General features: G+C 41.8%; 1 protein-coding gene across 1 annotated transcript; it reads left to right on the forward strand.

Annotated features, from left to right (window-relative positions):
* Window positions 1-27178: 27178 nt before the first annotated feature.
* On the forward strand, window positions 27179-45750 carry LOC124789854. Its single transcript, XM_047257367.1, has 7 exons — window positions 27179-27307; window positions 28790-28929; window positions 33326-33655; window positions 37469-37610; window positions 41018-41297; window positions 44158-44348; window positions 45570-45750. Exons 1-6 carry the CDS (start codon window positions 27301-27303, stop codon window positions 44339-44341), a joined length of 1083 nt encoding a protein of 360 aa, XP_047113323.1. The 5' UTR covers window positions 27179-27300; the 3' UTR covers window positions 44342-44348; window positions 45570-45750.
* Window positions 45751-72089: the final 26339 nt, after the last annotated feature.

Genomic DNA, 72089 nt, shown 5'->3' on the forward strand with positions numbered 1-72089 from the left:
GAGCAGACATATATTAAGTGGTTGAAACGGTAGCGACTCTATATGACCGAAAGTGCTTCCATCTTTACCCAGATGTTGTTTTCTGTCATCATTATGAATAAACGTCATCCTGTGTTTACCATATGCATACAAAAATGAGACATCTGTGATAGAAGTGGTAAATACTAAGACAGGTCGATGTGAGGTCTAAAACACAACTTTCTGGAGAGTTAACGTAGGTATGGGTCACATGTAAAGAGTCACACGTATTCCTGACTATTAGGTCGGATAATAGGTTATAGTACTGTAACCTTAGAGTTTATCATTATTTTTCGAGTAGACCTACACGATTACTTATTAAAGTTTTTCTTATATGTATTCCTAAAATCGTTCTGGAACTTGTCTTTTGGGAACAGAGTAATGCTAGATCATACTCTATTGATCATGATGCATTTTCTGGTTATGGCTCGTTAAATTAGAATGCATAAGTGTTGCATTTTTCGCTGGATGTGTACATAGTTTGGAAGGCTGTAGTTTTAACGGATTATTCGGTGATGGTGGGATGTAATGTCTCGATATTCTACTTAAGAAAAGACAATGAAGATGTATAATGGTTTATGAAACAATGTGCTGTATATGTGGTATCACATGCTGTACATCCATATGACTGTCTATTCGTTGTAAGCAAATCGATATTGAAAATTCTGGTGGGAGAAAATCTGAAAATGCAAAGGACAACTACACATCTGTTGTGGAGAGTCTGGTTGGTTGCGATATAGAATAAGTTTTGCCTTTCTGACACGTTTTGTAGACATTGTTTGCCGAGCAGACCTATTAAAATTACCGAACGTGGATATCTAAAGTCATTCTGCACTTTGTCTATTGGAGGAGAATAATACTAGCTCCGATGGAATAGATCGTGACGTCTTTTCTGATTATCACTCCTAAAAGTTGAAAGTATATTATACTTTTTGCTGGATGTGCATATGTCGTGGAAGGCTATCATTTTAACGGATTATTTGGGAATTGTAAGATGCTATACCTTGTACTCTACTTAAAAAAAGATAATCAGGACCTACAATGGTCTATAAAAATATGTGTTGTATACCTATAGTTTACACAAAACATGTATACTGGTAGCCAAACTAATGGCGGAATTCGGAGTTACTCAGCCAAATGATTGAAATAATCTCATCTGCCCACGTTACTTCCAAAAGAATCGAGACTGGGAGTCCAGTTTTCTTACGCTCTCGCATCTACTGTTGATAGAAACATCGTCCGTCCTGATGTGTCTCGGTTCTATTACACAGTGCTAACGTCAGTATGGTGGTAGCTATGATTGGTCTTCAAATCAATAATTTTTTATCAGAGATATAACATATTTAGGATTAGTGTGGTGTGTTACGACAAAATATGAAATACCATGAACAGTCTGAGACTCTTATCAGGTTGGTTTCTTGGCTGTAGGCTAGAATTACTGCAAGAGCTACTTTCATACAAGTCTATTTTTTATTGAAAGTCTGGTACATACATACGTACAATGCTGAAGAAATAGTAGACATAAGATAAGTCTTCCGCTTAGTAAGAAATGTGTTGCAGTGACAAACGAGTCACTGCTGCAAATTTCGTCAGCAAGTTTATAAAACACATTGATTGATCATACCTGTTTTTTCTTCTTTGTAGGAAACAGTGTACTAGTCTGTTTGTGATACATCGATCGTAATGTACAGAATATAATTTTAATGACTCCAGTCACGATGGCAAACATGAGCCAAGTTACTGTAAATTTGGCTCACAGTGTTTTTCTCCCAGTGCAATCGATTTTATAAAATATCACTGTGCAGATAGACTCTGCCACCGTTGCTCTCAGAAGTATTAGGCTCCGACATTACCTAATTCGTTATTTCTCATCGACAACATTGTGTTGTCGGAGCTCTAACGATATGTGAGAGGCGGATTCGTGGCAGAATCTTAACCTCCAACGTTTGTTGATATCACTGCATCAAGTACAAGTACAGAGTGCTTTCGCTACTACATAATGCTTTTTTTGTTAATAAGACAATGCAGCAGCTCACAGACCTGTAATTTAATGCTCCGGTCACTGTTGGTTCACCAGCTGTAGAGAGAGAGAAAAGACAACGAAAATAAGTACAATGTTGCAGGCATTGATTAGACTGTTGCAAAGAAGAAATACTGGTTATACGTACTACTACAAAAATAAAGAAAAGGCAGGATGTGTATAGAAATTAATGATATCACCCTCCGCCTACGATGAATTCATATCTTCGAAATCATCAGGGATCGCCCCACCCACTGCGGAATCCCTGACTCGAATTCACGAAGTCGCAGCTCCTGCTCCACATTCTCCACCCACTGCGCCATCTCTGATTCGATCTCAGCATGGATCCACAACTCCAGTTTCTCGCAATCACCTACGACAATATTTTGATTTGAAAACGTATACGGAACTACGAGAATATAATTCAACTTTCACGGCAGTAGTAATGGATTCACTGTGGATGGTGTAACACCATCCTCAGTCATCAACTTCCTGGTCCTCGAAATCGTCTACAACAAGAGCATGTTGATTTTAAAAAATATACACAGCAGATACATACATACACAAATTACAACATTAAGAAGAAAAAATTTAACGAGAATATGTACTTGCATGACAGCTGCTGCACGATCTCAGACTCGTTGGCTCGCCTGTCTACAGTCTCCAGCAAGCTATCGAGAACGACAAGTATATTTGCTTCAACAGCACAAGGAAGAATTTTTATATACTACAAGCACTTGTAAGTGCATTCAATACTACGAAATTAGCACAAGAAATTATTTTTTTAACTAGAATATGGCTGCTTTGTTGACCGAATTGCCGCTGGAGGCTGTTCCACGATCATTGGCCTGCCTCCTTTGAGCCTCCGGCTGTCCATCGAGGTCGGCGAGTATTTCTGGAATAAATGAAGTACCAACACCAAGGAGAAATTGTAACACACGATGTTTTTCTAACGGAAGCGTACTAATAACACACTAATTTGATAAACACATGCTACAAAATTAGTTTTCTAGCCACGAAAATCGAGCACATACCACGAAATATTTACAGACATTACGTGTGTACTTACAATTCTCCCTCGGGTGGAGGCGTCACGAGGACGTAGAAGAGAGTGAAACATCCTACTGCCCCCACAGGTCTCAGCAGGATTAGTTCGGCAGCCATATACCATAGTTTAAGCGACTTACTTCCACTAGCATGACATCATTAGGGTTGGATATCTTCAGCTAGCTGACTTAAGTATTGAGAACTTTCTTGAAATAGTAAGTAATTATAACTTAGCTATGTTTTATTTGGAAATACTATATCTAACCCTGTGATTCTCTAAACGATTAACTTATTTTCTTTATGTTTCAGGCTGTTAAATTAATTAGAAGTGGTCGATTTGGTGACGCAACGACTCGTGCGCGGTAAGTGCTCTGTCATTTTCAAATTACCATGTATCTAAATCATTCGAGCCCGCAGTTTATAATTTTAATGCTCCACTCATTACTGCTATTATCTTGGAAATAATTTCTTTGCATGAAAACCTAACACATAATATGGCTTTGTCTCATCAAGCTCCCCACTTTCCAGCAATGACTTTTGAGACTGAGGCTTTAATTTTACATGGAGAGTATGTATTTATTAACCTATGATGATGCACGATACAGGAGAATTTTTATTATTTTCCACTCATTATTTCTAAATCGTGTATTTTCATTATTCTTTTGTTGTCATTAATGTCATGTTACGTTCCTTCTTGAACATTTTACTTTCTTATTTTAGAACATTTATAAATCCACACTGTTCAGGAGGAGGTAACAATATAGTATTCGTCTCAGTCCATTATCCGACCTGTGCCAACGTGCTAATAATTTAAGCCCACTGTAACCGGTTTTAATGAACATAATGATTTAATGTCTTTGTGCACTTGAGTGGATTTTGAAATCTACAGAGAGCTGAAATAGAGGGTGGTCATTGTTTCGTTCAGTAGTTTGATGACACCCCATTTTTATCATCTTGTAAGTTACAGCAATCATGTTTCACGTAAGCTGGAGCCATCCCTGATTAGTAAATTCAGTTCATTAAGATGCGCGACACCTGTAATTTAGTTAACATGACTCTATGGGGAGCGATGTTTTTATTGATAAGATCACCGATACAGATCTCCACAGAGATACGTCGTAACCAGATAACATTCATTTTACGTTCTCGGTATTCATCGACACTATCAAAAGGGTTGGAGTACACCAGTGCCTTTAATTACTCCCACCAAAAAATCCAACGGATTCAAGTCGGGAGACTTGGGAGAACATGATATTGTCGAGTCACGACCGATACGCTAGTGGTTGAGACGATTTTAGTCAGTACTTAGCCATCCGGAATGATGATAAAATCAAGCGAGGGGAGTTTACCATTTTGTAATTTACGCCATGCTTGCTGTGATTGGGAAGAAACGTAGCTTTAGTAATTAACAGTGTCGTGACATGGACGTAACTGCACCGGTGCGTATGTTTTATCGGGGAAATCATTGCTTTCCGGACCTGTGTTTAATAGGATTATTAGTTTATTACATTGTCCTCTGCTCACCTCCTTTCGTTTGCAACTGTGACATCCCATATATTCTGAATCTCTCCTTCCGAAGACCCTAATCGTTTCCAATTTCTTAACATTTTTCTTATGGACATTTGATTTAGATTATTTGCACTTGCAGCTCATTTCATGTCTCATAACTTATCTTGCAGTACTTATTTACTGAAAATTGTTGTTTTTGAACCGTTCACAGTAACTCACTCTTTATCTTACTTTCCAACTCGAAATTAATCCAACCCCGATATACCACTTTCTGATGTTATTAATTCTACATTTGCCTGACCAGAAATCCTTATATTCCTTCCATATCACTCTAGTGATCCCTATTGCAACTGGATTCCGCCTTTACATTTTACTTTCAGAATTTTTCCTACCACATTCAGACCTCTGAAATTTCACGTCTCGACTCTTAGAATGTGACTCTTTCATTGATATTTCAGTCTTTTTCCTCTTGGAATTCTCTCGGTGGACCTTCAAATGGAAGAGTACTCCGAAATATGTTAGCCACTGATGAGGTTATCAGCACATTTCAAAATATCATACATTATACATGAATGAGACTATTGTTTCGTTGTTCCTGCATCGTCATGCTGTTAATAATTGATGATTTACCTGCATCTGAAGCAGCTTCCCATAGCTGCTTAACATAGTGCCCTATACCTCCATCGGTCTCTTCATCCTCTTTAACAAGGCTGTTGGCAGAATAAGAGTGATTCCTTATACCGGAAGTCTTCGGCTGCCATTGCTGAAACATTTTTTTTAAAAAATATCACATTTCCTTGAATCGAACGCTGGTCCCAATATCATCAGTAGTCAAAGGTGCTTACCTGTAGATCACGGGAGCCCTGAAATTCTAGGTGCGTGGTATGGGGACTGACACTTGAAAAGATCGAGATTGACTTTGGAAGAGACTCGGCTGGATGTTAACACCATGCTAACGATAGGCAGTTGGTTTGATGTCTTAGATATTCCACATACGTGCTCTTGAGGGATCGCCAGCTACCATGGCCAGTAACATCCTCAGATCTCCTCCTGCAGTGATCACACGTGGACCGCGATGGGGCAGACACTGGCTTGGACTAAATGGAGCCGGCCGCGGAGGTCTCGTGGTTCTAGGCGCGCAGTCCGGAACCGCGCGACTGCTACGGTCGCAGGTTCGAATCCTGCCTCGGGCATGGATGTGTGTGATGTCCTTAGGTGAGATAGGTTTAAGTAGTTCTAAGTTCTAGGGGACGGATGACCACAGCTGTTAAGTCCCATAGTGCTCAGAGCCATTTGAACCATTTTTTTTTGACTAACTGGAGAAACATACCCACTGTCGGACTGTAGGAAGAGTTGTAAGGTGCACGGTGTGGTGTCACCGCCAGACACCACACTTGCTAGGTGGTAGCTTTAAATCGGCCGCGGTCCATTAGTACATGTCGGACCCGCGTGTCGCCACTTTCAGTGATAGCAGACCGAGCGCCACCACACGGCAGGTCTAGAGAGACGTACTAGCACTCGCCCCAGTTGTACGGACGACGTAGCTAGCGATGCACACTGACGAAGCCTCGCTCATTTGCAGAGCAGATAGTTAGAATAGCCTTCAGCTAAGTCAATGGCTACGACCTAGCAAGGCGCCATTAGCCTTACATATCTTGTATCTAAAGAGTCTCACTTGTATCGTCAAGAGCGATGTACCACACGGATGGATTAAAGTTAAGTATTCCAGGAGCTACGTACTTTTCTTTATAGCATTCATTACGTATCCTGTTGCAGACCTATCTCTATTCTGCGTGAGCTTACAGCGTGTATTTCGGTCACCTCAAACCACACTGTGTCGGCACTTCTGTCGACACATCACACGGTACAGTTTATCAGAGTACGCTGCTTATCATCTGATGATCCTCTTGTGAAAATACCAGCCTACTTTGCTGTGGGCAGCGAGGGTAACTGTGGACACTGACGTGCACCCGTACTTTTTAGATATTTCCGACATGTTATACAATCTCTTACTTTGGTCTCCAATAAATGGAGAATATGCTTGCGGGCGTTGTCAGTAGTCCTGCAGTAGCGTAGTACCAATATTTTTTAACTTACTGACAGGTAACATCTGTGTATCCAACCTGGAACCCGTGTAATCTTTGAAATGAATTTTGAGTCAAGCCTGAATTACTCAATGGTAAAAGCATTGCAGTTTGTGGATGATGAAAACCATAACATTATTTATGTAATAATGGTGCATGTACCACTGAGAAGTGTCTGGATGTGAGTCTGTATATTTAGAAATATTGAAGGCACACTTTTACGTGGAAAGGAAGAGAAATGAAAGGTGAGCTATGCAGTCATGTGAGTACAAGTTTAGTTTAAAAAATTGATAGCACATGTTACATGCATGATTGCACATGATACATGCTAACACAATTTAAAATGAAGTAGCTGATAACACAAGCACTGAAATTATTTTTACAGAAAATTTTTTTTTCATATCTATGTGAAAGAACGAACTCGTGTTTTTTACCTTTCTTAATGTCGAAAAAAATTTTGTTGACTCCACTATGTCATCATTTGCCTTCAAAATGCTTTAAAAATTGTAAGATGACAAGAACTATGCCCCTTACCTCATTAAAGATCACCGAACTCACGTTGAGTGAACAGTAGGGCTGAACAAAAATGACTGGCACGGCCCAATGCATCTTGTAGAGGGTATAGTATGGACGTATTGGAATAATTAATGTTGGGTGATGGTTTTAAAGTAATTCACGTGACATGAAAACTTTGTGGAAACGCATTGATTTACTGGAGGCTAGTTTATCCCTAGGAAGTATTCAGAGTTGACCGCAGCCGGGCTGGGGAGCGGCGAAGGGAAGCGACAATAGGCAGCTTAGGGCGTCCCAAACTCTGAGAAAGCGGTAACGGGGCGCGGCCTCCAGCTGCCTTAAGATGAGTGACAGTGAGGGGGGGTGGTTGACTCCATGCTGGTGTACCGGGAAGCAGACGGAGAACTTGTACGCCTGTTGATAAGTGTCTGTCATCCCGTTATCAGTGAAACATGCGAGAAAGCTGCGCAAAGCTTCGGTGGAGCAGTCAACAGAGGCCAAAAATAGGCGTGTTCATGACTATAGCAACTTCACGCTGAGTCTGAAGTAAATCAGGTGAAGAGCGACAGAATGAAATACGCCGGCTTCCGATGGGAACATGGGACCAAGGAAGTTGAAGTACTCTTCTGGGATTCAATTCCGAAAAAACTGGTGTTTTGCACAAATGCTAACCTTGATGGGTTACCTGGGAGCAGCTAAATAGCAGAAGTTGAGAGGAAGGGAAATTTTGTGGGAATTTGTTCACTTCCCAGAGCAGGCACTGGTCGGCGCTGCGAAGCGACGCATAATTAACGCGACTTGCGCTGCAATTGGCGTAAGTGATGTTGCTGGAGGGGAAACCGAGGCGAAGAGCGGACTGGCAGAAGTCTCCGTAGAAGTCTTCCGTTCCCAGCTTGCGTAGAGTGCGGACGTGGCGTTGTTTACTCAGCTTGCCTCAGAGAGAGTGAGCATCTCTGAAGTTTAGGACTTAGCAAACGGAACGATTGAGGTTGGAGATAGGAAGTTTTCGTTCAGCTATGCACTGAAAAAGATAGCTAGGAGTGAATAGACGAGCACAGCCTTGCAGCACCACGAGGTCGGCCAACGTCCGCGCAACTACGCCGCCCCACCACGCTGAATTTGGTGATATTGCGCCCGCTCCGGCTTGAGTTAGACCACTGATTAATTTGTTGGATCACGTCGGCAAAGTTTCCAGGAGGGTTTCGTGGGCCGTGTATTGTAGAATTCTTCTCGCACTTCGCATTACGCCTGGGTCAGTCGATAGGAATTACTTTTGATTTATAGCGTTTTACTCCACGCAAACGCAATTTATTACCACTGCCTGTTAGGAGAGTCATGTAATGTGATGATTGAAGGTTGCGAATTAAAATAAATGTGCACCCCTTTTTAATTAAAAGGGATCAATTCTGAATCAATTAATGTCGACACTGCCACTGCAGTTCAATCAGGAGTCACAGGGTCTTATTATTTTCTTTGCGTTATCTGACAGTGCGGCAGTTTTGCACCCTCTGTTGATCTGTTAGACAATTACCTGGGGTGAACACACGCCAAAACCAGATAAGAGACAGGTGGGGTGTTACAAAATCTTTGATATAACTATGGAGTATTTTTTCAAATGGTTGACAATTATTGATTATTAATTCGTTTATTCTTAATTCAATAAGTATAGAGGCATTTTTCGATGTGGTGAATGTGTTCCAGACACTTCCAAGCCCGAACGTACCTGAATTTCAAGGTAAATGTACCTAAATTTGAGGTTCGTTGTTGGCAGCCGTGTGCTGCAGTGTAAAAGACTTTTATTTCACCAATATTCTGTTGCAACTGTGTCCAGCAAAGATCATGAATGTTGTGCTTAGTACTTGAGCGGTTTTCTCAGTAGTAGTGCGTCTGCTCGATATTTTCGTTCAAATGTGCTTAGTATAATTTGCCTTCTTATTTTTCGTAGATCAAACATAACTGTTGCGGCCACATGTAGTAAGCATTGCTTCATGCAGTGGAGAATGGCAAAACAGAGGCAGCCGGCGATCACGGTATTGCGAAGTAAGCTTGGCACAGATAGCATTGCTGACAGAAGCAGTCTGTCAACCGGCTGATGCAAGGTCGCACGCAGACCGAGCGCCAAGTGAAGCCTGGAGAGTGCTGTGTAAGGAGAAGTGAGGCCAGCACGCTAAGTTACGCTGCAATATACTGTGGGAGTAATAACAAGAAGCTGCCAACCAGGGTAGAAAACGCCCTCCTGCCGGATATAAATAGTGGAGAGCAGGCAGCAACGGACAGAAGCCATTAGGAAGCAGTTCGGATCTGAGAACGGACGTGGTCCGTGTCCGAATGTTCAATCTTCGTAGGTGACGATTCCGAAAGGCTGTCCCAGCCCGCAGGAATCGTCCGTTCGCCGCCAGATTACAACTTCAGCTCTGAAGGTCGGCCCAAGTTCAGTTGGCACCATGGCTGGCTAACTAAAGCGAGAACTTCCAGCAGGACCGGCCGCAGCGCGGTCTTGGTCACAGGCGCCGCCGGGGACTGACGCCCGGATCTCACAGCAACCCGGCCCCACGGTGTGTGGTCCGTCCATGACGGGACCTCGCGGACATCGCGACTGACGGCTTCCCAGCCGCTGGTGAAGCAGGTGTCGGCAGCTGACCTCACGGCGACGAGTTCATCTCAACCACAGGGCATCCTGATTTCAGCGGAGCACTGGTGGCCTGAGGCTCCGAGTGCGATCGGCGGCGCGCATTGCGCGCATTGTCGGAGAATCTACACAGCAGCAGCCAGGCGGTGGAATCCGCAGGGCTGGGCAGCGACGACGAGGGAGAAATTGTAAAGAAAGTTCAATAAATAATTATAAAACTCAACACCGTCTCAGTCTTTGGCGCTGCCACTGAGTCTGCTGCTAACAAGTAGCGAGAAGTCGTAACAAGTGGCGATCTGTCATAACATAGCGAAAGAATATGGAGTCATTGTTAAATAAACTTGGACGATAATAAGAGATATTTTCATAAAGCGATCATTGATGAATATGTTGGACGTGTTCGCTTCGGAATTACATTTAATTAGAAGCAGTGATACATGTATATGAAACTATTATTTAGTAGTTAAGTACTTTATGATCAAGAACAGTTGTTAATAGCACAGACATTTATAAGACTTCTGTTGAAAGCTGAATTGTGTACGGTAGAATACAGGATATGGGACGTCGCGTAAAGGCAGATCTATCTGCGAGAAGGAGGATTAACCCTATAATGAATTCAGATAGGACAAAGTAACTGAACAACGGCAGTGAGTTAAGAACCAAAGCTCTTCGAGTTTTACTTACCAATGCGGCACATAATAATAGTGGTAGTTAAAGACCTTTGGATAACTACTTTTTGATTTGTTTCGAAGTGTGCAGATGCATGGTTCCAAACTGGGGTAGTTACCTCTTGGGTCTAAAATGAAATTTCCAGAGGGAATCAGAAAGAACTGCACGCGGGATTAGCCGAGCGGTCTAAGGCGCTGCAGTCATGGACTGTGCGGCTGGTCCTGGCGGAGGTTCGAGTCCTCCCTCTGGCATGGGTGTGTGTGTCTGTACTTAGGATAATTTAGCTTAAGTAGTGTGTAAGCTTAGGGGCCTGCTGACCTTAGCAGTTAAGTCCCATAAGATTTCACACACATTCACGATAAGAACGAACAGAGTTTGAGTATGCTTTCGCCTAAATTTTACATTGTTTTAATAATTGTATTTGTTACCACTCTTTCGTTAGACTAATGTTTATTAGGTAATCCTGGCCGAATGAACCATCATAAACAATTTGGCATCCAGTGCTGGATAAAGGTTATCTCTAGACTTTTCCAAGCCTTGTGATTTCCATCTTATCCATACTGATTCTGACGCCTTTTGCTCACTGTCCTTCTGGACGTAGTTTACCTCTTTTGGAATCTAGGAAAGATTTCATTGGCCCATGCATCATTCGTGGACCTAGTTAGCAGTTACCTGGTTTTAATTTTTATAACACTTCTCATTACCCCTACCACTTCAGACCTTTCCCTGTTACATATTCGTGTTCACCACTCATGCCTAGAAAGAGCCAACATGCATTTTTCACTGAGCAAACCTCATTTTAAATGGTTTCACACTACAAGTTTATGTCTCATTGCAGTAAGTGAAAACTGATATACACAACGTAGCTTTTCAGTTTCAAACGAATAAGAAATTCAGCTTTGAAAATTCTATTTAGCTTATCGTAAGGACTCCAGACAATTTTCAATCGTAATTTCTCTTGCTATGAGTCCTCTCCCCACATGTCATGATTAAACATTTCTTGAAAAGATGACAAAGTCGTGAGTGAGGCTTGCATTTATATTGCATTGTGGTCATCTGATGGTGGACTAGGTCCGAAACTCTTTATGAAAATAAAGGAGTTCAGTTTACATCTGGTGACTACTTTTTGCGACCTACCAGCTTTTTAGAATCATAATTTAAGAAATTAAAAGTTTCTCTGAACAACCGTTTTCCCCATTCGAAAAATCTGACATATTAACATATCTTAACCGTACTGTAGCACGCATCTATAGGAGCTACTACAAAATGGTACAACCCACTCATAAAGCGCAATCGTGTAGGAATTCTTTTCCTGTATTTGAAGCGGAACAACGCTGCAACAATTCACCATGAGAAACAATCCTGCCGAAAGAACATCCGCAACTGAGCAGTATAGTAGAGGATGAAAATACCGCCCAGTTGTAAGGTATTTTTATTTTTCAGTACTTAAAGCAGCACCGTCATCAGATGTGATAATTTAGTGCTGTGACCCCGAGAGCCGCGATGGAGAGTATAGGACGTGGTGTGCCACTAGCGAGCGCAGAGTACGGAATATGTGCTCATTGGTGGTACACTGCGTCTCCTTCGTAGCGCCCGGGGTCAGTCATGTCACAGAATGATCACGCCTGATGATGGGTATGTAACAGCCCGAAACCGATAGTGCTTTAAGTACTGAAAAATAAAAATACCTTACAACTGAAGATGTATTTTCAACCTCTACAATTCATTATGAGTTGGTGAAACTGTACGGCAACAACGCATTGTCATACGTACGAGAGAGTGCTTAGGTGGCGCAGATGCATTTTATTATGGATAAACAAGTCTGAAGGAAGAACTTTGCCTTTGTTCAAAGGAAACAGATGGTCAATCAGTGAACCAATACGACGTGCCGTTCCTCATATTTATTTTAATTTCTACTGGTAGTGACTTCCGACTTATTACATAGGTATTATAGCAGATCGTGTAAATTCATTACAGTTGTTAACTGGCTGTACATGTATTATGGGTAGATAAACAGTTTCGATTATCTCCTGAAAAATTAAAATAACGTAATTAATGTTTTGTTTGTTTTCAGACACATGTGTTCAGTGTTTGTACACAACGAAATCTCTGAGTCTCAGTAACCTCGCACACCACTAGAGGAAGCAAAACAAAGTGGCGTATCCCATCTCAGCTCTATCAATAGTTGACTCCTGTTGAGGCATGATATGGTACTATGACTTGGGGAGTTCAATGTGTAGGAGTATTGACGCGCATCTGTGAACGAGGAAAAATTGCTTAAATTTATTCTTCCGCGATGATGACTAAAACTGTATGACAACTCCTAGTATCCTCAACAAAATGAGGATACTGTCCAGCTATGGTATATTAACACACATTAAGTATGTACACTATAACTACGCGTTTTACGATAAATTGTTAGCATATGATAACAATGTTAGACTTACGACGTAACATGTAACCTATTTTCGTATAACGAAGTGGTCTATGTTCTTTGGCATATGATTATCACTTTGTGATAACTATGTAACATTAACTGTCTACTATTATTCTCTTAAACTGTTATTTTTCCGGAATCATACCTCACGCACCAAGGTCATGAAAAGTATACAGATGTAGTGTAGCTCAATAGTGTGAGCAGACCTCATAGGTTCGGCCTACAGGGGCACGGCAGGCAGCAGTGTAACGGACTAATTCTGAGGAAGCGGAACATTAGAATATACAAAGCGGATTACTGACGATATTGGGTTCACTACGCTTGTAGAGTGGGAGGAATAGCACAACTCAAAAAGACATGAAGGACATGTAATTATAATTCACGAACTAATCTTGTGTTGCAAAAGACTGCTGCCATCCGGTGGCGCACCAAAACACGTTCCGTTGATTACCTCACAACAGTCCCAGATGTCAATCTGCACACAGCATGAAAATATTTTACACACGACTTATGCATTTAATTTGTAACTATTGTGCACTATTCACACAGCTGTTCTCTTATTATATAGCGAGAGACGGTACTATGGTTCGATGTCTCTATAGGGAATGTTTACTTTGAATGCGTATGAATTTCGAGTTGGTTTGACGAAAGAATTTTCCATATTTGTACATTTATATACATTTATATAAATTAAAATTGTGTTCAATTAATGTGAGCTGGATTGGCCCTGCAAATATATATATATATATATATATATATATATATATATATATATATATATATATATATATCCCAAAAGACATCACCTTATCGTAGACACCTGCAGTGACGAGAAGGAGGTTTTGCGTGCTTTGATGCGGTCGAGAACTGTGCCGGCGGTATTGTAGCTGGAGTGGTCTCGACTGAGAAGCCAGACGTGTGTCCCACACCCAGGGTATGGCGCACTTTATAGGCTAGGTCGTCAATCTCTAGAGGGAAGCTAACCCCGAAATGGTCCTCCAGGTTGGGGGTTGAGCGCAGGTTTGATACCCTTCCCTTGTAGAAAATCTATTATTGCGAATAAGTCTACAAGGAATGCCGTGCTGGCCATAGGAAGACAACCTGTGCTAGGAAACAGGAATATGGATTTATCGGTGCTTAAATTTTGAATTTGGAACGTGTGTACGCTGCTGCAAACAGGAGCGATGAATAGTGTTGCAGAAGAGGTGCTAAGGGATGGAATGGGAGTTGATGCATTACAGGAAATCAGGTGGAAGGTGAGAGGAGAGATTTATAAGGAGATATTCTCCCTTACTACGCAGGAAAAGACGAAAGATAAGGGGGGGGGGGGGGGGGTATGGAGATGGGTTTATAGTCTCCAAGGATATGCGTAGATCGTTATTGCTTTCACCCCACACAATGAAAGAATATGTACGCTGCGCATGAAAGGCATATTTCACAATGTGACCTTTGTGAATGTATGTGCACCAACGCAATACGTTCTCTGCGTATGAAAGGCAATTTTCACAATGTGATCTTCGTGAATGTATGTGCACCAACGGAAGAATCAGATGAAAATACAGTGGACATCATCTGCCATCAACTACAGGAGGTTTTTGACAGCATACCAAGATAACCCTCCCCCCTAAGAACCATGGACCTTGCCGTTGGTGGGGAGGCTTGGGTGCCTCAACTATACAGATAGCCGTACCGTAGGTGCAACCACAATGGAGGGGTATCTGTTGAGGGACCAGACAAACGTGTGGTTCCTGAAGAGGGGCAGCAGCCTTTTCAGTAGTTGCAGGGGCAACTGTCTGGATGATTGACTGATCTGGCCTTGTAACACTAACCAAAATGGCCCTGCTGTTCTGGTACTGCGAACGACTGCAAGCAAGGGGAAACTACAGCCGTAATTTTTCCCGAGGACATGAAGCTTTACTGTATGATTAAATGATGATGGCGTCCTCTTGGGTAAAATATTCCGGAGGTAAAATAATCCCCCATTCGGATCTCCGGGCGGGGACTACTCAATACGACATCGTTATCAGGAGAAAGAAAACTGGCGTTCTACGGATCGGAGGGTGGAATGTCAGATCCCTTAATCGGGCAGGTAGGTTAGAAAATTTAAAAAGGGAAATGGATAGGTTAAGGTTAGATATAGTGGGAATTAGTGAAGTTCAGTGGAAGGAGGAACAAGACTTTTGGTCAGGTGAATACAGGGTTGTAAATACAAAATCAAATAGGGGTAATGCAGGAGTGGGTTTAATAATGAATAAAAAAAATAGGAGTACGGGTAAGCTACTACAAACAGCATAGTGAATGCATTTTTGTGGCCAAGATAGACACGAAGCCCACGCCTACTACAGTATTACGAGTTAATATGCCAACTAGCTCTGCAGATGATGAAGAAATTGATGAAATGTATGATGAGTTAAAAGAAATTATTTGGGTAGTGAAGTGAGACGAAAATTTAATAGTCATGGGTGACTGGAATTCAAGAGTAGGAAAAGGGAGAGAAGGAAACATAGTAGGTGAATATGGATTGGGGCTAAGAAATGAAAGAGGAAGCCGCCTGGTAGAATTTTGCACAGAGCATAACTTAATCATAGCTAACACTTGGTTTAAAAATAATGAAAGAAGGCTGTATACATGGAAGAACCCTGGAGATACTAAAAGGTATCAGATAGAATATATAATGGTGAGACAGAGATTTAGGAACGAGGTTTTAAATTGTAAGATGTGGACGCTGACCACAATCTATTAGTTATGAACTGTAGATTAAAACTGAAGAAACTGGAAAAAGGTGGGAATTTAAGGAGATGGGACCTGGATAAACTGAAAGAACCAGAGGTTGTACAGAGTTTCAGGGAGAGCATAAGGGAACAATTGACAGGAATGGGGGAAGAAATACAGTAGAAGAAGAATGGTCAGCTTTGACGAAATAGTGAAGGCAGTAGAGAATCAAATAGGTAAAAAGACGAGGGCTGGTAGAAACCCTTGGGTAACAGAAGAAGTAATGAATTTAATTGATGAATGGAGAAAATATAAAAATGCAATAAATGAAGCAGGCAAAAAGGAATACAAACGTCTAAAAAATGATATCGACAGGCATTGCAAAATGGCTAAGCAGGGATGGCTAGAGGACAAATATGAGGATGTAGAGGCTTATCTCGGTAGGGGTAAGATAGGTACGGCCTACAGGAACATTAAAGAGACGTTTGGAGAAAGGAAACTCACTTGCATGAATATCAAGAGCTTTGATGGAAACCCAGTTCTAAGCAAAGAAGGGAAAGCAGAAAGGTGGAAGGCGTACATAGGGGGTCTATACAAGGGCGATGTACTTGAGGACAATATTGTAGAAATGAAAGAGGATGTAGATGAAGATGAAATGGAAGATATGGTCCTGCGTGAAGAGTCTGACAGAGCACTGAAAGACCTGAGACGAAACAAGGCCCCCAGAGTAGACAACATTCCATTAAAACTACTGACAGCCTTGGGAGAGCCAGTCCTGACAAAACTCTACCATCTGGTGAGCAAGATGTATGAGACAGGCGAAGACAGACTTCAAGAAGAATATAATAATTCCAATCCCAAAGTAAGCAGGTGTTGACAGATTTGATAATTACCAAACTGTAGTTTAATAAGTCATATCTGCAAAATACTGACGCGAATTCTTTACAGACGAATGGAAAAACTGGTAGAAGCCGTCCTCGGGGAAGATCAGTTTGGATTCCGTAGAAATGTTGGAACACGTGAGGAAATACTGACCCTACGACTTATCTTAGAAGAAAGATTAAGGAAAGGCAAACCTATGTTTCTAGCATTTGTAGACTTAGAGAAAGCTTTTGACAATGTCGATTGGAATAGTCTCTTTCAAATTCTGAAGGTAGCAGGGGTAAAATACAGGGAGCGAAAGGCTATTTACAATTTGTACAGAAACCAGATGGCAATTATAAGAGTCGAGGAGCATGAAAGGGAAGCAGTGGTTGGGAAGGGAGTGAGACAGGGTTGTAGCCTATCTCCGATATTATTCATTGTGTATATTGAGCAAGCAATAAAGGAATCAAAGGAAAAGTTCGGAGTAGGTATTAAAATCTATGGAGAAGGAATAAAAACTTTGAGGATCGCCGATGACATTGTAATTCTATCAGAGACAGCCAAGGACTTGGAAGAGCAGTTGAACGGAATGGACAGTGCTTGAATGGAGGGTATAAGATGCATATCAACAAAAGCAAAACGAGGTTAATGGAATGTAGTCGAATTAAGTCGCATGATACTGAGGGAATTAGATCAGGAAATGAGACACTTAAGGTAGTAAAGGAGTTTTGCAATTTGGGGAGCAAAATAACTGTTGATGGTCGAAGTATAGAGGATATAAAATGTGGATTGGCAATGACTAGGAAGGCGTTTCTGAAAAAGAAAAATTGGTTAACATCGAATATAGATTTAAGTGTCATGAAGTCGTTTCTGAAAGTATTTGTATGGAGCGTAGCCATGTATGGAAGTGAAACACGGACGATAAATAGTTTGGACAAGAAGAGAATAGAAGCTTTCGAAATATGGTGCTACAGAAGAATGCTGAAGATTAGATGGGTAGATCACAGAACTGATGAGGAGGTATTGAATAGAATTGGGGAGAAGAGGAGTTTGTGGCACAACTTGACTAGAAGAAGGGATCGGTTGGTAGGACATGTTCTGAGGCATCAAGGGATCACAAATTTAGTATCGGAGGGCTGCGTGAAGGGTAAAAATCATAGTTAGAGACCAAGAGATGAATACACTAAGCAGATTCAGAAGGATGTAGGCTGCAGTAGGTACTGGGAGATGAGGAAGCTTGGACAGGATAGAGTACCATGGAGAGTTGTATCAAACCAGTCTCAGGACTGAAGACCACAACAACAACCCCGATATGATTTCAAAATAGTTCTTGGCTGCTATAATGTAAAACTGGGAAAGGACGAAGCATTCAGAACTGTGTTTAGTAAGGAAAGTTTGCATGATGAAACTAATAATAAAGGTATGAGCGTTGCTCACTTTGCTCTGCAAACAAGTTGAAGACAGAACTACCTGTTTTCAAGGAAAAATGTCGATAAAGGGACATGGAAAATACCAGGAGCAAACGAAGCAAACCAAATAGACCATATATTGGCATCAAAGAGGTGAGCATCCGATATGGAAAATGTGCGCACTTTCCGAGGAGCTCTTTCTGATTCTGATCATTACCCAGTCGGAGCCAAAATGAGACAGAAACTTGCCATGGCTGCCACAGGAAGTAGAACCAGAGTAATGAAATGGAATATAGAACAAATGAAAGATAGGTCTATTGCTCGGGAGTGCCAGCACAGATTGAGACAGGAGCTTCAAACAAAATATGGTGGAGGTCATATAGACATAGAATGAAACTCTATTCAAGATACCATTAGGACAACAACACATTAAATACTGGGGGAAACAAGGAGGCTTCGGAATGAAGACTGGTATGATGATGAAAGTAGAGAGGCAGTGGCACAGAAAAAGGAAGCAAGGCTGAAAAGCTTGCAGCGGAATACTAGATCAAATCAGGAATTATATAATGAAAAGAGAACAGAGGCACCAAGGGTACGTAGAAGGAAAAAAGGGAAGTCATGGAGAGAAAGATGGAGGAGATGGAAGAGCACTATCAACGGAACGAAAGCAGAAAATTCTAAAAGAAAATTAAATAAGGAACTCAAGAATATAGGAATATAGGCCTAATATAACAGCTTATCAGAACGAAGAGGAAAATTTGCCGACAGATAAATAAGATGTTCTGGGTAGATGGAGAAAAGACTTCAAGTAAATTTAGGAGGACAATCCTACCAGGAATGAGCAGCCACTCCATTATACTGCAGACCCAGAAATAGAGGAATCAACATTATAGGAAGTACGGAAGGTAGTGTATTGTCTAAAAAATTACAAAGCAACATGAACTGATGTTATAACTGCAGAACTGCTAAAAGATGGGGGAACTTATCTTCACAAAAGGATCCAAGACTTGTTAAGTTGATATGGAGTCAGGAAAGGATCCCAGGTGAAAGGACCTTAGGTGTAATTCAAATAATACACAAGAAAGGAGACAATACGTGCTGTTAAAACTACCGAGGAATTACCCTGCTGAATGTAACCTATAAGATCTTCTCTAGTATTATCTACAACAAGTTAGCACCATATGCAGAAGAGATTCTTGGGGAGTATCAGTGTGGATTTCTGCCTAATAGGTGAACAACAGACCAGATATTTATGTTGAGGCAAATACATGAAAAGGCATATGAGTAGAACATTGAGCTGCATAATCTCTATGTAGACTTCAAGCATGCCTTTAATAGACTCGATAGATTTGCTGCTGCTTGGCATACCACTGACATCGTAAGAATTATAAAAAGTAGAAGAAGAGCCTGGCTTGGACATGTCTTTAGGATGGATACTGGAAGAAAAACTAAAAATATTTATGAATGGAAGCCAGCCGGAAGACGACAGAGAAGAAGGCCACGAAAACGGTGGATAGATGATGTGGAAGAAGATATAAAATCTCTCAGTGTCCAAGGATGACTGAGAACCGCGATGGAGAGGGCAGATTGGAGGAAACTTGTTGATGAGGCTAAAAGCCACACAGGGTTGTAATGCCGCGAGTAGAAGAAATTATCACATAACACTGACATTTTCACAACATATAGAGGGTTGCGCACTAAATGTGTTACCAATTGTTTCTTTCACAATTTACGACGCACATTAGACATCCCGCTAGGATCTCTACAGCAGTACCAGCAGAGCTTGGAAAAACAAATGAGTTACGAAATGACGTGTAATTCACGATCCTGCCGCTAGGAGACTAGTAAGCAGCAATGGCTGACAATGGAAGACTGACGACACAGCAACGATCGGCAATTGTGTTACTTTTTCATGAAACGAAAAGCCTTGTTGTGACTCAGAGACGTTTTCGACAAGTTTAACACACGATGGGTCCCTTGCAAGAAGACCATCCACAGTTTGTACGATAAATTTGTACAGGAAGGAACAGTATTGGAAGCGAAGCGACCTCGGCCTAAGCCAGTTTGTTCACCGGAGAATTTTGAAGCGTTAAAAGTTGCTGTACAGAGAAGTCCCGGGAAATCGTGTAGAAAGGCAGCAGTGCAACGTGGAATATCCAGACGCTCCGTTCAACGCATTCTTAAAAGTGATCTCCATATGTACCCATACAAGATAACCTGTGCACAGAAGCTCACTGAAGTACACAAGCAGCAGAGACTACTGTTTGCTCAGTGGGCGGAGGATAGGGAAGAAACTCTCAACAACGTTTGGTTTTCAGACGAGGCGCATTTTCATTTAGACGGTGTGGTTAACAGACACTGAAAACCCACAAGTGCTTCATGAACGACAACATTATTCTCCGCCGATTACAACGTGGGCAGCAATTTCCTGTCACGGACTTATTGGACCCTTTTTCTTTGAAGAAACTGTGAACAGCGAGCGTTATTTGAGCATGCTTCGCAATAGCTTCATTCCACAGCTTCTTGCTACTGCCTTGCCCTTCAACACGCAGTGGTTCATGAAAGATGGAGCAAGGCCACATACTGCAAACACTGTGTTGGAGTATTTACACGAGCATTTCGACATGCGGACCACTTCATTCAGGTTTCCAGGTCGCTTCAATGACGGACAAAATTGGCCCCCCCAATAGTCCAGACCTCAATCAATGTGACTTTTTTCTTTGGGGATACCTAAAGGAAAAAATTTTTCACTAAACGTTCACGTGATTTAATGGAGCTCAGAAGACTTATTCTTCATGCTTGCAGTGAAATTACGGAAGACATGTGCCGTAGAGTAAGGAAGCTAGGAAACGAAATTGTGGACATATTGAGCATGTGCTGAGTTAGAACAAATCTCCATGGACGGCTCTTCATTGTAGTATATGTTCCTTTCCGATTGTATTGACAATAAAGTTTATATTTAAAAACAAAATGGTAACACATTTCGGGCGCTATGAAATTACTGTTAATAAATTATTTTTTTTTTTAAAGACGGCACAATCACGGCCACTGTTGGAGTATCCTGGGCTGGCGTGGGACGGAAGCACAAAGCGCCCCGGTGCTCGGTACTTGGCTTCACTTTCTACTTCCTTCGAAGAAGGAGCTGCGCGCGTCCGTGTGCACGCCCCACCCGACGCCCGACACCCGGTCGGAGTGGGAGTGGAAGGCGCCTCTTGCTCTGCGGACTCTTGCTTTCTCGGCCGTTGAACATCCGAATAGGGAAAGTCCTTTCACCTTCAATGGTTGGTAACCCCCCAAGCCTCGGTGACCTCACCCGCCGAGCCCACACGGCGTATAAATACACTCGGGGGCGTTGCTGGGCACCACAGACAGCTTGAGGGAGCACAGCCGCTGCGACCCGTACACCACGAGAAGCCGCCGATCGAGAGGCGGTGAGTACTGCGGTGGCATCTGCCTACCCGATGTATCTACTATGGGCTGCTTCAACCTATACCGTGCCATTGTGTCAACAAATACCAGTTTGTGTTTTATTACTACAGTTCTCCAGGCTATTTTTATCACCAAACGCAGCAGATTTATCCGGAAGTAGAAGTAGCTGACAGGACGGGTATTATGATTTCCAGTGCCGTAATACTGCAGGAGGTACCTGAACGTACTTTCTACTGCGTACCTCAATCATTCACAATTTCCAAGACAGTCATGTGTTAGATTACGTGTTTTATTAACTGTGTTACAAGCAACAGAAGCACCAACGTGATAGTTAAAGTATTCGCATACAAACTATTCTGCAGTTACACATAACCGACTATGGTCAGTCGTGTGTTAGATTGTGTGTCTTTCGAACTGTGATACAACCAGAAAATACATCAAGGTGACAGTTAAATAATTTTATGAAATGCACTCGCAAACTGGATTACGGTTCTAGAATGAAATTTTCACTCTACAACGGAGTGCGCCCTGATATGAAACTTCCTGGCAGATTAAAACTCTGTGCCAGACCGAGACTGGGACTCGGGACCTTTGCCTTTCGCGGGAAAGTGTTCTACCAACTGAAGTTTCATATCAGCGCACACTCCGCTGTAGAGTGAAAATTTCATTCTAGAAACATCCCCCAGGCTGTGGCTAAGCCATGTTTCCGCAATATTCTTTCTTCCAGGAGTGCTAGTTCTGCAAGGTTCGCAGGAGAGCTTCTGTGAAGTTTGGAACGTAGGAGACGGGATACTGGCGGAATTAAAGCTGTGAGGGCGGGGCGTGAGTCGTGCTTGGGTAGCTCAGTTAGCAGAGCACTTGCCCGCGAAAGGCAAAGGTCCCGAGTTCGAGTCTCGGTCCGGCACACAGTTTTAATCTGCCAGGAAGTTTGGATTACGGTTATGCGACAGCTATCCGATTTACTAGAAACATACGAATATTCGTGCCGGATCGGGCCTTGAACCCAGACGAAGGAGACGAGTAACACAGGTAGCGTCACATTCTTTGGATACAAACTTTTGTGATACTAGTACAGTTCGAAAGCGTCCCGTCGTACAGCCTCTTCGCCGTTGTGAGTTACTCATCCCAAATAGCCAAGTTTTTATCTGCAGACAGATGCCCTTCGGTGTTTTATCAGCTCTCTCATCTATGATGTGCCTTGCGTCATTTTATTAGGTCACTCTTCCACGATTATTACTGGTGATTGTTCACTATTTACGATTTCATAAATGTTATTTGCTTTGGGTTAAACATTTGGAAGGCCATGGATAATGGTAACCAGATAGTATTACTTGGTTTCTGAAAATTATTTGACTCAGTACCGTACCAAAGCTCATTAACGAAAGTACGATCAGACGAAACTTGCGACTGGATTGAGGACTTCTTGGTAAGGAGAACACAGAATGTTATCTTGGGTGAAGAGTCATCTACAGCTGGAAAGGTAACTTCGGGCATGCCACTTGAATGCGTATTGCGAAACTCCCTGTTCAAGTTGTATGCTAATGACCTTGCAGGCAACCCCATACCTGTTGCAGGTGGTGCATTAATTAAGAATTGTCTGAAAAAAAGCCGTACAATAATTCAGGCAGACGCTAATAATATTTAAAAGTAGTGCAAAGATTCACAATCCACCTTAAATCAGAAACGTATAATTGCGCAATTCACCAAATAGAATTGTTGTAACTTGTGCCTGAATCATCAGTGAGTCACAGTTGGAATCCGTAGACTCATGAAAATACCTGTAAGTAACAATTTGTGGGGATATGAAATGGGATAATGACATAGGCTCAGTCATAGGTAAAGCATTTGGTAAACGTCGGTTCATTGATAGGATACTGGGAAGATGCAGTCAGTCTACGAAGCAGACTGCTTACATAGCACTAGAATATTGTTCAAGTGCGTGGGACCCATATCAGATTGGTCTGACAGGAGTTACTGGACATGTACAAACAAGGCCAGCACAAATGGTCACAGGTGCGAATGACCCACGGAAAGGCGTCGTGGAAATCCCGAAAAATCTGAACTGGCAGTCGCTTGAAGATAGACACCAGCTATCTCTTGAAAGCCTACGTATAGACTGAGAAATCTAGGGATATGCTACTGGCTGCCGGCCGCGGTGGCCGTGCGGTTCTAGGCGCTTCAGTCCGGAACTGCGAGACTGCTACGGTCGCAGGTTCGAATCCTGCCTCGGGCATGGATGTGTGTGATGTCCTTAGGTTAGCTGGGTTTAAGTAGTTCTAAGTTCTAGGGGACTGATGATCACAGATGTTAAGTCCCATAGTGCTCAGAGCCTTTTGCCATATTTCGTAAATTTTACGAAAAAAGACGTCCAAAAAAAGGGAAGGAAGAAGCGAACTTAACAAGAAATTTAGTAAGTCTGAGATGGACTGCAAACAATAAATGTCTCAAGTGCATAGCATTACGCGTGACAGCAGAAGGCGTAGATAGCACAACACTTTGGAAACGTTAGAATTATGAAGTACAAAAGAGAGTGAAAAGGGGACTAAAAAAACAGCTCGGGAAGACTCAAAACACTTTTCTATAAACTACAACCGATTTGAATGCTTCCGAAAATAACCAGAAGATATCGCAGCGCACTAGTACCGCATGTCTGGTTACAGCCCTGCCAAAGCTGAAGCGTTTGTCATTCCGCGCTTTCTTCCCACATGCTACTAGCGGCAGCCAAGTAGGGCAGGGCGCCTCTTGCGTGTGGAACCATTTAAACGCTCTCATTATTCGCTTCCTGCGTCCTAAAACACCTGATCTGTTTTTGAGTGATTTGGTGACATCCAGCGTGCTCTGTTTCACCGCACTGCTGTTGTCTGGTAACTATATTATCGTATGTGGTGTACAGCATGATTATATGAACAAAATGTTCGTGTCACCAAAATGTTCAGCACTGCGCATGTCACTGTTTCCTCAACAAGCCAGAACACAAATTTGTGAGCGTTGTTCAACCATTAGACATGCCATATGAATACTCAAAAATGGTTCAAATGGCTCTGGGCGCTATGGGACTTAACTTCTGAGGTCATCAGTCCCCTAGAACTTAGAACTACTTAAACCTAACTAACCTAAGGACACCACCCACATCCATGCCCGAGGCAGGATTCGAACCTGCGACCGTAGCGGTCGCGCGGTTCCAGTCTGTAGCGCCTAGAACCGCTCGGCCACCCCGGTCGGCTATAAATACTCCTTTGGGAATTAGACCAACTGGAAAGGTAGTGACAACTAATGGCCGCAGACAGAGATATACAGGCTGTCCGGGCTAGAGGTATACACAATCAAATGCTTATAACCAATGAACTAGACTTTTATGTTGTTGGGTAAATACGCAGTTCATAGAGACACTCTCCAAGAGGTGATCCTCACAATTTCATAGAGAGCGCTAAGTCATATGGTGCTTGCGCACAAATGTTTACCATGCAGCAGGCAGACGTACTCCTGACAGTCAACATGTGGGTGCCTCAACGAAAGATGTAGTGAGCAGAGTTAAAACGTGTGTGTGTGTGTGTGTGAATTCCAAACTGCTGAGGTCATTGGTCCCTAGACTCACACACTACTTAAACTAACTTATGCTAAGAACAACACACACACCTATGCCCGAGGGAGGACTCGAACCTCCGGCGGGAGGTGACGCGCAGTCCGTGACATGGCGCCTCTAACTTAAAATCTGTAAACATTTTTTGTATAATTATAGCCCTGTATTTAGCGTGGTCTTCAGCCTGTCAGTGTGCTTCTCCAGCAATGATACCAACCCGACAAAATGTAAATTGAATGCGTTGCGCGGGGTTGGAGATTTGTAGTGTTTCAAAAAAATGGCTTCGTTCATAATAGTCGCTGTTCATATTTCCTAATGTGAATCATCGATTAACGACGTACTCGTGAAAACGTCTGACTTCCCCCTCCCCCACCACACAAAGTGAAACGGGAAAACATTAGGGTTATAGCTCCATGCCGACGCCTGAGAACGGCACCATTCAATTGTGTCTGTTATCACAGAGGGCTCTAAAAGACGCTACCTTATTCCAACGCCGCTTAGATTGGCCAACTTCTTTATCTCTGAATTGCCACTTGTTTTTATTAAAAACAGAAACTGATAATTTAAGAAATGGTGTCATGTTACTGTGTGGACATTGGATTTTCTGGAAATTAATCTGACTTTCAGCTTTGAAAAAGTTTTCTGAGACAAGGACAATATAAAGTTACATTGTGGCTCGGATTCCGAGTTGAATTATCGCACGCCTGGGTGACACAGGGACATACGGGTTGACAATTATTGAACTATATGAAATAAAATCGTCGTAACTTCTGAACGGTTTGCTTTAGGACGTTCAAACCAAGCGGGTGGCCGCGGGGGGTGATGGGAGTAGTATGCGCATGGGACGCCAAGCCCTCTTTCATTTGGATGACTTCGTCCTTAAGCAAAACTGGCGCATTTGGGGGACTGATAATCCGCATTTCGCGATCGAGAAGTCTCTTCACCCTCAACGGGTGACTGTTTGTTGTGCAATGTCCAGTCACGGAATAATCGGTGCAATATTCCTTGATGGCACGGTACGTGAAGGTTTTTGGAAGATTATTTCATTCCCATATCCAAAGTGACCCTGATTTCTACAAGATATGGTTCATTCAAGACAGAGTCCGACTCCATAGAAACAGGAGAGCGTTTGATGTCCTAGAGGAGCAATTTGGGGACCGCATTCAGGCACTGGGATACCCAGAGGCCACTGTCAAGGGCCTCTATTGGCCGCCATTTTTTCCGGGTCGGAATACATGCGACTCCTTTTTGTGGAGCTATATATTGAAGATAAGGTGTACAGCAATAACCCCAAAACCATTGCTGAGCTGAAAACAACCGTTCAGGAGATCATCGACAGCATCGATGTTCCCATACATCAGCAGGTCATGCAGTATTTCGCTATTCGTCTGCGCTACGTCATCGCCAATGACGACAGGCATATCGAACATGTCATTGCCTATATCCGATTATCCGTAGTGACGTCTACATGTTGGATAAAGTGTATGCACGCCGTAGTTTGTAAATAATTAACGTTTTTTTCCGTATAAATGCCACCCTGTACCATCTGCAACAGGATTATGCCCAGTAAAGCTCTATCAATTTCTAACCAACCTCAGGCGTTAATAGCGTTAATTTTTCAAGGCCACTATCAATATGTATAAAATTTCATTTTGTAACACTAAAACTACTATGGTATACAGGGAAGACCATTACCATAGCCCAGCAATTTCGTCAGTGTGAAAAGGATCGTTGCAAAGATGGACAAAACTTCGGTTTTTCCGTACGGGGATCTTGTCTTTTTAAGAGGAAACTCCTCAACAAATATATCTATGGGGTGTCGAACTTTGAGAACGCTGGCGTCGAAGTTTCTCCCAACTGTGTCTGGTAGCCTAATGAGTTATGCAACCCATTCGGCATTAGTGTTAAGTGGATGCACGGACTACGCTTGAGGACGCTAATATAAGTTGAGCAGGACGGTAGATACGCGGGTAGGCATTACGATGCAGCTACCGTTACAGCTATGTGTTGCGATAACGAGGTTGTAACACTAAATACGACGAATACACTAATGGATCTACGAAGGTAGAAAATGAACGGAAATGGCCCCCTTACTCGGTATTTAAAACAAACTCTGGCGTGTAGCGCAGCCCACACAAGTAAAGGCACGTTTTACGCACCGAAGCAGCATGGCGATACCGTTGCACTGCAGAGCTAACGGTACTGGGCGAAGCCAGCGCCGTGCTGCGGCGGCGCCCGCAGTCATTCTGACAGGCTTACTGACGCCTGGTGCGTGCGTACACCACGTGGACCGAGTCTGACACGGCGTCATGGTCTCAGTCCTTCCTACCGGCATACTTACGGTATCAGCGTCGAAGTTACTTCTTGCATCTCATCCAAAATGGAACGTAAGTTGTTGACACGTATATCTTTTACTACTACCGAGCTGTGGTCACTTCTTTTGCTGAAAAAGTGCTCGTCGCCCTCAGTTCAGAGATGCGTTATCAAATGTCATTCAGGACTCGATGTCGTATAAGAGTGTGTGATAGTGAAAATATGAATCAATTGAGTTAGAAATATTGTTGTGAGGATATTAAAACAACAGCTGATGTTTGATGGCAGTACTCTAATAATAAGATGACTATCTACTATGTGATGAAGCTCCGAAAAACGACGCTGACAATATTTATTACTTTGGTCACAAACATTTGGCGAAGTCTCTCCGTGGACTTCTTGCGGTACAATTTCAGTCATACAATTTCAGTAGAAATTGCTAAGGACTAAGGTTAATATCTATTTTCTTTTTTTTTTTTACTAGCTATTGGTGTCAAAACTGTCTATATTAATGAATAGAGATTAATATATCTAAGATAAAAGGTAGTGCTAAGATTAAAGTGAACATACCAAGATAAATTCATTCTTATTAATTTTACCGTATCATCGACGAAGGAAAACACCGTAATTACTTGACTCTCGCAAGCAAAAATTTAATGTAAAAGAATCTATTGAATTGAAAATGACGAAATCAGTAGAAGTGAAACACTTTGTCGTATGTATCTGGTTATGCAGCCAAAATAAATTTTGTGATTAGCGTAGATTTATCAGGCGGAGGAGAGACTTTTGTCGAACAAGTTGAACATCGTGAATGCCCCATTGTATAAAGCTACAAAAGATGTGTAATAGCACACTGGCTAGTGTCTATAACGCTAAGGGACGAAAGAAAAGGTTTCTGTTATAACGCCGGTTGTGTGCCTCAAATTCTCCATACTAACCGTTAACACAATACGTGCCTTATTCCTCCAGTTTCAGCCTTATGCCGGGTAATGAAAGGCGTATCGTGGTGACATATATATCGTCATTGATGCAACATACTACATACATAGGAGTATCCGTACGTGTGGATGTTGGTTTCGCATGCATATGTCACATCGCAACTCCGAAGATTCGATGTACATATCCACTTTCTTGTAATGATTTTTCTGCCCCTTAACGTCACTTATGCGTGTAGTGGTTCCGAAAATTTCTTAATTCGAGAAGTTGTAGTGGTGAAAGCCATCGTTCTCCTGTAGTAAGCTTGTACGCATATTTTCCAACAAAACAGCGTACCAATGTGTGTTATTTGGAATGCACGAGATTCTTTGCACGTTATCAATAAAGTGTCGAATGGAACCAATCAGCAATGGGTGGGTGTTAGCGAGCTGTAAATCTTGATGAAAATGTCTGATTTTATGTTTCGGCTCGTACAGCACCTCGCTGCAATTTGGACTCGCACCACAATATCTCGTAGCTATAATAGTCGAGTAAAACATTTGTAGGTATTTGTATGAGCTTTAGTCAACGCGCCGTTCCACTGATGTTGGCTGGCTCTAACGCGCACTTCGCTTTTTCAGCTATAGCGATGCCGGCCCTAAGGATCGCGGCACTACTGGTGCTGCTGTGCGCAGCTGCGCCGCCGTCGGAAGTGCTCGGAGGAGCCTCCAACTCCAGCGTGGTTTTCCCCGGCGCTGCGCCCGAGGAGGCCGCCGTCCAGGTAAATCACTCGCCACTGCACTCTGGCTCGCACGTCGTTCACACAGTAAACGCAGCCTCCGTCAAATCTGTGTGATAATACCAGTTATACCACAACAAGTGTGTCTGCGGTCATTTCTTATAATTTTTATTCATCATCACATCCATAATAGATTACAGCTTAATTTCTGGAATAATTGATGCGACAACCGTTTCAGTCTTCTTTCGGAAGTCGGGTACGTTAGCTGATGGCAGAAGTAAGTACTCACACAAACACACACACACACACACACACATACACACACACACACACACACACACACACCATTGCGTACATGGACTGTCACCTAAAACTTCCACCATTTTTATTTTCGAGAATGGTCCAAGATATCGAAACGAAGTTTTGGGCAAATGATAGCAGACAGAAGGGCACGTAATTCTTAACTCTAGTATTTATCTAGATATTGAAACAAGTAAGCTATTTTAATGGAATGACATATTTTTAACTGCATGCACGAGCTCTTGAAAAGACTCATACAGTGATATAAAGCTCGTTAATGTTGGTGTTGAAACTTTTCACTCAAGTATGCGCGAAATGTGTTACTGTTGGAAGATAAGGCGACCAGAATCGGATATTGCGGGGTAAACACCGCCGAGTAGGCCTCTCATGTACCGTCGTTACATGCAAAAAGAAGGCAGGACACTAGCGAACTCGGCAATGATTCGCAGTTGCTATGTATATACTGGAACTGGATACACGTCCTAATAACGCATTATCCCTGAGAACTGTCTCATTACGGAAATTTCGACTCATCTCTGTGCGACTTTGCTCACTTTTTTCGAGGAATGGAACTCGATAGTATAAGAAATCTTCTACATCTGTACTAGCACTAAAACTGTAAAACAGTCTTGTCTGCCTGAACACATTAATCTCTTAAAATACTGGATTAATTTGCGAAAGGTTTCAGAGGCAACTTGAAGGAAGTTTGAGGTCAGTGTATATGCTTTCTTTCATCAAAATCAGATCACGGAAAAAAAAATGGAAATGAGCGTTTGGCGTCATTGGCAGGGAGGCCCCTTACGGGGCAGGTCCGGCCGCCTTGGTGCAGGTCTTACTACATTCGACGCCACGTTGGGCGACCTGCGCGCCGGATGGGGATGAAATGATGATGAAGACAGCACAACACACAATCCCTGAGCGGAGAAAATTCCCAACCCAGCCAGGAATCGAACTCGGACCCCTTAGGACGGCGGTCCGTCACGCAGACTTTTTTTTTTCAATCTCATTTTGTTCTATATTGTTCGAGGTGGACGTGTGATGACACCCGTTCAGGTTGTTCGTTGTTCCGTTCACTCAGTTTTTTATTACAGAGGATAGCTAAATCCTCTGCCCGAACACGCAGAGCTACCGTGCCGGCGTCGTTCAGCTATCGGGGCGGACACGGAAAAAAAGACATCGCGATTTAAATTTTTGTCTAAAAACATCTGTCTTTCTGTCTGTTTGAACACGCTAGTCTCCACAAATATTGACGAATTTTCGTGGAGTTTTCACAGACGGCTTGAGCGTAGTTTGAGGCAAGGTACAGGCTTCATTTCTTCAATATCAAATAACGAGAAAAAAAAAAGATATCATGATTTAAACTTTCATCTAAAATCGTGTGCTGAGTTTATCAGTTCGGATGGCGCTCTTAGTTTTGCAGTACACCAAAGAACCAAGAGATGGCGCTGTTAGTATTTTTAACTCAATGAGAGATGTACTTCTAGAAGTTTACGTCAGTGACAGAATTGAACACTGAAATCTTATCTTTACCGATTCATATTCAGTTTAGTTGGCTAGGATATACGGATTCCTTTTATCCCTAGGTAGGAAAAACGAATCTATGAAGTTTGCTTTGTGATTTGGGTACTTAGGAATTAAATTTTCATCCTGTATTGTTTGGCTCAAGACTATTAATCTCTAAAAGCCGTTGAAGACCGTGAGGCGGTACTAGCTGCAACTCGAGAACATCAGCATTTAAATCGCTCTTTGGGAACTCCTCTTGAAGGCAAAGTGCCATGTAACCCTGACCGAGAACGTCATGTATATTTTCATTCCTCAGAACCCTAAATTCTCGCAGACTGAAAGTTACTTCTCTCCGGTGTATCATCATAGAAACGGAATTTTTGGCGGGCAGTTGTACAGAGCTGCGTAGGTGGAATCCCGCTTATACCTTATAAGTTCGCTTCAAACATGCACCGTTCCCAGTGAGCTTATATTGTGCAAAGTTCATAATCAAAGCACACAGCCAGACGCTGCTTGTTATAAACGTGAACGTTAACGATGAATCACTCCCTACTGTCATCACATTAAAATCTAAAACCGGTCGGGATTTTACGCAATAATGAACTATTATCTGTTAAGACAAACTGCGGGAAAGAAAACGTGTGCTGCGCTTTGCTTTGCTCTGGAAACGTTCTGTTTCGATTCCTAGAATAATATTTTAGGAATAATACAGTTATGCTATTGCTCACACATGACGCTGTTAATTTTCAGCTGGTATTTGAAAAGTGACACGATTCCATCAGGCAGTGTTTTAAATTACTTCATTTGCACTACTGGCTTCAGACACTGTCTCCTTTTAAGTGTAATCGATGCGGGCACATCGTTGTCAGTTCGTTAGAAAATTGTGTGCCATGCACATTTGTGCCCAGTGCGTTTCTCAGCGTTCATCTTGAACTGTCAACGATCGTGCTACGCACAGATAAGCCTGGCACACGATTTTGTTGCCAATTCACAATCGTTGTCCTTATCGGTCCTACAGTTGCACCTGAAACAAGACTGTCTGAAACTAGTAGTACAAATAAAGTAATTCAAAACACAGCCTGGTGAAATCGTGACATTTTTCAAATTTACTGAGGCTGTGGGTCGCTTCTAGAAGAAAATTTGTGGTGGTCGTTTTATACACTGAAGAGCCGAACAAACTGGTACACCTGCTTAATATCGTGTAGGGCCCTCGCGAACACGCAGAAGTGCCGCAGTATGACGTGGCATGGGGTCGACTAAGTTGAGAAGTAGTGCTGGAGGGAACTGATACCACGAATACTGCAGGGTTGTCCATAAATCCGTATGAGCACGAGGGGGTGGATATCTCTTCTGAACGGCAAGTTGCAAGGTATCTCAGATATGCTCAATAATGTTCATGTCTGGTGAGTTTGGTGGCCAGCGGAAGTGTTTAAACTCTGAGGAGTTTTCCTGGAGCTACTCAGTAGCAATTCTGGACGTAGGGGTGTTGCATTGTCCTGCTGAAATTGCCCAAGTCCGTCGGAACGCACAGTGAACATGAATGGATGCCGGTGTGTGTGTGTGTGAAATCTTATGGGACTTAACTGCTAAGGTCGTCAGTCCCTAAGCTTACACACTACTTAACCTAAATTATCCTAAGGACAAACACACACACCCATGCCCGAGGGAGGACTCGAACCTCCGCCTGGACCAGCCGCACAGTCCATGACTGCAGCGCCTTAGTCCGCACGGCTAATCCCGCGCGTGGATGCAGGTGATCAGACAGGATGCTTACGTACATGTCACATGACAGAGTTGTATCTAGACGTATCAGGGGTCCCATATCAGTCGAACTGCACACACTCCACACCATTACAGAGCCTTCACCTGGTTGAACTGTCTCTCCGGCTGACAGGCACGGTCCATGGATTCGTGAGGTTGTCTCCATACCTGTACACGTCCATCCACTCGAGTCTCGTTCCACCAGGCAACATGATTCCAGTCATAAACAGTCTAATATCGGTGTCGACGGGCCCAGGCGAGGCTTAAGGCTTTGTGTCGTGTAGTCATCAAGAGTACACGAGTGGGGCTTCGGCTCCGATAGCCCATACTGATGATCTTTCGTTGAATGGTTCGCACGCTGACGCCCGTTGATGGCCAGCAATGAAATCTGCAGCAATTTGCGGAAGGGTTGCAGTTCTGTCATGTTGAACGATTCTCTTCAGTCATCGTTGGTCCCATTCTTGCAGGATCTTTTTCCGGCCGCAGCGATGTCGTAGTCTTCATGTTTTACCGGATTCCTGATATTCATGGTACACTCGTGAAATGGTCGTACGGGAAATTTCCCATTTCATCGTTATCTGGGAGATGCTGTGTCCAATCGCTCGTGCGCCGGCTATAACACCACATTGAAACTCACTCACACCTCGATAACCTGCCATTGTAGCTGCAGGAATCGATATAACCGATCAAACACTTGTACCAGACACTTGTCTTATATAGGCGTTGCCGGCCGCAGCGCCGTATTCTGCTTGTTTGCATACCTCTGTATTAGAATATGCATGTCTATACCAATCTCTGTGTTGCTTCAGTGTATCTAACGTACGCTCTACAGATCGTCACCCGCGAACAACAGAACGTGTCACCCGTGTTGCAGGCCGAGGGGCGCAGCCTGGGCGTGGCGGAGGGCAAGAACGTGCTGCTGGACTGGATCGGACTGGGCACGGGCCCCGACACGGACCCCTACCTGGCGCGCGCCAACGCCGCCTGCCTCAACGGCGACCTGGCCGAGTGCTTCAAGTCGCGCGCCCTCAACTCGCTCGACTTCCTCGAACTGCCCGCCTACCCGCTCACCGAGAACGCGCGCATCGTGCGCATGGCTGAAACGCACCTGCGCAGCCTGCAGCACGAGCCCTACGAGTTCTCTTCCGCCCCCAGGGCAGACGAGTCCGAGTGGGACCAGCTCGTCAAGTTCGCCCTGCGCAAGGTAGGCCAGCAACTCGACAACACCTGTCGACCTCTCACAAGACCTCTCCCTTCTTTCCGTACAAATTATCGTTCTTTCCACTGGTTTCATCTCTTCCTAGGTAGTGTTACAATATTCCCCATCATCTATTTCGCATATTGTAGTATTTGCCTGGCTCGTCAACTTCTCCTCTAGTCTACGGTATATGAAAAACATCAGTTGAGGTCATGTTAAGAAATGCTGTAATGTCCACTGCACTGCTAAGAGTGTTCAATGAACTTAATGTTCATTGAACACTCTTAGCTCGCAAGTACCTAGCACATTACGAAGTGCTATTGTAATGGAGCACTGATTACGCGAAAGAGTCAGTATATAAATGAATGTTGTAGTTAAGTCTTTGCAGAATGCAAATACCTTAGGATTAAAGGAGACCATTTGCAGAAAGCAGAAGCGCTGAGTCGTCGACAGGCGCACACAAAACAAGGATAACTTGCTAGCTTTTGGAGTTATCCTTTGACAAGCTAGTGGCACCAAGTAGGGGCATAGACTTGTATATACGAGGTGTGGCTAGAAAAAAACCGAACTAGTACTGGTGAAACAATAAAACGAATGCAATAAGGCTGAAAGTCGCGTGGCCTGTCACGTGACTCTCGCTCCGCCTACTGCTCGAGTTTCATCTGCCTCCTGCACTCAGTCTGCCCGTGGCGTCTGTTTTAAGTGGTTGACGTTTTGTCTGTGCGTCGGAAAATGTTGAGTGTACAGAAAGAACAGCGTGTTAACATCAAATTTTGTTTCAAACTAGGAAAATCTGCAAGTGAAACGTTTGTAATGTTACAACAAGTGTACGGCGATGATTGTTCATCGCGAACACAAGTGTTTGAGTGGTTTAAACGATTTAAAGATGGCCGCGAAGACACCAGTGATGACACTCGCACTGGCAGACCATTGTCAGCAAAAACTGATGCAAACATTGAAAAAATCGGTAAACTTGTTCGACAAGATCGCCGTTTAACAATCAGAGCAGTGTCTGAGTTAACAGGAGTTGACAAGGAAAGTGTTAGGCAGATTCTTCATGAAAGTTTCAACATGAACAAAGTGTGTTCAGAAATGGTTCCAAAGTGTCTCACAATTGAACAGAAGGAACGCCGAAGAATGATTTGTTCTGACATCCTGGAAAACATTGAAAGTGATCCCACCTTCTTGCAAAATGTTATTACTTGCTATGAATCGTGGTTTTTTACTTACGATCCCGAAACTAAACGCCAATCGATGCATTGGAAAACTCCTGGTTCTCCACGACAAAGAAAAGCACGAATGTCAAAATCGAAATTCAAGGCAATGATGATTGTTTTTTTTTTTTGACATCAAAGGGATTGTGCACATTGATTGGGTACCAGAGGGACAAACAGTGAATCAGCATTACTACATTAGCGTCCTGGCTACCCTACGTGAGCGAGTACGGAGAAAACGGAACGATTTGTGGAGAAAAAAGTCATGGATCCTTCACCAAGATGCCCCAGCTCACAGTGCGTTGTCAGTGAAGACGTTTTTGGCAAAACACAACATTCCCATCTTAGATCATCCTCCCTACTCACCTGATTTGGCCCCCCTGTGACTTTTTTCTTTTCCCTAAAGTCAAGTCAGCTTTGAAAGGAACTAGATTTGAGACTGTTGAAGCAGTAAAAGAAAAAGCGACGGAAGTAATGTATGGACTTACCGAAAATGATCTGCAGCATTGCTATGAACAGTGGAAAATTCGTATGGAGCGGTGTAGAGACCGAGGAGGAGAGTACATTGAAGGAGATAACATGAAATTGTAAATAATTGTAAATAAATGTTTTTTCCAGCATCAGTCCGGTTTTTTCTAGCCGCACCTCGTATATATATCGTCAAAGAATAACTCTGAAAGCTAGCAAGTTTTCCTTCTTTTGTGTTTGTCTAATGACGACTCAACGGTTCTGCATTTCGATGAGTTATCCCCTTTAACCCTAAAGTATTTACAAGAGTATAAGAACAATACTATTTGAGATAATAACCCACAGCCATCAGGTACCTGTTCAACAAAATAGGCATTTTAACCTCAACTTCCCAAATCTTTCCTAAGATCGTCAGGCCCATTTTCTTTGGTTTTTCATGAAGTATGTGGCAATTCGTTTTTGCAATGTGTAGACGGAGTCATTCCAAACAAGTACTGCTCATTCGTCTGTCATACGACGCCCGTTGTCAACGGAAAGCGTCGTGTTGTTTTCCGTTACAAACAAAATGATCTTTAAAGCGAACTTTTATGTGCCCATTAGATAGAGGGACCCCAAATTAGTCTAGTGTATTATTCATTTTACTGATACGTATTAACAGCAACATTAGGACATGATGAATAGCCAGTACCCCAGCAGCAACTGACGTTCCGCCCTGTCCCGTACTGGCTGCTATCACGATGCAGCAACGGTGTTCAGTCACTGTTCGCCAAATGGTTAATCGTCGTGTTTCAAAGTTCCTGTAAATACTGGGCGGCACAGCTACTCGCGTAGGTCCAGTGAAGGCTGTAATTATCGTGCGGGAGCGAAACTTGATAGACATGCTAATGCATTAATGTGAGACTGATTTCAGCTGGAGAAAGTTAGTTCCAATTTTGACCACCAGGTGCAAATCTGGCGCTGTACAGCATCTCATCGACATCTCCGGTGCTCATATTGAACAAATTGTGTACGCGGTAGAGAAAATAAAATCAACATTATGCCTCTCTCACTTGTTTGACCTTTTCTATCCACATTCCGTTGCTAATCCATTACATATGGAAACATTTTTATACGTCTTTCTTGCATTCAAAGCGCCAGATGTGCACTTGGTTGCCAAAATGGAACTAATTTTGTTTCAGCGTACATTAGTTCCACATTAACGCATTAGAATAGCTACCAAGTTTCGCTGCCATACAGTGATAACAGACCACACTGGCACCCCTTGAGTAGCTGCACTTCAATTATGACAGCCCCTCCGAACACTGCAGTAGACTAATTTGGACTGCTCTATCGTATGGGCACGTAAAATCTCGCTTGAAAAAAATCACTTTTTCGTAGTAGGAAACTAATCGATGCATCGCGTCGACACTGGGCGGCCCACACAAGACCAGATGACCATAATTTGTTGTAGAAACGAAGGCGACTCTTCGGACACCATGTATGAAGTGTTTCAATCTAGCTGTGATAGATCACGCCATGGGGCACAACTCGTGTTGGAGACAAAATGTTCGCCACGCTTCCCGGCGACGTTAGGCAACCTTAGTATGCGTCGCCCACGGGAAGTCGAGATTTCACCAAACTAGCAGGGTCTACTAACCAGATGCGCTGCGTCTACTTACTGACTACCTCAGTAAATTGATGTAGTGAGTTTATTCTGAGAGCAAACAGCCAACAACTAATGTAGACAACAGCAAATTAATATTAACGGGGACAACCGTCTGCTGATTAATCTGTCGGTTCGAAAGCGGTAACAATATCTGCTCGCTGTCTTCTTCTTTGTAATAATGAAATGAGTTGTTTCCCTGGTTAGGAACAGCTATTCTGATGATTCTAGATTTATTGTAAGTATTAGATTTAAGGACAGTTTTAGTAAACAATATTTATATATCTTTATATATGACATTAGGACCTTCCTAACATTATGCCAATCACTACAGTAGATATGCTGGTAATTATGAATACATTAAATCGTTTTTAAGTAGAACAACGGTAGATTTTTGTTATAATTTTCGTTTATTATTATTATTTTGTTTTTTCAACTCTGACAGAAAGTAACTGTGTGCTGACGGCCCATATGATGTAAATTCTTTTTTCACAGGTGGAAAAATTTCTGAAATCGACTGCCATCGAAGTGCAGTTTCCGAACGAAGTGACTGAAAATGGTCGCTATTCGCCTCGCTTTATCGACGAGATTGCTTCAGAGCTCGACATAATCGAGGACAAGAAGCGCACGCCTTTCTGTGAGTATTTATAAAAATATATAGTACATACTTATCCGCAAGGGAAAGCACGAATAATACATTCAAGATTTAGGACAAACACCAAAATATGGTATTTGCTTCATAATGATATTTCATAAAAAGTTTCAGAGATAACTATTAACGGTTCTTTCGTTTTCCTTAAAATATATAGTTAAATCTTGAAACATATTTCGAGAATTCTTAAATTACATCAGCAGTGTCCCTTCCTTCAATTCATAATCTGGTTATGTGGGTTTGGAGCATTTTAATTCTAATATCAGCCTTAAGATCTGAGAAACAAGAAAACACCGCATATTGAACTACTGCATTCTGTTGTCTTTTACATTGATTGATCTATGCTACCCATGGAGAAAACTTAAAGTGAGTGACTTTTTTCCATCTTTGTCAACGACAGTTTGTGTATCTTTCATAAAAACATCTTTTATGTGACGCAGGTACAAGCATATCTTCAAATATTGATATTTACATGAACTGTTTATATAATTACATACCAAAATATTTAAAAACTCAAAATTTTAACAGGAGTTAACACATTACCGATCCGATCTTATTAGCCATAAGTAATTTGAACAAGTAAACTTTTGACAATTCTGGCTGATCCTCCAGTTATGCATGGTATAGCATTACAGCTAGCAATATTTGATATTTAGCTTTCTACTGACAGAACCAAGTATTACGAACCTCTCCAAAAATAAATAACTAATTTTTCGATTATCAAATTCATTGATGCCTCGATATTTGTCCTACAAACCGACCCCCTCATTTTGCTCAAATTTTGCCACAAATTTCATTTATCCTCAGTTCGCTTCTATGCCCCCCCCCCCCCCCCCCCGATTAGTTATTCAGAGTTCTTCTGTACGGCCACATTTCAGAAGCTTCTCGTACTGTCTGAACTGCTTGTCCTCCACTTTTCACTTCCGTAAGAGGCTACACTCCAGATAAATACCTCCATAAAAGACTTTCTAACATTATATTCGCTTTTAACAAATTCATCTTTTTAAAAATGATTTTCTTGCTGTAGCCGGTATACATTTTATATCCTAAAATTTTATATCGGCTTCGACCATCGTTAGTTATTTTGCTGCACAAATAGCAAAACACGTCTATTACTTTTCATGTCTCATTTCCTTATCGAACTCTCTCATCATTGCCTGATTTATTTTGACTACATTCAATTAACTTTGATTTACTTTTGTTGATGTTCGTCTTTTCAACTTATGTGAAGACTTCATTCATTCCGTTCAACCGCTCAGCCTAGTCTTTTGCAGTCTCGCAGAAAATTACGTCGTTGGAAAACCTAAAACCTTTTATTTCTTCTCCTTGAACCTTAACGCCCTGCTTAATTCATCCGTCAATGCTTGCTCAATGTACAGATCGAATTTAGCAAAATCTAATTATGTACTATGAGATCACCGACTCAAGCCAGGACCTTGCAAATGAAAATTCAGTGTTCTAGCCACTTGGCCACCTCGCTCGATTTATTGCAATTTAAAAAAAATTTAACAAAGTTCCTTGCCAAAACACTGAAATTTATTGCTCTACTTCTGAATTTATAATGACACAGATTATCAGGTCACTTTCAATTGTCAGTCATTTTCATTTCATAAAGAAAATTTGGATCAATTTCATAGTGTTCACCAGAATTACCTGATCACAGTTAGGATGTAAACGAAGTATATGAGGAAAGTAATGAGGGTGATTCTTTAAATATCATTTTTAAACAACAATTTTGTCCCCTTCAAAGCAGTTCTCTTTGGTAGCTATACACCGGTAGAGTAGTTCCCGTCTTGGGAGCAGCGCTGAAAGTCTTCAACTGCTAGGGCCTTTAAAATGTCGGTCACATTCTTCTGAATGTTCTCCATAGTCCCAAAATGACGTCCTTTAAGACATTTTTCAATTTCTGAAAAAGAAAAAAGTCACAAGGGCTGAGATCAGGTGAATAGGGGAGCCGTGTAACGACATTAATGCCTTTTTGAGGTGAAAAATTCCATGCTGGAAGTGGCAGTGTGACATGGGACGTCATGAAGTAGAATCCATTTGTCTGCAATGTACGGTCTCACTGGATTGATCCTTTTCCTGAGTCTTTCAAGGACATCTATGTTGAACACTTGGTTGACAGTTTGTCCTGGAGGAAATTCCTTATGCACAAAACCTCTACTGTCAAAAAAATTCTTTGGTTTTTTGATTCGAGCATTTCTCGGCCGAGGAGGTGACAGTGTGCCACTCCTCACTTTGCCACTTTGTCTCGGGATTGTACTCAAAAATCCAGGACTCATCGCCTGTGATCACGCACCTGAATCATTCGTAGTCATTGGCCGCCCTCTCGAGAAGATCAAATCAGAAGAGTTTACGATTGTCCTTTTGCTCATTTGTGAGATTCTTCGGCAGCATTTTAGCACAAACCTTTTGCATGCGCGAAACGTCGGTTAAAATTTGATGTGCGGTGAAAGTGTTCAAGTTTAACAGGTCAGTCATCATCCTTATTGTTAAACGTCGGTCCTATCTCACAAGAGCACGCACACAATCCTGGGCGAGGTTCATCTCCAACATGTTATCGGCCTTCCAAAAATGGTTTGTGCCAGCGGCACACTTGTGGTCTTGATGAAGGATGTTCACCATAGCCCTGCTTTCAACTCCTCAAAGGTTACACTCGCGCATTCACCAACATAAAACTTGATGGCAAAACGTTGCTCTAAATTCCGCAGTTTCATTTTCGTAATACACAACAAAAACGTAACTTGACTGATGGCGCTCTATAAAATAGCGTGATGGATGCACAGAGCTGAAACTCGGCCTGAGCGTCTGTAAGGGGTGAACACACCGGTATACACAAGTAGTACATTGGGCGAGGTGGCGCTGTGGTTAGCACACTGGACTCGTATTCGGGAGGACGACGGTTCAATCCCGCCTCCGGCCATCCTGATTGAGGTTTTCCGTGATTTTCCTTCATCGCTCCAGGCAGATGCCGGGATGGTTCCTTTGAAAGGCCACGGCCGACTTCCTTCCCGTCCTTTCCTAATCCGATGAGACCGATGACCTTGTTGTTTGGTCTCTTCCCCCAAACAACCCAACCTCAACCCCCAACAAGTAGCACAACACAGCGTTGCCAGATCGCTCGCAATATTGTCAATCTCATTACTTTTCTCTCCCAATGCATATCACACCTGAATCGAATTGTGATGCAATATAACCGTTAGTGACATTGAAAAACAGATGGCACCTGGTCAGCTGAAAAGCAGGTTATGAGGTACAAAGTGGATAACCACAGTAAGGTGGTCGAATCATAGAAATATTTTGCAAGTAATACTGATGTAACCAGCAGAACCAAACCACAACTGGATGCTTCTGCTCTTATTCTTAACTGACGGCACTCCCTCTGTTTGCAGCCCGCAAGCGTCTGAAGAAGCTGTTCATCCCTCTGCTGATCATCCTGAAGCTGTTCAAGCTGAAGCTGCTGCTCTTCCTGCCACTCATCCTGGGCCTGGCCTCCTTCAAGAAGCTGCTCGGCTTCCTGGCCATCGTCATCCCGGGCCTCATCGGGTTCTTCAAGTTCTGCAAGCCCAACCTCACTCAGGGCTTCGGGGGCGGCTACGGTCAGAGCCCCTACTACCAGACGCGGCCGCACCCCTACGTGCCGCACCCCTCGCCGCCTCTGCATCACAGCGGGTAAGATATTCGCGCAAAGTTGAGTGTAATGCTTCGCTGCACGTTCATGACCTAGGAGCCAGTGCTTCAGAAGCAATTTCCAGTGTTAATGTTTGTCCGTAGCAGCGTGAGAGACTTGCAATTCGTCATCCTAACTCACGTGTTTATATCCCCGAAAACTTTAAAACATTATTGCAACTTTAATTACTTTAATATGGAAATTGATAACGACGTACAAATCAAAGTAAACGCGTTCACGTAGAGAGCAATGACAAAGCATCTAGGAAAAAGTAACACGGAAAGGTACTCCTTAAAAATTTGGTAAGCCTGTTGCTGCTCCAACACTGCTTTACAACTGTCATTGCCGTTAGACACTACACCGCATCCAAGTTTTCAAAGGATAGCGATAAAATGTTTACTAGTCAGAAAGTAACGCATCAATAATTTCAGAAATGTCTCACCAGCTGCGACATAGTCGCGTATACGAACATTGATCCAGTACTGTCAAATGTTTTTTATTCCAATCTTGGATCACAATATCAGTTCTTTTCACGATTACCAGTTTCAGTCCGTTATGACCATCCTCAGATCTACCATATACAAATATACGGGGTGTTACAAAAAGGTACGGCCAAACTTTCAGGAAACATTCCTCACACACAAATAAAGGAAAGATGTTATGTGGACATGTGTCCGGAAACGCTTGATTTCCATGTTAGAGCTCATTTTAGTTTCGTCCACCTACGCTCAATGGAGCACGTTATCATGATTTCATACGGGATACTGTACCTGTGCTGCTAGAACATGTGCCTTTACAAGTACGACACAACATGTGGTTCATGCGCGATGGAGCTCCTGCACATTTCAGTCGAAGTGTTCGTACGCTTCTCAACGACAGATTCGGTGACCGATGAATTGGTAGAGGCGGACCAATTCCATGGCCTCCACGCTCTCCTGACCTCAACCCTCTTGACTTTCATTTATGGGGGCATTTGAAAGCTCTTGTCTACGCAACCCCGGTACCAAATGTAGAGTCTCTTCGTGCTCGTATTGCGGACGGCTGTGATACAATACGCCATTCTCCAGGGCTGCATCAGCGCATCAGCGCATCAGGGATTCCATGCGACGGAGGGTGGATGCATGTATCCTCGCTAACGGAGGACATTTTGAACATTTCCTGTAACAAAGTGTTTGAAGTCACGCTGGTACGTTCTGTTGCTGTGTGTTTCCATTCCATAATTAATGTGATTTGAAGAGAAGTAATAAAATGAGCTCTAATATGGAAAGTGAGCGTTTCCGGACACATGTCCACATAACATCTTTTCCTTATTTGTGTGTTAGGAATGTTTCCTGAAAGTTTGGCCGTACCTTTTTGTAATACCCTGTATACACCTAGTGATCGGTGTGTCTTTCAACACAATACAGCAACACGTATTTGTACCCAGCCTTGCTTGACGATTTATGTCGAGAACAGGAGGCAATTGCCTTACTCCCGTACATTAGTCGCTCTAATCCTCTAACTGATTATGTCTACCTATATCTGGAATGTATGGCTAGACTACATAATTTTATTTATTGACTGTTAATATGTTGTTTAAACTTTTTTGTGAGAGCCATATCACGATATATGTAAAGCCCTCTGCCCGCATCTCGTGGTCGTGCGGTAGCGTTCTCGCTTCCCACGCCCGGGTTCCGGGGTTCGATTCCCGGCGGGGTCAGGGATTTTCTCTGCCTCGTGATGGCTGGGTGTTGTGTGCTGTCCTTAGGTTAGTTAGGTTTAAGTAGTTCTAAGTTCTAGGGGACTTATGACCACAGCAGTTGAGTCCCATAGTGCTCAGAGCCATTTGAACCATTTTTTGTAAAGCCCTCTAGCGTTCTTACGAACGATGCGCGCCTACATAACATCCTAGCAGCCGCCCCAAAAGAGGGCGCTGATCATTGATCTGCCTTTCTTCAGCTGTCATATAGTCATTTATCTTTCATAGGTAATTTATAGGTTGATACAGGCAAATGTATTACGTATATTAATTTCGACCGTAAATTCACCATAAAAGGGTCGGACCTATTATCTTCATATATTTCCTTTTAATAATTTTATATACGTAACTGTATTCGTCTTTTACTGTATCACAATTGGTTTCTATGATAGTTATCAATTTTTAAAAGTCTGCTATATGTATTTTATCTAATGTGTTTCATCAGATTATGTTTTTTCCGTAAATGTTGACTACATCTAAGACCACAGTAGCGACATCTAGATAGGATGCAGGCAAACAGGTTTGTGGTAGCTACTGTACTTCACTAAGCAGTAGCAATAATGACTGTGTGGACGATGTGGCCTATTCTACACCTTATTTTAGATCTATGTGACGATACTGTGCAGACTATATTATATGTTTTGACGATGCCATTATGGCCTTGTCACTTTAGGACATGGTGTAGAAAAGGTACGTTTTAATTTATTTTATCTTTATATTTCCCTGGTTGTATGATAGTATATTGTGATACGTGTTGCTGTATTGTCTTGAAAGACACACTGCTCACTAGGTGTATATATTTGTATATTGTAGATCTGAGGATGGTCATCACGGACTGAAACCGGTCATCGTCAAAAGAATTGATATTGTGATCAAAGACTGGAGTAAAGAACATTTAATCAGAAATGTTGTCCTCAGATTATCACCTCCTTTAATCAGCACACAGGAAAAGAAAAAAAGAATAGAGAAGGTGCAACAGGCACGTTCATAGGGTAATCCACCGGATAATTCCAATCAGACTAAAAAAAAAAGCTAAAATGAAACTGGAAACATCGCAATCTGCAGGTTATACAAAAATGCATTGAGCAGCAGTAATTTGTACTCGTGGTTTCCGGCTGTTGCAGGGGCGACTCTTACTACGGCGTGCCGTACTCGCGGGATTCTGAGCCACAGACCAGCTCTTCTGTCTCCTTCCACGAACCGAGCTCCGACTACAGCAGCGCTCACGACCTCGCCTACCAGGGCTACAGCCACTACAGGAGCGCTGGAGGTGCCAGCGACGAAGACGCGAATTCTGCCAGTTCGTGATGTACAGGTGAGAATATTCTTTGCTTGTCTCCAGTAGGCCAAGCAATTAACGGCACACTGTCAGTTTTTTGTGACTGAAATGTCTTTCATAATCTTCGTTTTGTGCGCTATCAAAAATACGCAACGTGCGTCACAAATGAGATTTTCAATTGTCCATAGGTTAAGATCCCTGTGTTCATGTCTGTTTTCTATGAAAAGAAAATGTTCCCAAACTCTTGTTTTTAAACCTGTTACTAATGAACACGGAAAATTTCTTGCGAGAGTCTGTGGCAAAACGTTACTAGCCACAGCCCATTCATTGTTTCTGACAATTTTTTTGTGTCAGTGAAACGCCTTCTCGCAATACTATGAGAAAGGAGAGTATGCCTTGCGAAATGAGAACATAACTACAAAACTTCTACGAGTTAGATTCTATTTCATACGAATTTGGACAGTTTATTTTACGAATTATACAAGTGCAAAATGGTTCACTTTAAATGAGTTTAAAAAAATAATGACAAAAATCGGTTGTACTGCATAAAGCTACTCACTCGAGCAAAGTACATGAATTGATACGCCAGTGCAGTGTAGAACGTGTGAATTCTACATCTACGTCTCGTTTCATATTGTGCAAACAACTGTAAATTGCTTGGCAGAGTATTTCACACTGACCACACATTAAGTTTTCTTACCTTTCCTGTCACGTATGGAGCGCTAGAAGCATTATTGTTCAAATACTTCTGTGCGAGCTGTAATTACTCTAACCTTGTCTTCACGTTCCTTACTGGGGCGACACGTTATAGCCTATTGGTAGATTGCTCGCTTAACTATCATTACTGAACTTTTGTAAGTAGTGCCCGCGGGGTCGTGTGCATCTGCACTATTTTTAAGTACCGGGACATTATAATTTAAGTGCAGCTACCCCCGAGGTGCAGTGTGGGCTGTAACTATCGTATGAGAGGGAAACGTGTTAGATATTCTAGTGCGTTAATGCGGAACTGATTTTGGCCACCAGTTGCAAATATGACACTGTACATTGTTAGTATGGCGGTATGACATCCACGTCAATGACATCCAGGAAATTCCAGTTCTCCAGGATTTTTGCCATGCTCTCCGCGAAATCATACAAGCCTGTGATGGTTCGCGTTGCCTTTGTCTGTACACGTCGAATGTTCACTGCTAGCCCTACTTTAGATACATACATAAAATATTAGCGATCATCATAAACTCAATGTTTCTGATGTTTCAGATGTCCTGAAGAGGATCGTGCGGTCATCACTACGATGTGTCCCGTTTCCGAGGAATGAATTCGCCACTGAAACGTTTTCGATTAGTGGTGCTTGTCCCTTAGTAGCAACCATGTTGCGATGACAAAGCAGGGCGCTGCTTGTGTAAATATACATATTCATTCATCAGTAACTGCTTTACCATCATCAACATTCATTCGTATTTCTTTAATATAATTTAATGTATTCATAAATGTTTGTATGTTATGTGTAAAATAAAACGTATTTTTTATACTGCTTATTTCTCATTTGCCAATGGCAATGTCTTCCATACTACATTCTTTTATATCAAAACAAGATGGATTATTATTTATTGAGATACATAGTTTTTATCAGAAAACATATACTTTAATATTGGATGTGATGGAGATGAGTTCTATAAACCACATTTGTAGAGTGTCTTAGTAGTTCAGGAATGGCGAAAACTAATATTGGAGCTAAAGTCGATCAACCATAGAAATAATATTGGAACAGAATGCTTAGCATGTGTAGATGACCAAGCGCTTCTGTATCAAGATTTTAAAATAAACTAAAGACAAAAATCTTATAGGAACGTCAGAAAGAGTAGGCCTGGAGTTCTCTTTTAATACAAAAAGCACACATCCAGCAATACTCTAGCAACCAAAAGGGTGGAAATGAAATACGGAGAAATCGCTAGAGTTTATTTGTTCGTATGTTCAGTATAAATTGTTCAAAAAATGAATCAGCACACAATGGTCATAAAATTATTCTTAGTACTGGAGAGCTGGCTGAAACACGAAATGGAAAGCTCTGAGATATTTAGTGAGTCGTGGAACGCATATCGGGAAGACAGATTAGAGGCCATAGGGGGGGGGGAAGTGTTCATTGCAGTTAACAAAAGTATTATCTCGGTTTAGGTCAAAGTTGAATATGGTCTTCAGACTTACAAGAGGCAGTTTCAACCAAAGACAGCGAAATGCACACAAAACTGACACTTTACAACAAGGTCACCAAGCCAGATTTTAAAGGGTCGGAGGATAGTAATACACAGCGAAAATATTCAGGAAACTTCCAAGTTCAAAACACAATGAAGCTGACTAAGAGTAGATATTGAAATTTGAAAGTGTATCAAATTGTATTCGGATATGAACCACTGCAAGCTGAAGTTCTATGAACACATTAAAAGAATGGAACCAACTGGTTTAACTAGACGCCTCGTGCAAACCTACGAAAGTAGCAGTACCACTGAAAGTAATCGTATTAGAATATCCATAATGGTTATCATTCATCTGACTACTTTCATACGGCCCGCCACTATTGTCTCTCCTGTTGCATCCTCTTTATCTCTGGGTAACATCTAACTCAACATTATCGATTATTTGTTCGATATGTTCCAATCTCTCTGTTCCACTACAGTTTTTGTCCGCCACAGCGTCATCAGACCAAGTTAGATTAGACGCAGTTTTCGTTCCATAGACCCAAAAATGATGTCCTTAGGTTAATTAGGTTCAAGAATTCTAGATTCTAGGGGACTGATGACTTCAGATGTTAAGTCCCATAGTGCTCAGAGCCAATTCTGTGGTATGCCCTTCAAGCTGAATTTGCTATCGAGTTGTAATCCCAGAAATTTAACCCTGTCGAAGTCTTTGATCTGCATGTCTTCATATGTTATACACACGCCAGAAAAAAATCTCTTACAGATTCTGCATTGCATGTAATGCATCTTTTCAAAGTTTAATGACAGTGAATTAGCTACAAAGCATTTGATAATGTCAGTGAGAATTTTATTGGTATATTTTTCTGAATACATACTTGACTTGCTACTTATTGCAATGTTTGTATCATCTGGAAACAAAACAAACATAGCATATGGCAATGTAACAGACGAGAGGTTATTAATGTATACAAGAAAAAGCAAAAAGCTAGATGGAACCTTGAGGAACGCCACATGGAATTATAATTCCCAATCAGATAAGGACTGACTGCTTACTGTATAGGTTTCTTTCAACAACATCCTTTGTTTACTGTTGCTTAGGTCAGACTCGAGCCATTTCAAAGCACTGCCGGTGACACCATAATGTTCTAATTTACTTAAGAGAATGTCGTGAGTCACACAGTCAAAGGCTTTTGACGGATCACAGAAATTGCCAGTAGACTCTGTTATGTAATGAGTTAAGTACTTTTCATTGTGCTTGTAAATATCTTTCTCTGTATCTTTATCCCCCTTCATATAAAGTGGCTTAACTTAAGCATATCTTAGCTAGTTTGGAAATTTTCTGTTGATAAGAGATTGATGACACAATTAACTTAAGATAGAACTCAAGTGACATGAGCACTCTTTAATTAACTTCATTGATATGTTATCATAACCACTAGAGTACCTAGATTTTAAAGATTTTATGATGGATAGTACTTCTTTGGGAGATCTATCATTTCCATTTTAGTGAAGTTATTAGTAAAGACTGGTCTCAGATACTCCATTGCACTCTTTACCAAACCCAATAACCCCAAGATGTCACAGAAACAAAGTAGTTGTTTAACAGGTTTGTAGCACTACATATTACCAATGTCTCATTTATTTTTAGAGCAATCTATTCCTCTTACTTTATGGGCCAATCTGTTTCTGTTATCACTATATTACATACAGTTTTTGTTTTGTTGACTGATGTGCTTAGATTTCTGGATTACTTGCTTCACTATTTTGCAGTATTCTTTGTAATGCATTAGAATGCTAACATGAGAGCTGCTCCTAGATAGTACTACAGTATCCTTCATATCAAATATGATATCTTTATTCCTTGTGTAATGCATGGTTTATTTTTAGACTTGTTTTTGATGTGAGTTACCTTTAGTAGAAAACAATTTTCAGAAGTGGAATTAACTTTATTTATGAATGTGTTATAGCTTCCATTTGAGCCAGAATTATTGTAAACATCTATCCAGTTCGTGTCTTTGAGCAGTCTTCTAAAATTCTCTATTTTTGACTGATTTATTACCCTCCTGTACTCAGATTTAATAGATATTTTGTCCTGAAAAGTTTCAACATTTAATACAAGATGCTGCATGTCATGGTTAGATAGACCACTTACTATTTTTAGTCATATGACTTTTTTCCATGGATTTGTCTACAAATATCATCAATAGCACTCTCAGACCATTTACATACCACGGTTGTGAAGTTCACAGTCGGAATTAAATCGAATGACTGTGTTACTTATTTTAATAACTGTTCACCGATGGAGCTCTTTGATAAAATCACATTAAAATCACCAGCAACCACTATTATCTTGTTTTTTTACTGTGAGGTGGGACAACAGAGCTTCCAGATTTTTTATGAAGAGATTAATGTTTCCTGAAGCTGCCCTGTATATACTTACTATTATAAAGAACTTATTATGAAATACTGCTTCTGTTGCACAGGCTTCTAAGTGCTGCTCTGAGTAAAATTTGTTAATGCCAGTATTCTTGAAATCAAAACACTTTCTGACACATGTGGGAAGTCCTCCTTTGTTCACATTTTCTCTACAGAAGTAAGAAGCTAAATTGAATGTTGTAACATTTAACACATGTATACCAGTGGTCACATGATGTTCAGACAAACATATTATATCAACCAGTTTGCTAAACTCTAATTCTTCAACATAAATAAGCAACTCAATAAGATTGCCCCTTAGCAGTCGGATATGCAGATGCAATAAGAATAACTGATTTTGTGCACTGTGTGAATTACGATGGGATGAACCTAATTATTCTTCAATTTTGAATATCTCCATTTTCAATGAGGGGTGTTTGCATGAACTGTTTACATTAAAATTTGGATTCTGGCTGCCTGTTTATCAGTGTGAATGTCATTTTCAGCCAGTCTCTGAACATCTTATGCTTCTACCCTCCCTACCATAAAAAGTGCTGTTCTGTCACTTGTAACGACTGATACTTTGCCACTCTTGATAGTGCCCCCCACCCCTTAGGTTATTTGCTAATACCCCAGTTTTCCCTTCCCTTTCTTGTTGAGATGAAGGCCATGCCTAGTATAGTTCACCTATTGTCAGAGTCAATAGGAAGCCCACTGATATGAAACCCCATACATGACCCAAGCAGCCTTCCACCTCTAAATTAGCTCTTATAACGGAAGCGTTTATGCGCGGCCGGTCATAGCGCCTCTGAACAGATACAAGCTCAACGCCAGTTTGTTTCGTTGCTGAAGCTATCTTTGCGAAGTCACCGTCAGTTGAATAACTAGGGTCCCTGTCTATGCTATTGCCCCCACCCCCTCCCACTATTACCATGGTGACATCCTTCGTGAAGTCTTTGCAGAGTGAAATCCTCTATCACCTGACCCAGGCCTGAACTAGGTTAAAAAAACAAAACAAAAAAAAACTTGTGAGCTGGTAATCTGGCCCTAGTTCTTCCTGCAACAGTCGGCTAACACCTATACCACATGAACTAGCTAACAACAAAATTTTCTTTTTCTTCACAGCATTTTCTGACTTCTTACTTCTCAAACACTTTTTGAAAGTTGTTGTTCGCTGTCTACTGCTACACCTACTTGTGGCTCATCAGTTTCCAACTGTGACAACTGATCGAACATGTTTTCCACATGACAACAAAATTATCTGAGAAAATCCTATTCCTGTTTCTTCTATAACCTATTGTCACTACCCACCTCTCTTTCCCCTTCTCTTCCTTTAACCATTCCAGATCTTGTTTTGCCTTATCTAGTTCCGCCTGAAGGGCAGCAGTCTTCTCCTCCTGTTCCACTCTCTTCTTATCGCTACAGAAAATCCGACACGTCCAATGAGCCTTGTTTCTTTCCCCAATTCCGACACCGCTGTAGTCACTCACATGAAAGAAACTGCAATAAACCTCATACCACTCCGTGAAACTAGCAATCCTACCGCAAGTCATACACTTCTCACTCATGGCAAACTAATTTTTGCTTTATTCTCGATTAAACAAGAATAACTTCCTAGACTACTCAATTAATATATTAAATTTCTTTGAAAGTTTGGGCGTAAAGTTTGGATACTAATTTAGAATTTCTGAAGAAGTAGAAAGTATTAAATCTGTAATGTTTATGTGACGAAACGAAAGTAAACATAGAACAGGCCTGCACTAAATGAATTTCTCACTTATTTCCGAATTTTTCACTTTGGCTACTTAACTGGGAATGAAATGGATACTGTGTAAGAATACACTAACAACATAAGCTGTACTCTACTAAAATAATCTAGTAACTTACAATATACGACAACGCAAACAAAACCTAGTCCAAAATTCGCGCCTATGAAATGTTTTCTTCTCTCGAAAAATACACAAATAAATGAGAACCCTTCAATTGATAGCTTACAGTAGGTATTAATTTACTTATTTATGATATAATATTGCCTTAATTAAATGCTCTTACACTAGTACCTTGGAAGTTATTCCCTAATGTCTTAAGAAATATCTTATCATCCTGTCCCTTCAAGTTTATTTTTTCAAAGGGCGCATTTTCTCCGAGGACTTTCTCGTTTCTTACCTCATCAGTCTGCTTAATGTTTAGCATCCTTCTGTTACAACTAATCTTAGACGTTTCGAGATTCTTTTTCGGAATTTCGAGACTCCATGATTCACTACAATATAATTATGTGCTCCACGCGCACATTCTCACTTGTTTCTTCCTCATATTAAGGCCTCTCCTTGTTACTAGTAAAGTTCTTTTAGTGAAGAATATACATGTGGTCTGTGTAACTCTACTTCTTTATCCTTCTTGCTTATAGGGTCTTTCATTACGTGCTTTTAAAAGAGCAGAAATCCATTTCTTACACCAAGTGGTCCTTATTTTGATGTTAAGTTCATCGCTAATCTCATATCTGCTGCTCCTAGTTTTTTGTCTTTATTTGCTTTATTGTTAGTGGATCTTCTGTGCTCATCAGATTGTTCATTCCATTCGAAAGATGCTTTAATTCTGTCTCACTTTGATTAAAGACAACAATGTTACCCAGTGCACGATGTCGAACGCTGTTTCTAAGATAGGCCAAAGGTATGAAAATAATTTAATTTTTCTAAATTCTGGCTCTACTATCAAGAACTGCAATGTCAGAACTCCCTCCTTGGAGCCATTACATTTCCTAAAGTCAGTGTGATCGTCATATAAAGCTGCCTCCTTTTTTTAACCATCCTGCTCTGTAAATATTTTTGTCAGTAGCGGACGAATGAGTCGTTAAGATGATTGAGCAATTATTGTCGGATTTATCTGTATCGTATCAATAAAAGAGGAAAGAAGCAGAGAAAACAAAGAAAGGTAGATACATTTTTGAGCAAAAATGCTCACGTAGACTGAAAGATAGAAAAACTGAAGAATACCATTACCACTTTACCTGAGGACAGGGAAACATCCTATTCTGAAACAATTAATGTACATGTCCACCGGCCCATGTCGGCATGCGACTGTGGCAGAACCGTGGTCTACCAAGACTGTTGTATACCTACGATAATGCTGCACACGTTAGTAGGGATTAAAGACAATTGTGTGAATCCATGCATATTATAAAAACGGATGTATATATATTAAACAACTGGACTGGACAATCGCTGTGGGGTTAAGAACCACCTGCTCATCATAATTCAGGAGATATGACGTTATAAACAATGAGATGGGTGAAAAACTATAGCATCAAGGGTGTCGTTCAAATTTATTACTTCTTTACTATTAAATCTATTCCCAACACACATTGTAGACAGCATCCACATATGCCGCTGAATGTACTTACATCATATATCATTGTACGACACATAATTCTAGAGATATAACATCATAAAGGCAGAGATACGTGAAAAAATTTCCGAATCATGCATGACGTTCCCATTTATCCCTTCTTTGCTTCTAATTCTATTTGCAAAATATTTCGCACACAGTATCCACATATGACGCTAAATATAACTGCAGAAATATATCACATAATTCAAGAGATATGACGTCATAAACAGTTAGATTCATTAAAAATACCGCATTATGCATGAAGTTTTAATGCGTTTATTCTTTACCACTAAGATATTCCTGTCGAGTCAACTTAAGGAAGTCCCTGACACTTGGCAACGCTTTTGATAACTTTCATCTGCGAATCGCAAACACCTGTAATCTAAAACAGCAGTCGTCTTTAGGGCTATGAAGAGGCATTGCTACAGACAAGTATGAAGCAGCTTCAGACAGTGAACAGAAACTTTCCGGGATACAGTACGTATTCATTTCCACATTATGCAGATTTCATTGTACAGCTGCTTCATAATTTCAAGGGGTCAAGGATGGAGATGAATTTTTTCCGATATTACGCTACGAAAGCAGTTCATTTTTTTAATTTCCGTTTATAATAGAGAGCTGACAAAATGAATAACAGGACAATGTCGGGATCGTCAGCTAGCACGGAATACTCCGCGTCATGCAGGATCTCAGTAATCCCTCTCCTCCCCTAGACCAGCTGAAAAATAGACTGACCTCTTGTTCGCTCGCCCGTGCAGAGTTTTGCATCGACGTCACATACCTTAGTCAGGAAATGTGCTTGTTTGTAAGAAGACAGGTATCCAAGTACTGGAATTGTGATACCAAAATCAGCGACTGCATTTGAATCCAACAAATTTTCTTCCTTTTAAAACACGCTACAAATAACGACACCAAATGGTGTCATTTTCAGGACCCAAACATAACCTGCCATCCAAAACTGTTTTCATGCCCAATGAACTGAATCATACGCAGGGGACCAAAATTAACTGGATTCTGTACCTTCCGTGGCAAAAACAAACCCATCGTGGTCAGACGACAACTAGAGACGCAAGTATTCAAGTGGACATTGCGACGACCTCTGGAGACCGACTGAGTGTCAGCACAGCGACCATTGATGGGGCTTCCCTGGTGCTTCCAGCGACACATGTGTGGCACCTCTTCGACAACAGACGAGTTCCGGTCCTGCACACAGCCTTGTGTGGAGGCCTATGTGAGAACGAACCTATTATCACATTTCATTTGTCGTCACAATGCTGGCCCATCACCTGGCGGGGTGCTACAGGGTGCAAATTGGCACACAGCTCTGTTTCTCATCACTTGGTATGTGGGGTAACCACGACTTATTAATACGGTTTAACTGATATAACAGGCAGATATTTATTTGTTAATGATTCAATCACAAGTAGTTTCGCAATGATTAAGACACATCTTCTGGTGAAAAACTGGCACACCTAAAGAATATACAAACGTTATACTTAGAACTATCCTTAGCTTGGTTATATCAAAGTGCTGCAGGTTTAGTTATCAGATTAGAACTACGGACCTTAAATTGTGATCATATTTCCATGAGGGTAAATAACGGACGCCCCCTATCTTCCTATTTAAAAGCAGCGTATCAAACGTGCACCCGTAACCCATAAAATGACAGAGGGCACGAGGCAAGATTAAACCCTGGAAATAAAATGATGGCAAGAATCGATTCTAAAGAAATGGACAAAACCTCCCAGCAGATGCAGCTTACCAGCAAGTGGTGTGAGCAAACCACAGGAGAAACGGCCAGGAGATAAGCACAAAACGTACAGTGTGTACAGGTCATGTCCACGTAGAGTTTGGTGAAGCAGACACCAGACTTTCGAAAAATATGCATTCTTTTCAAAGTTCTTGATAGCTTTTATGTAGTTCTAGAGTACAAAATTTGAATAATTCTGCAGAAATTTGGAAAAAAAATACAGAAAACTCTAATAACAATATTTGTGCAGACAATGGTTCATGAGATGATTGAAATAACGCGGGACACATTTTCTCAACAGGAAAACAAATTCGTACAACAGTTTTGATCACAGTTCTGGATTTCATCTCAAGAGTTCTACCGAAGAAGGTCCGTTTAACCATTACTGGAACTCAGAAGCAGGTCGGTTCAACCTTCAAATGTTTAGTCATCTGAGTAAGATTACGTAATGTTTCGTTGGCTAATTTAATTTAGCCATTTAAAGTAATATGGTGGTAGATGTCGGTTCTGCTGCGTTTTTAATGACCGCGGTGTAGTACATTTAACATGCAGTGCGAAATGTTCTAGAATTTGAAATACTACGGATATCCTGTGCTAGGAATCCGCGTTGCTCTTTTAATTTATTTACTGGAGGTAGCGGAAACTTGTTTGCAAGTCTGGAAGACGATCATGATCACACACAAGTTCCAGCATATTTATGAACCAGTAAATGCCAAGGGATCCTGTTAAAAGAGAAGGTGGAGACTGTGACGACATGTCTTTAAAGCTTATTCGTAATGAAATACATACCAGTCAGACAACAAAGAACATATTAACTTAGAAGGAAATAAAGTATGTGTTGCCAAAATGCAAGTTTTTATACAACTGCTGATCGTAGTTCTACGCTTTACTTGTCAAAAGACAACAAACAGATTGACAACGGGTATTTATTTCCATAACAGTATGAACATATTGGGTGCATAGGTTCCATCTGCATAGCGCAGGCGCCGATGATCGCTACTTGCCTTTATCTGTAGTCCTTACGTTGACCGTTTATAAAGATGTTGCCACTTTCAGGAGTTTAACGACATAGTGAAAATATTCCAGCTGTTCTATCTTTCGTTTTTTGTTATTATTTTCTCCGACGTTATCGAAATGTAAGTAAGTACATGTGAAGTTCCTCTTGTATTTCATGTCTACTGTACTATCCGTGTCTTTAACGCTGTCGTAAGGTTTTGTATGGTGGTTATGAATGTGATCAGACTTCAGTGGCATGTGTATTCTTACTGTTCTGATATTATGTCCTTAGTGTTAGCCACTGCCAGCTTAAACACCCCAGAAGGTACGCTCGTTACTCTCACACCGGTGTACAACTATACAATTTTAACCCTGAATGCACGTCGTTGTACAACATTCATCATGTTCGCCTTACCTATACCAATATATTCCTTACTATCTAATTTTTGCGTGACAATTACGTATGATCTGTAACTGTCTAAACATCCAAAACACTATCTTCACTAACAGTTGTAAGTAGGTTGTTTAGGTTTTTATACTGGTAACGCCACGTAGTGCTCTGTATGAAAATCGCTGACTGCGCTGTGTGCAATCTGTGGCTGGTTGGACTCACTGTTGGAATATTCGCTTGTGTAGTGTTGGGCAGTTGGATGTGAACAGCGTATAGCGTTGGGCAGTTGGAGATGAGCCGCCAACAGTGGTGAATGTGGAGAGAGAGGTGCCAGAGTTTTGAGAGGTTACTATAAGCGGACGATCTGGACGTGTGTCCGCCAGAAAAAGGATATTTGTAAAGATCGATGTTATGATTGATAGATATCTATATATAATGACTTTCGAACATTATTAAGGTTGTTTGTTCTCTATCAAAATACTTCATTTGCTAACTATGACTATCAGTAGTCAGTGCCTTCAGTAGTTAGAATGTTTTATTTTGCTGGCAGTATTGGCGCGCGCTGTATTGCAGTAGTTCGAGTATCGAAGATTTTTGTGAGGTAAGTGATTTATGAAAGGTATAGGTTATTGTTAGTCACGGACATTCTTTTGAAGGGATTTTTGAAAGTCAGATTGCGTTGCGCTAAAAATATTATGTGTCAGTTTAGTGATGATCAGAATGAGTAAAGAGAGAACGTTGAGTTTTGCTCAGGTGGTAGAAAATCAACTAACGTAAGAGTTTTTCCAGCACAGTCATTCATAATTTTTTCTAAGGGAACGTTTCACGGTGTAGAGATCGTTATACATGAACGTTTTGATAACACGCACCATGACCTTTTACAGTTACCTTTAAGCAATATTCTTTAAATACTATAATTAAAAAATCGATACATGAACGTATTTACTGAATGTAATATGATGATCACGTAATAAAATTACTTTCGTAATGAAAAAAATATTATATATCGTAGCCGCCAAGCGCAAAGTGTAATCTTGCGGTCTTCATTCCTTACAGCTTAGCGAGTGCATTGTCATCAGTTTGCACTTGCACGTCGTGATATTATCGATGACGAAGTACTATGCTTGTTATCCATATAATACTGTGTTACATTTTTATGTTAAGTGTTAAGTCTCATTCGCTTATCGTGGTGTGCTTACTATTTTAGATGTTATCACATATGTCTCACTAATCCCATTTTATCGTCGATCCTTTGAAAATGGCGAAACGCCGAAACGCGTAAGGCGTCGAACTCAATAAAATACTGCGGTGAAGACAAACAGCGTTGTTATAACGATGCAAGGAGTATAGCATCAATACTACTCACGTTCGTTTGAACAGTATGATTATGTTCGTTCAGAGGTGGGTTGTTCACGAACGACAGGGTCCTAACGAACGGTTCATTGAAGTGAACAGCACCGACGAACGGCTTCTAAGGTACAGCTGTTCACCATTCATTTTCGTCGCTGGTGGTTTCGATCTCGCCTCGGTCTCGTTCTTTTTGGGGTTGTCTATCGTTCCACGTTATATTTCCACTCTTTTATAATTATATAACTTATACCAACATTAAGATAGATGTATTATACACGTTTTTTCAGGCAGCAGACCAATAAATCTACTTATCTCTTCTTCGCTTTTGATCAGCTATAGAATACATACTTAGCGCAAGGCAAGTTTTTTTTTCCTTTTCTCTGCAGATTTTTTAGGTTCCTTCTGTTTAATTTAACGAGTAGTTTTTATACTAACTTTCAATCTGTTTTTTATTGTAGTGTCGCAAAGTTTACATAAATCTTAGGATTTTCGCATTTCTTCCAAGACTGAAACATGGCACTTAAGGAGTCATTTTTCAAGTTTAGTTATTTTCTTGTGCTATTCCCTAGTTTGGTTTCCTTGCACAAAAATTGAGTTGTTCGTGTTTTAGACTCAATGGGAAAGGACGAAAGGGCGCCTCTTCATTGGAAAAATTGTAGAATGGGATAAAATTGTATTTACATTTTATCTCAAAATACAATGAACAGAAGTATCTTTTTAGCGGAAAACTTTATTGCTTTCAGCTTAATAATTAATGCTGTTTTCTAACATTAATAGTACAACGAATGAACCTACTATTTACTCTACTTGCAAGGTAAATATTACGAGAAATCATATTTTCTTTTAAATGCACTAATTCTTCGATAGCCTTCATGTTTCCCTAAAACCTTTTAGGGATTCTCAGACATAACCTGAAGTACATGTGGCTCCTGTTCCTGTTTTTTTCTTTTTTTTTTGATTAATTGTTTATTACAGTGTTACATAAATTTGACGCTTATCTCAATCAGATAATTTATGTACAACGTTCAGTTTAGTAACTAGGTTTAGAGCGTTGACATCTTGATTTATAGACCACTGTGAAGAGTCTGTCTTAAGGAAGTTGTCACTCAGATCAAATTGTTTAAATATAGTCTTATTTTTTTTTTAGAAACAAGCAGTTCAATCTTTTTAGTCGTAATTTTTGGGATTTGATCGATTACTACTTGAATCCTCATGTATGTTCATCTGTTGGTTCGTCGATTCAGTGTAGTAACTGTTTTAATATTTGATTCCGAAGATGAGAGCGAGAGAACAAGAGACAGGAACCATAAAAGAAATTTCAGATTTTGAAAGCCGCACACGAGATATCACTATTGACAATAATATTTACGTATGAAGTTTGGAAATAACTTTTCAAGCGGTACAGGATCATGCTTCCACATGCATAGCGCTAAGGAAAATACGAACAGAACAAATTGCAGTCTGTTCTTGAGGTCGCAATTCAAATTCACCAATGAACATAAACTTTTTCAATATATAAATGGTTTTCGCCATCCACCTTCCTGTGCAGCACGAAAAGATACTCCAGGAAATGTTCTTCAAGAGAATTCGCAGTTAATTCAAAAACTGCTAACATAATCGTCTCATGTATCTTATGTGTGCAAGATAATTTCGACATTATTTTCAATCAAAATACATCCACCTCCACCAATCAATGTGGCTGTATTTTATGCGGTTGTGATAGAAAGGCCATTGAGTTCGAGTTCATGCACGACTTTTTCATGTCCTTTTCCGTAGTAGCTTAAACTACTGAAATATACGTAAAATTATCAGCATTGAACCAGTAGTGGATCTTTCTTTTCTTCTATTTTCAAATACAATTGTGTGTCAAAGTTACCGTCTAAGTACATTAACAGATAATTTACTGATTTATTGATTTTTATATTCGTTTCGGTTTCGGTTGTTAATGGCTGACTATACTCGCTCAGAAGTTCTCTTTCTCAGGTAAGTGTTGGTTGATTCCATGCATTTACCTTGGGCTGTTCTCTTCCTCCGGTAACTGATGATTGATTCCATGCTCGTACCTTGGGCCGCTTTTCATCTACTGACTAATTATAAACTGGATATCTTTTTTGATTGTAAAATCTTCAAAGCAATGATTTGTGCTCTGTAGTCAAAGTTTTGAAAAAAAAAGGTTTTCTTTCTTTTCACTTGTTGAGTTTCGACGATCTCCCAGCGTATTTATGTGGTTGCCACCGTTACTGATACAAATGTTCGAACTTTAGTAGACTATGCAGTTTCTTGCCCGCACGGCTAGCCATCCGGTACAACGCGCTGCTTCCCGAGCGGGAAGACGTGCCCAGCGGATTAGTGTCGAGGTCCGGTGTGCCGGCCAGCCTGTGGATGGTTTTTAAGGCGGTTTTCCATCTGCCTCGGCGAATGGAGGTTGGCGCCCCTTATTCCGCCTCAGTTACACTATGTCGGCGATTGCTGCCCACACACTGTCTCCATGTACGCCTACACCGTAATTACTTTACCACACTAACATCTGGGGTTACACTCGTCTGGTATGAGACGTCTCCAAGGGTGGGAGTTCCACTGTGGGCCGAACAGAACCGCACAATATGCCTGGGTTCAGTGTGTGGCCGCGGTGAGGTGGGTGGACTGCTGAGACCTGTTGTGGGATTGTGAATGACTGAGGGCTACGGCGGTACGAAGCCTTTCCGTCGTTTCTAGGTCAATACACACATACATCTAGTTTCTTAACTCCTGTGTCGGTAGCCGATAATTTTCCTAATAAATTTTCACTTCCGACGTTGGTTCGACAGATAACGGTTTGCTATAAGATATTTCATGCTAGTGATGCCCACACGAATAGATACAATTTTATGTAAACGAACTAAAAACATCGTCCTTTCTAAGACCACGAGCTTCCCTCGGAAGTGAACGACGATTGGGGTTGTCCGCTCTGGGTAGTAAACAGTTTCCGTAATCCGTACTTCCTTTCAGGTTGGGTCAAAATGGCTCTGAGCACTATGGGACTCAACTGCTGTGGTCATCAGTCCCCTAGAACTTAGAACTACTTAAACCTAACTAACCTAAGGACATCACACACATCCATGCCCGAGGCAGGATTCGAACCTGCGACCGGAGCGGTCACGCGGTTCCAGACTGAAGCGCCTAGACCGCACGGCCACACCGGCCGGCCCTTTCAGGTTGTCCTGGCCTCTCTCTACCTAACTTGTGAGCATTGGTCTGTCGCATCACACAACTAACATGATGCTTTCTGAGAACACATTCAGCTAAGGAAATCGAAGTAAACAACTAGTCTATTTCATGTAATAAATGAATTTATCACGCATAGTACTTGTGTGTACTTGATATTTTCTGGAAACTGAGTTCCCAAAGATGAACGAATTTGCCTAACAGCCACTCGGTAATTCAGAATTGTGATGACATTTTTCGCTAAGCTCTGCAGAGTTACTCAACTTTGTACAGAACACTCAAGAGCTGTTGTGTATCTATCAGTTATTTAGAAAAAAGGCGTTTTTCTCGAAATTTGGGTACCGACTTCACAGCTATTCAGCTATTCACAGTTGTGATAATAATTTTTTTCAAAAAATTCTACAAAATAATTCAAATTTTGTAGAGAGAGCTCTGTTACTGTAGCATATCTGCCTAGAACTCTGAAAAATGTGTATCCTCGACAGTTGAGCTAAAACTTCACTAGTGGTAAAAGTGGGTCCCTCACAATTGAAATACCTCATAAAATATTACCTGTGAAAAAAAATGTCAACAGGGTTTTCTGAATAACGCTTGGCAAGCTGTTTAGAATTTTGTTCTAATTTCTTCGCAAATTGGCAGATAATTCTTTAGAAGATTAAAATTTTTCCGAGTACTCTTGCTGTCTTCGTAAAATTCTGCAGAGCTATTCAAATTTTGTACAGAGAACTCTATAACTATAGGGTATTTATCAGGAACTCTAAAAAATGTATATTTATCGAAAGTCGGGTGCCAGCTTCACGACTCCACGCTAAACGGCTTAGGCGCCCATGCGCGGAAACGGAGCGTCAATATAGAAAACAGGTGGCCACAAATGTGGTGTCACCGCCAGACACCACAGTTGCTAGGTGGTAGCCTTTAAATCGGCCGCGGTCCGTTAGTATACGTCGGACCCGCGTGTCGCCACTGTCAGTGATTGCAGACCGAGCGCCAGCACACGGCAGGTCTAGAGAGACGTCCGAGCACTCGGCCCAGTTGTACAGCCAACTTTGCTAGCGACGCTACTCTGACAAATTACGCTCTCATTTGCCGAGACGATAGTTAGCATAGCCTTCAGCTACGTCATTTGCTACGACCCAGCAAGGCGCCATAGCATTTGATATTTATATGGTGAAGCATGTACAGTCAAGAGAGATGTTCTCCAATTGTGGATTAAAGTTAAGTATTCCAAGAACTACGTTCTTTTCTTTATAGGATAATTACTTTACCTTGTTCCAGACCTCACGCCAATCTGCGTGAGCTTAAGCGCGTGCCTTTCGGCTTCCTCTCATAGTGACTTGGCTTAACAGTGTAACTGCCAAACAGTGTGAAGTAGCTTGACACATTGACGGTGTCATACGTAATGATGTTTCAGTCTGAACTAAAGGGTCACATTTATGCAAGGAAGCAAAAAGCAAAATACAAGATCGAACTAATTGGAAATATCAGTAAAATATCTACAGCTTCAAAAAGGCATGTGTTCATCACGGAATCACGTCCTAAAACCTAAGAAAACCGGAGCGGCCGGTTTAAAGTGTGTGAAATTAACGAAAATTTGAAAAACCACAACACCGTCCTTGCACCCTGCATATTATATTACCGTGTGAAATCATACACATCAGTTCCGCACAGAGTTACAAATTGTTTGCAAACCAAAAACGAAAAATAAACCAACCAATTTACCAATACTAAAAACCGAGGCTGAAGGACAGCCACTTAAAAAAAAAAAAAAAACAGATAGAACCTACACCCTAAAAAGGAATACAGTCTTCCTCTTTAGCCGTAAGTTTTCTTGCTGGTTTGATGCGGCCCATCAAGAATTACTCTCCTGCGCCAGTCTTCTCATCTCAGACTAGCACTCGCACTTCTTTTTTTTTCTTCTTCTTCTTCTTCTTCTTCTTTATCGTCACCTTGTCCCACGTCACGTAGGGTCGGCGTTGCTCTTCTGGATCCTTCTCCTCCATAGTACTCTATCCAGTGCCTTTTCCTTCTTCCATCCTTTCTCCCTTAGGTCCCCAGACATCTTATCCTTCCACCTCATCTTCGATCTTCCTCTCCTTCTTGCTCCTTCAGCCTTTATGTCTTCAACTCTGTTTCCGATATACTCTTCCCCTTTTCTCTGTAAGTGTCCGTACAACCTTAGTCTGCTCTCTTGTATCTTTTTCCCCATGGGACCCACTTTCACAGCTCCTCTAACAAATTCATTTCTAATCCTGTCCTTCCTTGTTGCCTCCCACATCCACCTCAGCATCCTCATTTCCGCCACTTCCATCTTCCTTTCCTGGGCTACTGTTATTGGCCATGTCTCTGCCCCGTATATCATAGCAGACCTTACAACCGACTTGTACACGTTCCCTTTCAACCCAATGCTCGCCTTCTTGTCACACAACACTCCCCTCATTTACCTCCAGTTGTTCCAACCGCAATTTATTCGGTGTTGTATCTCGCTTTCCAGTCCTCCGTCCCTCTGTATGTACGACCCCAGGTATTTAAATTTGCAGACCGATTTTAGCTCATCATCCCGGATCTTGCAAGACCTCATATGCACATTCTTCAGTGCTGAATATTCTGACTTTGTCCTGCTAATTTTCATCCCTCTTTCTTCTAGTGGCTTCCTCCAATCCTCCAGCTTTTCCTCAAGTCTGTCGATGCTCCGCTCACAAAGAACCACATCATCCGCAAACATCATATTCCACGGCGCTTCCTTCTTCACTTCTTTCACCAGCACATCCATAATCAGGTCAAAAAGGTACGGACTAACAGCAGACCCTTGATGTAACCCTACTTTTACTGGAAACTCCTTTGTCATGCCCACACTACTTCTCACCTGTGTCATTGCTCCTCTGTACATTTCCTTCACTAACCGCACATATTTCTCTAGCACGCACTGCTCTCTCATGCTTCTCCATATTTAGTCCCTTGGGACTCTGTCATATGCTTTCTCCACTCCCACTCTAAGTCCTCAATTATTCGATAGATACATTTTAAGACACATCAGTGCAACAACAATACGAACTATTGAGGGAAGCAATCGTCGGGAACGATCAAGGGTGTCACACTTGTAGCGATGGTGAGTGATATAGGGAGCGCTACGTATGCGGAAATGGATAAAAAGGGAGACAGAAGAATCGAATGGCATACTTCTGCATACCAGCCTCAGGTATGAACACTATAGAAGTAGCATCATTGTGCCAGCTTAGTTACCTATATTTACAATGGAGTAGCAATTTCGAAGAAACAGCCTCTTCAAGGAGCATTACGTCGACATCCGGAGCTCGCACATGGTGTCTGAAACTGAGAACTTTTTGTCTCATGATAACGACTGAAACTGAGGCTCGTGATGTATGTTCCTACTTTCAAGATACAGTAGTCTTCTTTGTCATTTACCCATAACGTATGAAACTCTTTTGATATCGAAGTTATCTGAGTGCGGTACCGCGTGTAATATTGTACATAGGAAGAAACCAACATTTAGACCATGGCTACAGCAGATTTGTTCCAGTTCTACCAGTAGGACTCTGGCCACGGAAGCGTACGCAATTATTGCACCTGCGTGAAAGAGACACACATGATCACATTGGATCTGTTATGAGTAGCTTCCAAAAAGTAATGCAACACATTTTTTTCCCGAAAGGCTTTATTCAGGATTCCAATACACTATATTATTTTCCATTCTTTCGGCTGCAAAACCGTATTTCTCAACATAATCTCCGTTCAATGAGACGGCCTTATGCCACTTTACTGAGAGGGCCTCTAAGTCCGTATAGCGCCATTCTTCTGGTTGACGTCGCAGCCAACGTTTTACTGCATCACTAACACGCTGTTTCCCGCAGAATACATTCTTCATTGGGCCAAGCAGATGGAAGTCGGAAGGTGCGAGATTCGTGTTATAGGGTGGATGAGGAAGAACAGTCCAATCAAGTTTTGTGAGCTCCTCTCGGGTGCACAGACTTTTTGAGGCCTTGCGTTGTCATGGAGAAAGGGAAGTTCGTTTATATTTTTGTCTAACACACTGAAGTCGTTTCTTCGCTTTCCTAAGGGTAGTACGATGCACTTCAGAGCTGATCTTTTCACCATGAGGAAGGGCATCACAGTCGCCATGACTTTACCGGCTGTGGGTACGGCTTTAAACGTTTTCTTCGTAGGAGGATGGTGTGGCGCCACTCCATGGATTGCCGTTTTGTTTCCGGTTCGAAGTGATACATCCATGTTTCCTCGCCTGTGATGATGTTCGATAAAAATTTTTTACTATCAGTTACGTAATGCGCAATCTATTCCGCACAGATGGTCCTCCGTTGCCCTTTATAGTCTTCTGTTGGTCGGCGAGTGACCCAGCGGGTACCCACTTTTTAGTACGCCAACTGGTGGACGATTGTGTCATCGCCACCAACAGAGACGTCCAGATGCACACCGAGGTGTTTGCTATGATCCATCGATCACCTCGAGTGAGAGTGTCCACACGTTTCAATATTGCACGAGTCACAGCTGTGTGCGGTCGGCTGGCATGCGGGAGATCGAACAGGTTTGCGCGACCTTGTTGCGATGATAAGACATCTCCCTCAACCACTCATCGTGCTTTTGTTCACTACCAGGTTTCTGTACATATTCTGCAAGCGCTTTCAATTTCTGCGATGCTCTGGTTTTCCCCCAAAAGAAACTCAATGACAGCTCCTTGCTTGGAACGTATGTCTGTCACAGGTGCCATTCTGAAGGCTACGTACAGCGGCGCCACCTATTGAAACTTCATGAAACTATAGAGACTGAAGCGGGAATGTTTACGATATCTCGCAACAGACTCCGCATTTTTTAACTGAAACTGACCGAGAAAAAAAGTGTTGCATTACTTACTGAACACCATTCGTAGATTCAGTGAAATGGAATTGGCCAGTGGTAGGTATCCTTAATGGGAGTGATCTTCGATCTCTGCGTCGGGTTTATTCTTCTTCTTGCTGCGATTGCGATACAATTTGCATGACCTCACCTCTGCTTGTATTTCCATTTGCACCTTTAAATTTCTTGTGGATCTATTAGACTCCTGGACGACTACAACTCAGAGCTCCCTCTAAAGTTACAAGGAATATTTTCTGGTAAGACCAGTTTTGACGGCGGGGTGACTTTGTGATAGCTGTGCAGAAGAGTGGTTCGTTGCGAGTGGAATGCTTCCGAGATGGTGAAATTTCTGTCTTGGCATATCATGCTCTATTTCGTGTATGGTTATCGTTGAGGCCTGAATATTATCCAGTGTCGTTATTCCAGGCGCAATCAATACATCCGTGCTACATGATTTGATACGTGTGCCATTACTAGCGAGGTCTGATCCGGTCAGCTCGGGTGCTCACTGGAGATCAAAAACAGAACTCGTACTCTGAACAGCTACTGGTTGGCCATTTGTATCGGAAAAAGGTTAAACCGACGTCGGTAACCGTCTCTGCGTAGGTGGAAGTGGCTGTAGATGTTTCCCACTCGGACTCTTCGGAAGTTTGGATGCGCTTCGTGGGGGATTGAATTTATGTCACCGTGCACATAGATGTTCTGTTGCGCCACATTTCGCACACGTGCCTGACTGACCACCATACACTGTAATTATGAGGTCTCTTTTTACCATTCATATTTAGTTATGATTGTACAAGCGAGAAACGTATGCTGCAACATATATGAAGGTACTAGCCAAGCGAGCGAGGTGGCGTAGTGGTTAGCACACTGGACTCGCATTCGGGAGGACGACGGTTCAATCCCGTGTCCAGCCATCCTGATTTAGGTTTTCCGTGATTTCCCTAAATCATTTCAGGCAACTGCCGGGATGGTTCCTTTGAAAGGGCATGGCCGATTTCCTTCCCCATCCTTCCCTAACCCGAGCTTGTCCTCCGTCTCTAATGACCTCGTTGTCGACGGGACGTTAAAAAACACTAACCTAACCTAACCCTACTAGCCAAGCCTGGAAATTGCGCAGTTATATTTGACAGCGAGCGGTACCTATAAAATGCTGTCAATAGGTTGCAAGTGTCAGTCATTACCAAAACAGTGTTCTGCGTAGATGTGAACGCATTATGTCGGAGCTAAGTGAACTTTAACTTGGCAAATTGTTCGTGCTCATATTGTACCTTCTTCCGTAACCAAGGTAGAAGAAGTGTTTAGTGTTTCCAGATATATCTATCAAAGTTTTATGCCCCACACAGGGAAAGCCGAAACACAGCAGCCGCTAAGCAACAACGCGAACGAAAGTGTGGTCTGCTTGATCGTGACAGACAGTAACTGAAGACGATTGCGACGAAAAATAAGAGCACGACAGCTGCAAATGTTGATGTAGCACTGAATGTCGCACTCGCGAATTCTATCAGCTTCAAAACAACACGAAGGGAGCTCCATAAACAGAGAATTACAGGGCGAGGTGGAATTCCGAAACCACTTACCAGCGATACAAATGCCCCGTAAGAGGAACATGTAGTGGTGAAGCCATAAAACCTGGACAATGGTACAAATGAAGAAAGTAATTTGCTCGTTTGTGTCTTGTTTCACATTGTTTCCAACTTCTGGCCAAGTTTACGTCCCAAGAGTGAAACATGGATTTCGGTGATGATTTGGACGGACATATCATGACATTCCATGGGCCCCACGGGTACTCTGCAAACGTATTACTGCGTATCACTGTATAACCAGTTTGGCTGATCATATCCATCCCTTGGTACAATGTTTTTTCCTCAATGGTGATGTTGAGTTCCAAGACAGCAGGGCCCTGTTCACACAACTCGCATCGTCCAGGACTGAGCGCGAGGATGAATTATCGCATCTCCGCTGGCTACCACAGTCACGAGATCTCAATGCTATCGAGCCTTTATAGTCCACTTCGGAGAAAAGGGTGAGTACTCGCTATTTACAATCATTGTTACCTCACCTTGCCACTATTTTGCTGGAAGAGTGGCGTAAGATTCCCTTAGAAACAATACGGGACCTGTATTATCCATTCCGAGACGAGTGGGAGCTGTTTAGAATGCCAATGGTATTCCCACCGTACTAGGCATGCTAATGTTTTGTGTTTTTGTTGTTCCATGTTTTTGTCCAACTGCTATATACTTTCAAAATATGTACTCTATTGTCCGTCTTAAAGTACCTGTTATTACCCTTCTTTGCCTTCTGTACTTGAAAAGCTGCGCCATAAGCTGCTGCGTCGCTTCATTCGCTGTTTCAGCAAATGTTTTATATGTTTTGGAGTGATTCATCCTCATGGATGGAACCTTTTGGGGTTCAGTTGGATTTCATTAATATACTGTTAGTGCATAATCCTGTAAGCTGTTTTATTGATGGTATTTAATTAACATGATTGATTTCCAAATTATACAGTTTCATCTTCTGACGTGCTTGTCGCAGTTCAACAAAGCCGAGACACTAATGCTGCTTGTTTACGTTACAAAAGCGTTCATACACCGATCTTGAAAATCGTCATCGTAAACCGAAATTAATTGCCTGTTCCCATTAGCTTGTGGTCTGTAACTGGAATAAAGTAATAAACACGCTCTTGGATCATTGTCAATTTTTCTGCAGTTATATTACAACTCGAGATGTACATAAAGTTATCCAAAACGTAGCCGCATCGAACATCAGAAGTACCTAGTAAGCTTAAAATATGCCTGTTTTTGTGTGTGTATTTAATATGTTTGGCCTTCATATCGAATGCACACAAGAACTGATACGTTTTATGCTTACATTAATGCACCTGATACGAATAAAGAAGATTAGACGCGCAAGTCGTAGGCCAGTATATGGAACTAGACTATCTCGCAAGACGGATCGTGTGCTGCCTCAACTTCAGGGATATTCGTAAGGTGCTGCTACCTAGCGAGCGTAAGCAGAGGTAGCTCAAGTAGTGTTGCAGCTGTCCGAAAGATGGCAGGTACAACTATAATTTCTTCTCTTGTAGGCAAAGAAGGTCAGTGCTCTACATACGTGGAGAAAGGTGAACGCACAGGGACGGTTGGTGGGTCGCCACGGCCAAGGTCGCTGTCGCAGCGAACTGTTTTCCTTGCTTTTTCTTCCTCACATCTTTCCTTCTTGCGTGAGAAAAGGAAGTTCTCACGTCGAGTGCAACAGCTTATAATGGTAACTATAATAACTTTTCACATGTCATCACATTTATTTGAAAAATAAAAAACCAAAAAAGGCTGAACTTTCATGTTCCAATGAATGAACGAAGAGTATAGTGTTTCAACTGCAAGTCTAATTTTCTCTAAGAAATGCAGATATGTTTACAGAGTCGTGTTTCAAGTTTATTAGTTACACTGTGTAGCAGATATGTGGCGTCTCATGTGCACTCGATCTTCCTTTGATACAATGGCATTCGAAATGAGTTTTGCGTTTTGGATCGATTTGTGATGAGGGCCGCAGAAAGTTCTGTGTATATTCTACTTGTTTCATTTATTTATCCATTTGCTTGGGAACATGTGAGCGAAACCTACTTGAACATGGAACGAGTCCGTAAATAGTTTGATTAGAGGACTGATAAAGGGAAGAAACTGAAGAGTAAATAAAACATGAAAAATTGAGAGAGTTTACAAGTAGATAACATTTTACAGAGGAAAGTTCTCAGTTCTCAACTACTGCTAACAACTCTAGTACAGAACAGAAGGAATGCGCCGCAGGAAACATTTCAATTAGACTTGAAGACTTTGTGTTTATTAGTCATTTTTTTCAGTTCTGGACGAAACCTATTGAAAATGAAACACATAGTTCTCGTTATTGCATCTGCATCGGCACTGGAGTTTTATTGCAGAGACAACCTGTTTTAAGATAAAGCCCGTAATGGATTGTCTGTAAAGTCACCGAATTTTACAATTTGAACTAAAAAGTAAATACTCTGTATAATATCAGAAAAGTCATTTACTTGTGCCACGACTCGTTTCAGTGTTTTACTCAATTTTCAGAACAACAGTAGTGTTACTTAAATGGTTCCTGATGTCGAATTTAAGCATTTGTGGGGACAGCCTGTGTATTGCACATTAATGGTTCCTGATGTCGAATTTACCGCATTTGTGGGGGCTGCGTGAGTATTGCATAACCTTAAAGATATCTCATGAGTCACTGGCCACATCATAGTAGGCGCGTTAATACGATTCCCCAGAAAGATATCGTAATTTTCCAAGTAGTCTATATGCATCAGTGAAATTTGCACTTGTTTATTACAAACTTCTGGAAATGAATATGAAAAAAAGCTTACCATTTCACCACATGCCATCTTGTTACCTTACACAGCTATGGAAGTGTTTATGCAAATATAAATCACAACGTCAGCCTAGACGTGATTTAATGTTGAAAATGGTTCAAATGGCTCTAATCACTATGGGACTGATGTCATCAGTCCCCTAGACGTAGAGCTACATAAACCTAGCTAACCTAAGGACATACACACATCCACGCTCAAGGCAGGATTCGAACCTGCGACCGTAGCAGCAGCGCGGTTCCGGACTGAAGCACGTAGAACCGCTCGACCACAGCGGCCGGCGTTTAATGTTCAAGTCATGCGTCCTGAAGCACTAATGCGAACATTCGTATATTAAACTTCCTGGCAGATTAAAACTGTGTGCCGGACCGAGACTCGAAGTCGGGACCTCTGCCTTACGCGGGCAAGTGCTCTACCGTCTCAGCTACCCAAGCACGACTCACGCCCCGTCCTCACAGCTTTACTTCTGCCAACACTTCGTCTCCTACCTTACAAACTTCACAGAAGCTCTTGGGGGAACCTTGCAGAAGTAACACTCCTGGAAGAAAGGATATTGCGGAGACCTAGCTTAGCCACAACCTGGGGGATGTTTCCGCAATGTCGACTGGCTGTGGTCGATAACTCTATCTGTTGTCGGAGTTTGACAAGGTATTGGCGCCACACTTTATCATATGCATTTTCTGCGTCCAGGAATGTCGGTGTTGTGGACATGGTCGGGTTAAAGTGTCTAGTTTTTTTTCTGTGCGTCAGAGCAGTGGCACTTTGGCGGGAAGTTACCGTTAAAAACCTCTCTGCTCAGGACGCATATCTTCATTTCTTGTCAGTGGTTCATATGTCCTTCTCTGGATCTCCTTTTAAATGTTTTATGGAGGCTGTTAAAGTGACTGACGAGTCAGTAATTTTGAACATGTGATGGATCCTTTGGTACTGACAGAATTTGTGTATTGCGCCACTGTTCTGTGAAATATGCTTTCTGGGAGCAGCTGTTGTAAATTCGCTTCAGCAGCACCAGTAGTTTACGTGGTAGGTGCCTCACTTGTTGGTTAGTCAATTCGTCTATGCCTGGTGCTTTCTGAGATCTCAGTTTCCTGGTGATGGCCTTCGCTTTGCTGATGGTCGCCAGTTCCGGTTCCGTAGTGGACGGCTGTGTTGAGATTGACTCCATCAGATGATTGATCTGGCTTTCCTCATTGTCTTCACTCCCGTTTTGCTAAGTCTGTGTTGGCATGTACAACATATATTGAGTAACGAGATGTAGGAACACCTGTAATAAACTTCAGCTCTGTAATATTTTACGGGCAGACCTATCTTCAGCTGTGAAATTAAATGCAATGGAAGATTTATATGCAAATGCTTTTGGGCCGCGAACAGTGAAGCTGAAGTTCAGATGATGTGTTGTGCTCCAAAATACTTCTGTTATCTCCTACATCAATAAACAAAATTGATAAATGATGAAGGAGTGGTATCTTCTGGAATAAGAGGTAATATTCAATACAACTACAGATTTATTACAACAAAACAAGAATAACATTGGACGTAAACGTAAGTAAACCACATTGATTACATTCAAGTACCTGTCTAATGAAATAAAGTACATGTATGTATTAAGGTATGGCTGACAAAGAAGGGGAGTGGGGGAAAATTAACTACTAGGGTCGTTCAATAAGCAACACCCCGCACTTTTTTTGAAAAGCCGTTAATACACATAGACAAACGTCCTTGTTGGTGCTTCATATTTGATGTTTGTTCTGCGCGCCGGTGAAGTTTCGAATCGTTCTGGCAGTTGGCAGAGCCGTCGCACAGCGTCAAAATGGCGTCTACATACGACTCACGTTACAAGCAGCGTGCTGTTATTGAATTCTCGTGTGCAGCAAAAAAAAAAAAAAAAAAAAAAAAAAAAAAAACTGTGGTGAACATCCAAAACCGTTTGTGTGCAGTATGTGACGATGCTGCAGTTGATAGGAGTAGAGTTGGGCGATGAATAAAGAAAGTTAAAGCCTCACGAAATACAGAAACAGAGCTCTATGATCAGCTACGCTCGGGACGTCCTATCCCAGCCACTGCTCCAGCCATGCTGAATCCTGCGGATGCCATTATTCGTGCCGACCGGCGCATCACAACTCGATAATTGGCTCTACAGTTGTCGGTCAGTATTCGAAGTACGTCTGCAATGATGGAGACCCTCGGAGGGGCGCTCACGATTGGTTCCACGAATGCTCACAGCGGACCAAAAGATTCAAAGAAAGGCCATTTCACCTGAATTGCTGGAGCGTTTTGAGACCGACAGTGGGGTCTTTCTGTCACGGATCGTCACGGGGGACGAAAGCTGGATGCTCCACTTAGCGCCGGAAACAAAAAGACAGTCCATGGGGTGGCATCATCCTCATTCACCACAAAAGAAGAAATTCAAGAGAACCGCCTCTGACAGTGTTCTGGGATTGTGATGGCGTCATTCTCGTGGATGTGATACCAAGAGGGTCAACCATCGATTCAGAGGCATACGTGAAGACTCTGAATAAACTCAAGAACCGTTTCCGACGTGTTCGATTGGACAAGAATCCAGCAGAAATATTGCTCCAACACGATAACGCACGCCCACACAAAACACTGAGAACTCGGGAACACATCGCCAAATTGGGTTGGATATCATTGCTTCATCCACCCTACAGTCCAGACCTGGCACCCTTGGACTTCCATATCTTTGGGCCACTTAAAGATTTTCTGGCGGTAACATACTTTGAAGATGATGAGTGTGTCAGTCATGCAATGAAAACATGGCTACGCTTCCAGGAAAAGAGCTTTTACCATCAGGGAATACATGCTCTTCCACACCGTGGGCTACTCC

Source organism: Schistocerca piceifrons, chromosome 3, assembly GCF_021461385.2.
Source record: "Schistocerca piceifrons isolate TAMUIC-IGC-003096 chromosome 3, iqSchPice1.1, whole genome shotgun sequence".
NCBI lineage: Eukaryota > Metazoa > Arthropoda > Insecta > Orthoptera > Acrididae > Schistocerca > Schistocerca piceifrons.

Coding starts and splice junctions, on each gene's coding strand:
- LOC124789854 (XM_047257367.1), top strand. Junction 28,930..33,325: donor CCGAGGAGGCCGCCGTCCAG/GTAAATCACTCG, acceptor CCCGTGTTGCAG/GCCGAGGGGCGCAGCCTGGG. Junction 33,656..37,468: donor TCAAGTTCGCCCTGCGCAAG/GTAGGCCAGCAA, acceptor CTTTTTTCACAG/GTGGAAAAATTTCTGAAATC.